At 38.9% G+C, this 72,089-nt stretch overlaps 2 protein-coding genes across 2 annotated transcripts; one reads left to right on the top strand and one right to left on the bottom strand.

Annotated features, from left to right (window-relative positions):
• Window positions 1–24,732: 24,732 nt before the first annotated feature.
• Window positions 24,733–42,265, top strand: TEX9 (testis expressed 9). Its single transcript, XM_059823997.1, has 7 exons — window positions 24,733–24,761; window positions 27,381–27,559; window positions 31,447–31,529; window positions 32,919–33,092; window positions 37,386–37,520; window positions 37,992–38,126; window positions 42,038–42,265. Exons 1-7 carry the CDS (start codon window positions 24,754–24,756, stop codon window positions 42,113–42,115), a joined length of 792 nt encoding a protein of 263 aa, XP_059679980.1. The 5' UTR covers window positions 24,733–24,753; the 3' UTR covers window positions 42,116–42,265.
• A 1,125-nt stretch (window positions 42,266–43,390) lies between these two features.
• MNS1 (meiosis specific nuclear structural 1) lies at window positions 43,391–52,015 on the bottom strand. Its single transcript, XM_059824119.1, has 10 exons — window positions 51,950–52,015; window positions 51,750–51,881; window positions 51,354–51,481; window positions 50,320–50,422; window positions 49,324–49,553; window positions 48,384–48,600; window positions 48,196–48,303; window positions 46,446–46,703; window positions 45,410–45,535; window positions 43,391–43,691 (listed from the first exon to the last, which is right to left on the bottom strand). The coding sequence occupies exons 1-10, from the start codon at window positions 52,013–52,015 to the stop codon at window positions 43,593–43,595; spliced, it is 1,467 nt and encodes a 488-aa protein (XP_059680102.1). The 3' UTR covers window positions 43,391–43,592.
• Between the last annotated feature and the right edge of the window lie 20,074 nt (window positions 52,016–72,089).

The raw sequence follows: 72,089 nt of genomic DNA, 5'->3' as shown, positions 1-72,089 counted from the left end.
ACACTCTAAATAATTAACAAAGATGCCAGGCAGATTTGTGCTGCATTTGATAAGTGGCAGGAAAATGTTAGTATCTCTGCAATGATCCCACTTTCAATAGCTGGCAAAGACTTATGCTGCAAAGAATCCCACTGAAAGGTCTTCCACAGCATGAATATGTGATTGCAGAATTACTCATTAAGGACTGGTGAACTTAATCTCATTCATTTATAATCTGAATCAAGTTGGGAAAAAAAGTGATATTATCTATTTGCATTGAATAGGTTTATAAGCTTCACAGGGAGTTTTCCTCACCAACATAGAGCTCAGTGGAGTGATTATTTTTTCTTATCAGGGTGAAATGAAAGAAATGAAAGCCTGTTTATTTATGATACTATACATAGGTCCAGATTCTTAATGTCTTCATATACCTTTGTAAGGAAGTTCGCACTGTGTGGTCCTGAAGTCAGCAGCACATCCAGATTGCAGGTGCAAAACAGAAGCTCTGAGTGGAATACCTGTTATATGGAACATACCGGATAATTACATTGCATGCTGAAGTAAAGCAACTGGCTCAGCTGCCTGAAGGACCGGATTTTATTCTGTTGGGCTGAAGCAATCTTCTTTGGGGTTGGAGCCAAGAACATTGAAAAGAAAATGTTCATAATCCATCTGGCTGAAATCTTATACTTGTCCTATCTAGGCACTGGATCTAACTCAGAGCCAAAATTAGGCTATCAGGAAAGGTACCACTGAGATGGGGTTGAAGCCAGAGAGCTGTTGAGGGAACCCAGTCCATGGGCAGATAACAACATGTGAACGGGGGTGGGAGGGAAAGGCTGGGTAGTGGTTCCCATGTCAGATGAGTCTGGCAGTGAATGAGTCAGCAGCGGTGGTTATAGTCTTCTCAGTACCCACAGGGATCTTTGCGGTCTTAACCAACGTGTTTGGGTTGGATGCTCAACCTAGCAAAAAACCCAATAGCAAATCAGTTTAGATAGGAGAAGAATGGCATCCTTTATCAAGATGCTTTATCAATGTCTTAATTAGTTGAACAGTTACAATATCACTACTCTTACAAATCAATACTGCATACAGCCAAGAAACAGCCATTCCCATACTATCAGGCTTCCAACATTTCTCTAACTATTCAAAAGAAAAACAGACTAAGGTATAAACTTCAGTACGAGAGAGCGCTTCATGTCCTCTGCTATTCTTAAGTGAACCCAAGAGACGATTTATGTATTTAAATAGCTTTTTAATAAATATTATGTGTGAAATTATGGAAATTTAGATAAAAGCTGCCATTTTACAACTGATACCGTCTGGGGATGGGATAGGATAGGATGAAAGCGTGGGGATTGGAATTGATTACATCCTGAACTCTGCTGTTTGGGATGGTGCTCAGAGTTCTTCAGCAGTTTTAATCCAAATAACCTCTAGTGGAGCAGCTCAGTTTACAAACCAGTGCACTTCGCAGCTGGATGTTTTATACCACCATGAGAAGAGTAAAATAAATAAATCAGCAGGTCACCTTCCTAACTTGATTTTCCTGAGGCAGATCATTTTCTTTCCTTCACGAAGCAAGGACCAGATCTCTTTCAACATCAGGAAGAAAGGAAGTAGGGGCAGCTTTCCTTCTGCTATTCATTTTCACTTTAACCCCTAGAATGAGTTGATCACATTTTGTTTATTAAAATTCCCTATGTTGGGGGTATGGGGCACTTGTTTGTTTGCTTCTTTTCTTAATTTCTCCCCTTTCAGGTTTTAAAAAGTCCTCCCTCCAAATTCTAGCAGATCCCAAGCTCAAAAATCCAACTGTCCAACCCCAGTTTAAGAGTATTGCTATTTACACAATGCTGTAAGGGCCAATTAGCCAAGTGCGACATTAACTTGGGAGTAAGCCTTTTCTCAGGTACAGTCTGTGTTCTGTCCACATTCAGGAGGTAGGAGAAGTAATGTTTAGTTCTTTTATTAACATAGCAGGCACCCAACTTAGAGCTGTGCCTATTTAGGCTTCTAAATAAAGTTTGCACTGAACATGCCCTCTGGCTTCCTGGCAGGGCTACTCCCATACCAGTAACTTGATATACTCGCTCATGGTCACCATAACACCAGCCAAGCACATGGAAATAAGAGCATCTTTAGAAAATACCTCAATGCGTTAAAAAAACAGCAGGGCACAGCTACCAAAGCCATGTCTGAGATTCTTCCCTCTGCAACGCAGAGACGGGGCTCGGTTCCTCCTGGCTGTTTGCTACTCAAAGAGGAAAAGGATGATTGTGCAGATGGCAACTTCTTGCACAGAAAATCTGTTTTCAGAATTGCAGCAATTGACTAGTTTGAGTTGCTTTATTTCTCCAGCACTGAGGTAGGGGAGGGGGCAGAAATTTATCAGCTCTGCTAATGGCATGCAGAATAATTAGCTAAATGCTACAGGCCCAGATTCCGCCCTCATTTTCCTGGTGCAGCTTATAGCAGATGATGCAGTTGCACAACCATGTTAGAGGACAAACACTGTCATGGCAGAGATACAGGGCTTTATTACTAGTAATTTGTCAAAAAGGAGACAATATACTGCATAAATGCCTGGTAGGTGGTTAGAAAAGATTATGTTTTTAACCTCATCCACAGTGTATTTAATCTCAAATTACAGATGCAGACATAGAACATATTGATGTTACTTTTAAAAATACCAGACTTGCCTCACTGTAAGATATTTTTGGGGTTTTTGTTCTGAATTTTTTTCATTTGGAGGGATTTCTTGAATACAAAATTCTACAATCACAGCACACAGTTGCCTGTTGTAAAAAAATACTACTCTGCTTTTCAAATTTCCTCCCTTCCTTTCTGAAAGCGTAGACAAATTAGCAAGAATAATCACAGCTTAGTCATAAAACCAATCTGTCAATATTTACATGGTGCTCTTTTGTTTCTTGGTCTTTCTTTGCTGGTTTGATACTTCAACTAAGCCCACTGTATGCATCATCAAGCCCTGGATCTAATAACTTGGGAAGATGATATTTTGATATTTGCGTTAGCAAGTGAAAATCCAAAGGGAGTGAAGAAAAGTGTCCTCAGCATTATTCAAAGTAATTGCTGAATGAGAGGTCAGGTTATAATAGGATGAAAAAACACCCCAAAGAAAAAAAACCAAAACGGGCAACCAGGCTCCAACTACTGACTTGAGCAGCTATGTGCAGCGATGAGAATGAGAAGGCCTGTGGGTGCATTTGCAACTTCCTCAGACACTGACTGTAAAAATTTAAATCGATTTATACTTCTGTTCAAATAAAGATGCAGCTAAGACATAGTTATGTGCGGCCCGTTTTAAAATCTTCTGCTCATCTGTGGTTTTCTGATACCACTTTTTAGGGGCCTAAGGAAATCCTTTTGAGAAAGAAGAGAATTGGGGCTTGAAAACTCCCAGCTACAACAGCTGGTGCCCCAGGCACCGTCTGGAAGAATGAGCAGTTTATGAGCTATCAGATTGCTTTTCCAGCTCACTGGCATTACAGCTTCATAATTCTGACTTACTGGGGATCGAACTTGGGTATTGATAGATATTTCAGCATAAATATATTTTCTCACCCCAGAAGTGGGGGCTTTTAGTGCGATGGGAGCAGGCCCACTGCTTTAGCAGGGGCATCAGAGCGAGGCGAGTGAATGCTCTGACTCTTTCTTTTTCGTTGCAAGTACAGAAGCGCTGCTGTTTCTGAAACCTAATTGCTATAGTAATGCAAAGAATAACTCAGAGTGAGTATGAAACCAAAAGTACTGCCACATAGACGCAGAATATTTCTTTCAGAAGGTTTCTACCCAGAAGCGTGATTGTTAGCTATAAGTCAGTTTGGATACTAAGCAAATAAATTTTATACCTGGAGCAGCTTTACTACAACTGATTAAATGAGCATCCTCTCTCTTTCTTCACATTGAAAGTCTCTCTTAAGCTTTTTACAGTTATTGGGGATGGTGATATTGTACAATCAGAGAAGGTATCTGGAACACAGCACAATGGAAGTGCTTTCAGGAGCAGCATACCTGAATTCAGCTAGTGAACTGGCATCTGAATCCTCCAGTTCAGAGAACAAAAATACAACACAAGGCATCCCAAATCCCACAAATGGTTCCAAACAGTTTGTTTTCCAAACATTTCCAAGTGGTTTGCTTATTTTGAATTTCTCAGGCATTTATGAACAACATAATCTTAGCATCAAATTATTGCCAAGTGTGCACAAGCCTTTTCCCGGAAGATCGGCCTGGGGGTGAATAATGTACTTCGTGCATTTGCAACACAATTACTAGGCAGAGCACAGTGCATGCACTGCCCTGCTCTGCAGTTTGCTTCAATTCAGACACTCTAGCTACTCGGGTAAAAGAAGCAGCTTTACAATTTTTCCCACAGTACACTTCCCTCCTAAAAATCTCCCACATAAGCATTCTTACTCCTGCAGCTCCACCAATGCTAGCAAGTGTGGGAGGGCTGGCATTTTTGGTACAAGAATATTTGGACCCTCTCTACAGTGTCTGCTCTGCTCCCTTGAATACATTTGCAATTAATCAGAGGAACATATGACAAAGGGTGGTCTGCTGTGAAAGGTACCCAGTGCACTTGGACGTAATACCCCCTCATTTCATGCGGATAATGATGCTCTCTCTCCCCCTGGACTCCCTCTTTTCCTCAAAACTGCTGAGGGAGGAAGACTAGAAGTTCTGTCTGAGGAAACTGAAAACAACAAAAGCTCTCATCTACTTACGAAAAGTGCTGTAAGAGAGCCAGGCTCTATATGATTATATTGTCTAATATACTGTAGTAAAACATTATTAAAATTGAAGCAGTGGAGTTCATTTTCAAGTAGATGATATGTGGAGATTAATATTCTTCAAATTATCCTCATTAGTACTTTCATATATGTTACATTAATTTTCATATAAACATTGTATGATCTTACGTGGTATGTAGTCAAATAGCTGGAATCCATTAAAACCATGCTCCAGCTGTGCAATCACTGTCCTCAGAAAGACACATTTTTATATGTGGTTAATGCCAGGAAGAATCCACAGCTTCAATTATGAGAACACCAAAATATGTTGTTTATTGCAGAAAAAAGCATTTGCAGCAATTTAAAATATCCAGTCAACACCACACTGCTAAATCTAGATAATAGAAATCCTGGATAAATTTGAGCTAAATCTGTCTGGATTATAGCTGTGGGATTATCTGAATGCTAAATTACTGTATATGTTTTACTCACAAACATGAGCAGAGACAGTATAGGAAGATGGATGACTATGCAGATTGCAATAAAACCCATCCCCAGGAGACTTTTTCATACACTAGGTAAACAAGCCCTCTCAATTTATCAAGCATTCTGGATTGAATTAATACTGTCATTTACTTTGCTGTTGCTGTGTAGAGGAATATGGTTTAACTTGAACAGCTCCTTTAGCACCAGAAAAATAACAAAGGTTTTCTCTGTGCATCCTTCACAACACACAACGTGCATGAATATTAATTTGCTGCTGTGTTTGTATAACTGAATTAAAGAAAATACAAGTGTAGTTTAGTGTGTAATCAGAAAACCAAATTATATGCAATATTGAAAGAAAAGATTAACCCTGGTTGTTTTGTTAAACCTTCCCTTCCCCTCCCCCGTTGTTTACACACCAGTGTTTCTGGCTTTCTAAGGACATACAGTGAATGAACCTGGATTGACCTGACACATAGCATCTCTCAAACTTTCCCCTTGAATGATTCACAGATGTGTGAGCTGTGAGCAAAAGAAAGCAAAGAGGAAAAATGCAGGGTACTGTTCAGGCTGAGTGAATTTGAAAGAGGTGATACTGTCTGAGTGTGCCATGCCTGAGTCTCTCCTTCGCTGTAAGTGCACAGCTACTGGTTACAAATACACATTCCTTCGGTTGCCAGTTTAGCTCAGTTTGACAACTGCAAGTGAAGTTACCTTCAGTTATGTTCATGCATGAATTATTCTAATTCCTCTTATTCTACTCACATGTATTAGTTTTTATTGCTCTCTGATGCTTTTTTGATATTTTGGGTGGCAACGCTGCATGTGCATGCACCATGCAGTTACGTGGTACGTGAAGCCATTGGGAGGGCTTTCCCGGGGAAGGAGGCTAGACAGTAATTGCTGCTTCCTGTGAACAGCTACCAGCTGATGTAGATATGGCCACTTTCATTTCCTTCTTTCTCATTCAAATAACATATGTAGCTCTGTAAACAGATCAAATACAATTTTGGATCCTGGGAAACTGTCAATGTAATCCTTTGGTCAAAGTACAAACAAACAAACAAACTAATCGGCCTTAGCCAGAGGGTTCAGCTGCATCCAGATTTTAAGATACATCGTTTTCAGCAGAAAACAAACTCAGAAAGGGCACCAAAAACTTGCTTTTTTACTGAGAAAGAAGGACTATTATGAATAGATGCCATGGAAATTTGGGCATGATAGCTGTTACTCTCAAACTGTGCCCATGTGCTAACAGATTCACAGTGTCAGCACTCTCTGGTGTTTGAGATACCGATTCTTCAGTTTTTCTCCCTCAACCAAAGGAGTAATTTCTCACCATTTCTGCCACTATTTTGTCTGCTTTCATGATGAATGTCTGCATATTAATTGACCTAGTACACAAAAGCTTGGTTGTTGCAAGAACTGTCTGTAGACTAGCACCCTCACGGAGGTGAACCAGAGGTGGTAACAATGACATATTTTAAGAGTAAAAGGTTAAAGCCACCTAGACACAAATATCACAGCACGAGTGGAAAGCTGAGTTAATGACCTCACGTCTACCCTGTGTCAATGACTGCAATACACATTGCAAAGTCTCCAGACCACACAGCATCAGCCCCAAAGGTGGTGTCTGCATCATGGTCTCTGCCATAAAAATAATATGCAGAATAGAAAAACTTGAAAAATAGGCAAGGCAAGTGAAGGAGTACAGGTTGGAAAGGGCTAACATGAATGCTTTTTTAAAAATCGAGCTAAACTCATGTATAAAAGTAAATTCTAAAATAATTTGGAAAGAGGCAGTATGGTTTCATACCATGTTACTGATTTAAAGGATAAATACTTTGGGGGACTGAAATATTAGGAAAAGATTTAATGCAAAAAAAGAAATCTTATTAATCTCAAGCAGTACAGCATAGCCATAGATCAAACAATAAAATAGGGTGCTTCATATGGCTTGCAGGAATGCTAGATATGCTCCTCCTATCTCTTATATATTCATTGTGAAATTTGTTCTACTGTAGCCCAGACACAATTTAAACTATTCCCTCTGCCAGGAGAAACCAAACTTTAAAGGCAAATATTAACTCAACTAGCATGTCTTTCTGGAAAAATAAATATGTTTTGATTAGCATGAGCAGTATTTCAGAAGATGGATCAATTTCCATTCAAAAGGAGATTAAACAAATTTAGAAATCTGATTCAGCAATGTAGTTAGATAACAGCTCACATGCTTAGCACTATATATGAGCTTAACCACTTTTGTGAAACAGAGTTCCAACGTTAGAATAAATCTCCAACAAAACTCAAATCTTTGTCAGACGAGATCTACAAAAATATTATGCAAGTTGGGAAAAATATGTTTTCAGTTTTACACAGTAGTGCTTTCTTCAGCATAGCCCTCTCAGATCAACAGCTGCCGTTGTCACATAGGTAGCTTTGTAAAACTCCACTGACACAAAGCTGGACGCTGGTCTATAAAACACTGAATGCTCAGACACACAAGTGGTTGGCACTTATCTAACGGTTGTTCAACATGGCACAGAAAAGAGGTAGTTTATTTTCATTTCCTATCAGACAGCTGACCACGTAAGGAAAACCACAATTATACATGGCATGGAATAACATTATGTGCAGCTTTGTGGTTAATGTCAACACAGTTGGAAAAGCTGCATGGAAAATAAACCACAACCTTAGTGGAGGTGGTTTCTCTACTACAGGCCAGCACTTAGTCATGGTGCCAGAGTACCATAAGGAAAGGATGCATGATTGCTGTTCATACTGTACTGACTTCAAAGATAAAAAAGAACTTATTTTTCACTGCCATTACCTGCCTTTTTTTCTCTTTCACAAGCAATATGTCACAAAGATTTTTCCAGTCCTTAATTTCCCATTGTGTGCTGGTTAAGTGATTCCTTCTCTTTGTCTTTCCATGTGCTTGATTTGAAAGACAGTTACCAGACAAACCTCCACTAACTCTGCTGATTGCTCTTTCACAACTGATGTGCTAGACTTTCAACAGCTCTCTCTTTGCTGTCCCAGTTTGACTTTGGAGACCCTTTCTTCTTTAGACCGTTCACCAAGGCTAAATGAGCTCTGACAACCCTTTCTGGGGATCTGTTTTACTCAGTTCATGTGATCTCTAGCATCATCTCCCAAATCAGCCAGAGAAAGTTCCTTCTCTGATTTCCTCTGCACATGGGACAGACACTATTTTACTGTGCCTCAGGCTAGTGAATGGAGCAGAAGAACACACGTGAGTTCCTCAGGCCTACAGCAAATTTGTTATGCATCAAGAGAACAGAAAACAGGAATGCTGTCAGCAAACCCCTGAGAGTCTGATACTGTCTCAGAAACCCATAGTCCTCTGCTAAGAGTTAGCTTATTAAGGTGATGTTACTGTATTCAATATCGCCTTAATGTGATTTCAAATCAAAACTATTCCTCTTCTAATTGAACTAATTCAGCTTCTAATATCTAAAATAAAGAGAAAGATGAATTGACTTCAGCAACTTTACAAGACCAGCATCACACATTACTTTTAACAAGATAGTCCCTAAGAAAAGAGTCTCAATATGTTTGTTGTTACTGAATGCATTAAAATTCATGTGAGAGATAATGACTTCCTCTATAAAAAAATGCCTTTACAGTGAGTACAACAGCTTTTCATGTTGCACAGTATCAGCTCTGTGGGTTTTTTAGTGCTCTTTTGGACTTCAAGTTTGCACTAAGACTATCGTCTACAACACAGCTGTTAGTTCAACCTGGTTAAGCAATGATAGGCAGGTGATCCTCACAGAAGTGAAGTCACCATTCTGGAGGCATGACATAAGTTTATGACAATCTCAGTCTAGATTTTTATTAATTTAAGTTTTAATTCTACTTAGGTACCTTTTAAGACTCAACATACAGTGAAAAGAAGCTCTATAGAATCATGTTTATAACCAGAGCTGTTTAATATGCTGATCTTTGCATTCAAAAATGATTAAATGTAACTTTACACTTCATGCTTAAGTGTAAATTTTTTAATTTACTGATACCAGCAATAATTTTACAATTAATATTTTCACTATTCAAGCTATCTGTTTACAGTCAGAATCCAACTTTTCTTTGATAGCAAATATTTGCTTTCATCTCTACATTCCACTTTCTGCTTCTTATGCAGTGGCACGATCTTGAAAAATCTCAGTTGCCAACACTGGAGAAGAATGTCCAAACCTAGCTCTTCCAATGGATCTTTTTCTTTTGATCAGGTTTTAGGGAAAAGAACCCACAACCTAGTCTTTGAACTTAAACGCCTTTGGAGTGCTTTTTTTACTCAGGACAGCCAAAGGCATAAAAGCTGATTCATTCAAAATTAACATCAGCCAGTTTTCCTTCTCTCCTACCTTGTTAACCAGGGGTTCAGAGCATTTGAACACAGACATTAATTTAATAATGCTAATAAATTAGTTGACAATAAATTTTAAAGGAATGCACAGCCTTTTACCTGCCACTACATTGCTTGTACACCTGTCCTACAACACTCAATGAACACACAACACCTAAATTGAAGTAGGGATTCAAGTTTGTTTAGGAAAGAGGACAGTAAGGAGTGATGGGACAGAAGCAAGGGCATTTTTCCACTTTGTTTGCATATGTAACTAATGCAGTTTGTATTTACGTATTTGGTTTTGTCAGGGATTTGAAATCTTATGTGTTTTGTTTTGTTTTGTTTTTCAGAAGGCCTTCTCAGTTATCTGTTAACTGTTACCTGTGAGGCATGAATCCTGGGAAAACCTTAGCTTCTCTAAGAGAAAAAAAAAACATTGTGACCACACAAGAGAGACCTTTAAATCTCTGTCAGATGGACCTAGCCTGGGAATTTAGCTCAGTATTCTGTCCAGGGTTATTTTTGCCATAGGTATTTTCTTCAAAAGACAGATGTTTCACTGTGCCTGATTGCTCCACAGTAGCTCTGTCCAAATCTTACCTCTGCATTCCCTCTCACAAAGCAATTCCCATTAGAGAAGGCCTGCTTTAGTTTAAGCTAACTTGCACATTACTACTAAGGCTGTTTGACATGACGATACCTTGACAAAGTTTATGAACACACTCTATACATGTACCTTTCAAAAGACTTAATCCAATCCAAGTTCATGTATAGAAAACAAAAGCCCCTGTGCTTTTCCTGGTGGCTATCCTCACATCAGAGATGTTCCCTAATGCTGTACTTAGATCTCGAATCTGAGGGACTCCTTAGAGTGCTGTGGGGCATCTGCAGCAAGAGCCGACTTCAATGGCAATTGTGGGGGTTCAGCATGCCTAAAAATTAGGCCTTGTATTTTTAAAAGCTATCAAACATTCTGTTGTTAAAAGAACATCTCTTTTTTGTGTGGCAGAACAACAAAAAGAAAACCCCTATGAATTCCTGCTGGCTCTGCAGTAACAACAGTTGCTGTTGGCATTTGTTGACGAAAACAGGCAAAAGATGACAAACTAACATTCTCCCCCCAGCCGACACCGAGCTACACAACTTTTACTGTGGTTTGTGAAAAAGTTTGTACCTCCCCTAACCTGAAATAATTTTCCAATGCAGTTTAATTCACTAACAAGTCAAGTGCATTCATACTGGCGGTTTACACAGGGGCATGTAGGTTGGCTTTTAATCCATTTTATTACACTGGTACAAGTTTTCTAACAGCGAGTAGGCATTAGCAGGGAAGCCAAGGGCTGAACTGACAATATAGACTGAATTATCATTTCTTTTATCAAGCAACATAGAATGAGCAAATGCCAAAACACGTGTTGTTCTAGTTTAAGGCTAACATTGAATGCTAACATTGACACATTTAAAATGTTAGAACTTGTTTGTACTTGTAAAAGAATATTAATTTGCTTAGTGATGCCACACTCTATTCACTGACTATTTTAGAACCATTATGCCTTACTCTGCACTGAATGAAAAATTAATAAAAATATGCAAGTTGATAGTAAAGGCCAGATCTGTTGTGGTGTTGTCAACACAGCAAAGTAATTTTGAAAGACTTCATCTGCATTCACCCTTGATATGCACCCTCAAATATACAATGTGTCAAGCCCCATGAAAGCAACAGTATAAAAAAGTGTTTTCTAAATGAATTTTATGCTATGTAGCAGAACATAATCTTCCAAGTGAAGAGGAATTGGATACAAGTGATGACACACCTATGCAAATAAAATATTCATGAAAAGAGCAGAAGAGTATTTGGCTCTTTCAGGATCTACCGTTTTTGGTACTAAATACGCAATTGGATTTCTTACTGACAACCACATGGACAGGAACAATAAATGCAGGCCAGTGATGAAGGCTCTGATGAACAGGAATAGCATGGATAGATTTGCACTTGCTCCTGTTATAACTGCAGGGCTCTGTCCCTAGGTGACAAGATTGTTTCTTTTTCAAAATCTGCCCTGTCAATAGCATGCCTCGCTGGTGAAAAGTGAGTGATTTCTTTTTAAAAGCAGCTTGTTACCTCTTAAATTTAAGTGAGATGGGGTTGTTTCCTTCAGTCAGAGATCTAACACGTCAAGTGACAGTCTTTAGGAGTCCCAGTGATCAAATACAGGGGAAAACACTTAGCCCAGTTTTATTTCTAGTTTGCAGTAAGTAAAATGAAACTTGGGGAGGAGGAGTCACTGCTGTGTTTCAACTTATGTAAGCATTGTCTGAAATAGCATGAGGAAATCATCTCATTTAGGAAAAAACTCTGTACTTCCAGAACAGACCAATGAACATTTGTCAAAACTATCTGGTAGTAGGGTCTAAGGGACTGATTTTGGTCTACAGATGATATACAGAATTCTTTCTTTTTTTCTAATGTGACTTCACACAAGACAGTATTTCAGGTAGGAAATGGTACAGGATTTCTAGTCTCAGTAAAACAAATTATTACTTTGTAGCTTTGGGAACAAGCTGGGAAAACAGCATTTGTCTATGTTGCAGCAGCCCTTTAAGGGTACCCTCCATTAGAAAATGTTGTGTCTTACACAGCAGGAGGAATTTCCGTCATCAATGAAGGATATTTTCCCTTTTATTTCCTTTGACATTGCCATGTTCTGAAATCTTGTGAGCCACTGTACTGGAGGACCATGTGCTTTTTTATTAATTTTCAATGTGGCAGGCTGTTGCATTGATAAAATAACTTCTCTGTTTTTTCCAAAAATACCAGCTACTATTACAACGAAAAATCATACAATTTTCATAACAAACTGATAATATTACAGTGGTCACTTTGAAGAGTGCTCTGAAAGAGTATTTGCCAAACCTTTTGATCCCTAGTAATCAGAACAGAAGTGCCCAAAATCCAGAGATTAAAGGATTAAGCCTCAAGAAAGACTTGTGGTATTTCAAGAAAATGTGACTGATGCTCACCACTTATTTTTTACAGTGCTGATGAGATTTAGTGTTTAAGGTCCTTTCCTGTTCAGACATAAAAGCTGCTGTAATCAGAGTATTACTAGGGAAAACTACTCTGGTTGGGGATTCAATATGTTTAAATTGTTGAGCCAAGGTTATTGTTTGGATTAGGTTAGGAAGGATGACACCAAAATAAGTAAGCCCCAATAGTGCAGCAAAGAAGAGAAGAACAAAGAAAAATGTTTGTATTTTTAAATAGCAATCTGGGTAGCCTAACTATGCTGGTTATAGCTATATAAAAAAATAACTTAGATTAGCCTAGAAACTAGGTATTGTATATGTCTACACAGATACTAGCAACAATAAAAATTTCCGTTGCACTGAAATCCATATGAAAGCAAAACTGGAGACACTGGAGGTGGAAGCGACTTATTAGGTCAGCTTGCCCATCCCCCATCCCCGTTGTCCCTCAAAATCTGTGTGCTTGGTTCCCACACACCTCCCCAAATTCTGCCACACAAAACTCGACACAAGCAACTAACATCCATCAGGGTCATTCTGCTAGAAAACAAAAGATATCAGGCTATACTGATGGTAAACCAGCTAAGGATTTTTGTCAGTAAAATCTAAAGATTTTTTGCAGACTTCATATATCCAAACAGCTAGCAGCTTTTCCATAAGAAATACATGGCTATTAATAATACTTTGTCTTCTTTGTATTTTAGGGACCCATTAGAGACACGTGACAAAATATCAGCGCAAAAATACATTCTGATATACAGTCATGCCATTTCAAACACCACTGGATTATTATTACTGATCGCGGGAAAAATCCAGCAGTTGTTTGGGGAATTCCCTTGATGCCTGGATTATTGATTTAATAGCTACACATTGTCTAGATCCTACCACTCCACTAATGTTTAAAAATGCTGTACATGAGTTTACTTTTTTTTTATTATTACTATTGCATAGAAATGACGTCTGATTTTTAGGTGAATTCAAGATTAGCTGTTACTTCCACTCCACACAATGTGAATATGAAATAGCAATTGTATCTTTTTAAGTAAAAATTAAGATGAGTATTTAGAGTTTAAAAAGTTCCAAGTTTTCAGAAAGCTGCTAAGTATTAAATTTCACCTACAATTCCTTCAAAAATTCTGCTCTCCCTGCTCTCCCCTCCAGGAAATTGGAACTAGAGAAACGAAACAGAAATTTAAGGTAGGGAAACTATTCAAGTGTGAAGGGGCTGTAATTGTTACAGTTGCTTAGGTTATGGTGATATGCTTTGGATGCAAGTTTGACATCCTCTCTGGTACATTTCGAATAAATAAACAATCAGACAAACAATTGCCTGCTAGCTTTAAATTCTTGGCCTTCATCTGTGAGTGCTGCAGTCAGCCTGCCTCTGGTTTAATTCCTTATGACTGGGTTCAACCTGCACAGGCTGTGGGTTTTGTTCTGCATGAAGCTCCCTGTGCATGCCCTGCTTGCGAAGCGCACCGATAAGAGGCATGGTGTGAACGGCAGCTTATGTCACGTGGACCACGAGATATGGCAGAGCTGTGTGGCATGCTGCTGCAACAGAGGCAGCCCTGGTGGTAACACAGGTCTCCTTTGAGTGTGGCTTGGATTGCTTTGGATTCTCATGCGTAAAACCATGGATGTTGATGGAGAAAAGTACAAGTGTTCAGACCTGAGAGTGTAAATACGGTGCGGTGAACAGTCTCTCCATGACCGCTTAACTCAGAGCAGGGTAATCTAAGCAGTACAGACTGTCCTGGTCAAATAAACTAGCATACAAGGAAGAATTACACACTTCGTGTTATATCGCCTCAGTGAAGCATCCTTCTTTCCTAGGATGGAGGGGACAGCAGGCAGCAGCAAGTCCTGTAACAGACTTTTCCTTCTAGAGGTAGAATCAACAGAGCTAATATTTTACTACAGGCCTCTCTCATATATATAAGTTTAACTGAATTTAGCTCTACCACATACCAAAGACAATATATAACCCTTAACATGATTCTTGGTCTAAAAATGGTAAGCATTTTTGCATATATATGATGCTATTTATTTGTTTAGCATGGGCCTCATTAAAAAAAAAAAACCAACAAAAACTTGAGCAAGGGTATCAGCTATTGTCTCTTTGGCCTGATACATTTGCAATTATTTTTAAGGAAGAAAATGTTGTCCTAAACCACTATTGTTCCTCTGTTTCTGACAAGTAATGTGATATACAGTGAAATCCTGTCCCTTCCTACAATGTTGGCTGTTCATAGCATTCTAGATCTCTACTAAATGTCATAACTGTTACGAGAAGCATGGAAAACTCTGTATAGTGAATCTTTAAGCCAATAAGAAGATATTATGAACAAAAAAAGCATCTGAAAGTTTTAAGACAATAGCTTAATATATAAATCTCATGCTTTTATATTTTTATTGAAGGAGAAAAGGGAGATCACAAAATTTGTGCATGCAGAAGGAAGAGGGCCACAGGTAACAAATAACACATGTTCTTTGGCCTACTCAAAGGTAAACACTGTATATTGATCCTCAGCGGTCTTCGGCAATAAACTATTCTAACATCATACCAGCTGTGCACACCCTTCTGCCGTGAACAGCTCCTACCAGCTATACCAATTGAGCTTTTTTGTTCTGTGATCTACGTCCTCCTTCGCTGGAAGAGCAACAACAGCAATGCAGTGAACCACTTAATTTGGAATCTAAAGTTTCTGTTAGATCCATTTAATTCTGGGGTTTTATAATCCGCAAAAAACAAAGAAAAATTGAAACACTTAGAAAATACAAAATAATGATGTACTACTCTAATCATGGAGGTCCCAAGCACAGCTCATTATGATCACCAACATCGATCTGTTTGAAATCTGGATCTAATCTGAAGTATGCTTCATTTCAAAATGACAAAAACATTTTGATTTTACAGTCATGATGTTTGAGTCAACTTTTAAAACATGATTAAATGGAAAATAGGAATCTGCTAATAAATAATGTTGGCTAAATCTTATACTATACCAATGCTATGCTTTCAAATGCCTTTTTTTTTTTTTTTGTTCTTTTAGGATAATACTGAGATAAATTTTCCTATCTCCTTATGTATCTCGCTATTGGTTGTCGTCTCTAATATAAGCCTATTCTCTACCCAGTTACCAACTATGTATTAGAGAATTAACCACAACTGTTAAGGTCACATCAGGTCAACTATAAAGTGATAAAACCTTAATGGAGTAAGGGATCAAGAATATAACAAAATCTCTTATTTCTGTTTCCTACATCTCTGGAGAAATACTTTAAAGTTCACTAAGAAATACTTATCTAAACATACTAATCTTTTCATGTTATTTCAAATACAGGTAGTTGAATTCTAAATCCAGTTGATACAATATTTCAGTAAAATAAATCATGTTAAATAAATAATGTTGTGGATCTTAGAAAAATTGTGCAAATCTGCAATCCTAATATATATGTATATTATCATTCCCAGAGGGCTCTCAGCAAAAAGAACCTTGCATTGCTGTGTTTGTTAACATATTTAATCATTGATCATATAATAAATTACCCCTCTTTTGTTTATTAAGACTTAGCTAAAAGCTGGCTGGAGGCCCAGTGGCTCTAATCTCTCTAATCTCAACCAGTGATTTTGTTGCCTCAGTATCTAACTAGCAGAGATCCTCTAGCTAATACTTTCGTCATTTTTAAGGTGTTACGATCTTATAGCTATATTGGGTGAGAACTTTAAAAACAGTAAGACTATTACTAAGATGATATTCTAGTTCTGCAAAAAGAAATAGTACTTCTCTTTTGAAAAAAATAATCGTTGCTATTTGGAAAGAGCATGTTTCTCCTTGTAGCTTTCATCCTGCCAACCTTGTTTCCCTTCTCTAGCTCTTCTGTTTCTCTTAAAATCCCCCAGAACCTCACTTAGAGAGGTTTCCAAAACCTTGCTTTGGTTATGATGCTTTAATCTCTCATGGAATCTACAACTTATTTCTTAACAAAATCTATCTTTCCCCCGTGGAGGTTTGGTTTCTACTATTGACCTTGCCCTTTCTTGTTTCTCCAAATTAAAAGCATAACTGATGGAGTTAAATTCTGCATATCTTTTTTTGAAAAGCCACCACTAACCTCTTGCTATTCTTATTAGTAAAAATAATTTTTAAATTATTGTAACAGACTGACTTCTTGGCTGACAATTTTTTCAAAAGGTCCATAACTTTTTTCATAGACTCGCTCTTTTCCCCCTTTGCTTCAATACCTTTGTATCAACATTACTGTTAAGCACTTTCATTTTCTATATTGATATTTCTATTTTTTGCACATTTGTCCTGTCTTTCATTTCACCTCCATTTATCCCATTACACTGCATGTCTCAGTGCTCAAAGTTAATCTCCTCCAAGCACTTCTTCTGTTTTGCAGCTAATACTTCTGCAGAAATCCTTCAACTATGCACAGACCTTCTACTTCCAGTCAGCTAAGCCCTTCTGATTTCCCCTGTGTGAATCTCTTCATTCAAATTGTACACAGTCCATGTAACTCAGGGTATAGAACTATATTATTGTTGCTATATAGATACCCAGCTACCTATGGGTGCAGGACAGTGGAGCCATTGGCACATGGAAGGGCAACATCCATTAGAAACTTGGGAAAGGAAACTGGAGTGAATGAGCAGGTGAGTGGGAGAGGGAGGGATGAGAGAGGGAACAGGCTCGTGGGTGACTGGAAAGGAGAAATGCGGAAAAATCAAACAGTGCGGGGGAGAGGGACAAAAATAATGGATTCAAACGCACGGCAGAGGACAAGGCTAAAACCAGACAACAATCACAGAAAACTGGGAACAGAAAATGCAGAGAGACGACGGCAGAAAAGAGCAGTAAATAGGGTAGAACAGTTGCCATAATGCTGCAGATGCAGAAGTTCGATACACTGAAGTGAAGGGATGGTGGCAGGACAGTATGTAGCAAGGCCAGAAGGCTCAAACAGAAGGGTTATAATAAATGTTTATTACAATAATAAGTGTAATGCCACCTCAGGCCTTATCAATTCCCCCTCATCCAAACCCATGGTGGCCCAGCGCCACGCCAGGAGCTGGCTGATCCCTGGCCTCTGGTCGGAGGTCCTGTCCCCATGGCCTCGGACCGCAACCGCTGTCACCGGGGTCCTGACATGGCGCCTCCCCGGCACCAAACTGTGCGAGGGACAGGGGAGAGGCGGTTCAGGCTCCCACCGCCTGGCAGCAAGGGCTGAAACGTGGCTGCCCCTGTCCCTGCCGTCCCTGCCCTCCCTGCCAGGAGGGTTGGCCAGGGCTGCAGGCCGCAGCGGGGAGGAAAGCAAGCCGCGGCGGCGGCCGTCCCTCGGCCCCCGGGCAGAAGAGGGGACGGAGGCAGAGCCGCCGCCCCCGCGGCGGCAGCCGGTTGCCCTGGCGAAGGCGACGCCACGCAGCAGCCTCCGCGCCAACAAAATGGCGGCGCGCGGCGGCGGGGTCCGGCGGGGCGAGGGAGTGCCCGCGGTAAGGCGGCGGCTCGGGCACGGGGAGACGAGCGGGCGCAGCGGGAAGGGGAGCGGGACAGGGTGGCTGCACCCTGCCCGCCCCGCACACTAACTCGTCCTCGCTGCAGGTGCGGAGACCGCCCGGCGGCCGCCTGCCGCCCGCCGCGGAGACCGAGGACTTGCTGGCCAGGGAGGAGGAGTACAAGTAAGGAGGCGGCGGCCAGGCCCGTCACCTCAGCGTTACCCCGCTCGCTGCTGGCGGTCCCAACGGAGTTTGCAGTTAATCCCCTGCATCCGAGTCCCTCAACTACTTCCCCTCAGCGTGCAGATGAGAGTACCAAAGGCAATGTTTTAACTTTCTCCCGGCGCGGTACAGCCTTTCTGGCGCCGTTCTAGACCGGCGCCCCGGGGTAAGGCTCCGCGCTGCTCTAGGCCTCGCTCCGTTCCCTCAGCCTTGGACACTAGATTCTTCTGCGTTTAAAAAACCGACATTACTTTTAAATTATGAATACGCAAGTGCTTAAGCCTGTTAATAAAAAGCTTAAAAGCTCTAAAGCTTGGGACAAACGCAGTGGAAGCACATTTAAAAGTACTCGCTCAGTTGCCTGTTTGTCCTCAGCCCCTGTGAATGGCGAGGATGTACAAGGAGCCACGTCTCAAACGCAGTGACACTGCATGAAAAGCTGTTAAGTGAAGCATGCAAGAACACAAGCTTATTTTAATCTGCACAGATGTATAGCAACACATTTTAATTATGTGATCAAGTGATGTAATTGTACATGACTCCTTCCCCAACCCCTGCTAAGTATACCCAAGGTAAGGACTGTGTTAAAAAACAGAAAGCGTTGAGGAAATAAAGACATGAAATGTGTATTAAGCAATGACATGGCCAAAAATAAGGACATCCTTTACCTCTCGGAATTATAGTCTAAAGCTTACTGTTCAATGGATATAGGTGTTTTATTGATCTGACAGAAACCCAGGAAATTGTTGAAATGTAACTTCGTTAATACCCTGAAGTGTATTTCAGTGTTTGTAAAAGTTATTAAAATTCCACTTAGTTCAGGCAGAGATACTGTCATGCTTATATTTATCTATTTTATATCTTTCAAAAAAATCAGTGACAAGCATTCTTACTCTTTCAGGCGACTGAATGCAGAATTAGAAGCAAAAACAGAAAAACTGGTGCGTCAGGCTGAAGAACTAATGGTAAGTAGGTTATGCAGGCTCTTACGTAATTTAGCCTTGATTCACATGCACACAGGGTCAAATTTCAAAAGAAATTATTTAGACCATGACAACTAAAAGTATTTTGGTTTCAAATGCAATCTAAGCTTTTAATTTATTTTTTTTTTCCAAAATTGTAAACTTCTATTAAAAACACATCCAAAGTTAGTTTTTATATAATTTCATCAGGTAGGTTGATGCTCATACAGATGCATAGAGCATTTGTGCAGATGTATACATAAAACCACATAAAAAACTTGTTTGTGATGTTTAAGAAAAGTATCTGTAGGTTGTTTTATGTCTTAAATACTAAAAAAAAATATTGTATTTGAAAACCAGATACTGTTGCAATAGCATCCTAGTGAAACAGGATCTACATTGTTCAAGCTGAAAGAAATAGAAAGAATAAGCAAAATAAATAGAAAATATGTAGTTAGTAAGAAGGAAACTTCCTTAAACAGAAAAATTTCCTGTTTATTGTCAGTATTATCTTTTAACATTAGTGTGGCTGTGTACCAGATAGAGTCCAGTTTTTATATGAAAATTGGACAAATTAAAAAAAGGGAATGGGGGAGGTATGGTTTATACCCAAAACAGTTTGGAGAAGGTGTTCTGCATCTTAGATACATTCATTGAAAGTGCACTCACTCAAAAAAATAAGGCTTAAAAAGCAAATTATTAAGTCTTCTGGAAAGCTATACTTGTATGCACTTTTCCTACTGTTGAAACTTCATTTTTACATCCTGTGAAAACATATTTTTCTCTTGAGCTGTGACAAGCTGAGGCTAACTGCTTTTGAACAGAAGCACATGAAGCGGCCTCTAGTCTCTTTCCTTTAAAAAACTGCAACAAAACCACTCCTTTTTTTTCCTTCTCTAAATACAGCAGAAGATCAAATATTTTTAGGACACTTAATATATCACATAGCACTGCCAGATTGCACAGATACACATTTAACAACAGAAGAAAAACAGTCTAAGTTTAAAAAAAAACAAATCCAAAACAAAACAAAAACCCCACCAAACAGGACAACTGTATTTTGTTCTGGATTATGCTTTCTAACTGTAACTTAGCAACATAGAAGCTATCTGAACATTCAGACTGAATTGTTCTCTAAAGTACATACAACATATCAGCGTCCAATTAAGGTCATATTGCATGAATAAAGATTTATTTTTAAGGCTTACTGTGCAATATGGAAAACTGAAAAATTGTTCCACCTGCTGTGCATTTGCTACTCTTATATTTCAGAGAAAAAGGAGGGAGGGTGACAGCATCTCTGATGATGTTAAGCTGGGCAAAAGTTTTACGGGCAAAAGGCAATTACATGTTGTGGAGCAGAAATAAATGTTGGGGGATAGCAATGGCATTTTAATTTTTAGCCATCTTTTCCTGTGTTTGAGAAGTTCTTTTCCACAGTAGACTATAGTTTCCATTCTTTTCCATAGTAGACTGTAGTTGTTGTGATCTGTTGTTTATGAATATGTAATTAATCTTTAACAGATTATATTCCCCCAAAATTGACTTTTTTTTTTAATAAAGAAAGGCCAACAGGAGAGGCTATCTAGACCAGTTTCAGTACAGACTAAGTCACGTGAAGATGACAGACAGAGGTATGTGCTTTACAGCCGCTGCTCATAATTCATGGCGAATCTTTCACACTGATCCTGCACACCCTGACTTGTGCTCTAGTCATGCTCCTGTTTTATCTGTCTTTGCAGCATACTAGATTGATGTAATCTAATTTTTTTTTCCTATTATTTGAAAAAATTGATACTAAGTAAGTGCTGTTTCTTGTTATTTCAAGGAAGTCTTAATTTTGCTGAAATGTTCTATCTAGGATGCTAAGTAGTGCTGACATCTGTAAAAAAGCAAGGTAAGGTAACAGGTTTCTCTGCAGTACAAAACAGTAGACACTCAGCAGTATATGGTTTTTAACTAGTTCAGCTGACAAAGTGAAGAAATAGATACTGGTTCACATTTAACTTGGCCTAAATGTTCCTGGGACAGGAAGTACTTCGTGAAAAAAACAAACACAAAAACCTAAGACAGACAAACATTCAGCTGCCACCCTCTGGAACCTGATTATCATTACACTGCTGAGGCCGACATACATTTGGCCTATATGAACATACGTACAGCTGTGGGTTTTGGCCTGAGTGTTCGAACCCGTTAGCTCTAAAGTGGATACATAGCCATATTTACTTAGTTGTTCAGAGGCATTGTTATTCACTTAGTTGTTCAAGGGTTTGTATATTGATAGTATAGGAAGTGGGTGAATTTAAGATAAGACTAATACACAGTTTATCAAGGATCTGATCTTACAGAATCATTAAGGTTGGAAAAGACCTGTAAGATCATCAAGTCCAACCATCAACCCAACACCATCATGCCCATTAAACGATGTCCCTGGTAGGTTCCTAAATTTATGATGCCACTAATTTGGATAACAAAAGTACAGGGCCAGACTACAAGGTACTTGAAATGTTAAACTGCAGTTGGGAAACTGTTTTGAAATAGTATATAGGAAAGTCTGCTAGAGATGATCAATTAATTACTTTTGTGCAGAGTAAAAGCAAAAACAGTGGGTGAGGGTTTTTTATGAACATGAAAGGGTTTTTTAGTACACAAAAAGGCATGACAGGAAGTCTGTGATAGAAGCCTGGCTGTACCAGCAAAAGTTTGCTACTATAGTTAAAATTATTTCTGAGCTATTTTAAAGCTGTGTCTGTCATTTGTAGACGGGAAAAAAAGAAACTCTATGTGTTATCATTATATTCATGCTTTGCAAACAAATTCTGTATCTTGCCTTAGTTTTATGTTCTGTTAGATGGATTTTGAACAGTAGACAGAAAATTTTTAAGAACTTTAAACTGGAGTTGAGTTATAGGGCTGTTTTATGAGGTGACATGATCGGAGGATTCAGCCTGACAGAGGGAGTTAACAGCTTTGATGTTATACATTTGAAATGAATGGGAGTGCTGGAAGAGTTTAAAAAAATATTGGCAATCAGTATGTCAGAGTAGCAGCTGATCTACCAGTTACCTACGTAAATTATAACACCTTAAAACAACCACAGTCTGTGTTCTAGTAAACATTTATATGAGAGAAGAATTGAAAGCCCATGCTGTAGTGAAAAAATTAGAAATGTGTGCTAGGCGTTAGACACACTGAATATCCATGAGTGAACATTGAGGCCATTCAATTAGATTAGTTCCAAGTATTTAATATTTAATTAAATTTTTTTTTTCTTTCAAAATTGTGCAAGCAGCTAGGCCATAAATCTAAAGGAAACACTTGAGATATTTTTGAAATATCCATTTGAAATTTCCATTTATTCCTTTAAGGAGAATGAACACTAAAGCAACTGGAAAGGAGAGAAGAAATTGAAGGAAAGAAAGAGGTAGTATCAGGGGGGAAAAAAAGACAAGAGAAAAAAAATGAGAAAGAAAAGTAAAAAAAAAAGGGAACAAATATTTAAGTCACTCTCCAAGTCAGTGTATACTTAAAATGAGTTGTTCCGGAGATTTTATAGCATCATTTTTGCAGAGAAGCTTGAGTTACATAGAAACAAAGCAGGTCCAGTGACACCACATTGAAATCAGCTTTTGTTTACACTTTCACTCTTCAGAGCATTGCCAGGCTCATGGCGATGGGAACTGTACGCGCATGGGCAAGCATGCTATAGGCTTTGAATAGGATTAGCAAACACAAAGGGTTTGCTCATGCACATGCATCTCATGTTTACATGCAGAGATGGAATTGTTAAACATTAGCTTCTGTTTCAGTGTTGCCACAATCCTCTAGCTACTTATTTGTATACCTTTTCAGGATTTACACATTAATTTCACTTACCAAACAACTATAGAACTGTATTATGAGGTTTTAAAAATAGGTTGTCATGTATAGGGAAGAGGAAAGAAATGATTAAGGTTAAACAAGTTTGAGGAATTTAGTGAACAATGAAGGGGTTTTTTTGTTGTTTTGCTTTGTTTGTTTATTTTAAAAAGAAGGCCCTGAGAGAACAGCTATAGCAGGAACAAATTGATGGAAAGAACATTCTTGTTTTCTTGAGTGTAGAAAGTATTGTATTTTCATATTTTTCAGAATAACATATAACTGCTATTTCTGTGGCAGCAAATCCTCACCTTCTGCACACTCCTAAAGCTAGCCAATAGGAAGGAAGCATGAGGAAAATAGGGTAAATAGACAAAAACTAATCATCCTATTCTTGAAGTCTGTTGCCAACCACACACAGACGATTTCTCCAGGGTTTTTTTGGATTAATAAAATCTGGAGCTTTGTGCAGATAATTCTTGTTGATGAATGGATGTCTGTGAAATTTTTAAAGGCAAGATCTAAACATTTGCTCAAATCAGCTGGGCAAAAAAATTGAGGTGACTTGATGTGCCTGAAATTTCAATTTTATTTCAAATCATTTATAAGGCAGCATTTTAATTGAAGTAAAAAAGTTATAAAGGGTAGTATAAAAAGTAGCCTTTTAGTGCAATAACACAGATTCACATAACTCATTCTGAAAGCGAAAAAGTTATATATATATAACAAGAAACTTGACCTGAGTAGTACACAGCATGCTAAAACTTTCTGCTTGTTTCCAGCAGATTTTAAACATAATCATTTAACCTGAAGTTTGATTACTAAGAAGCATGGTTTTCTGTCAAATAAGCAGATAAGAAAGCTGTTTTTTTTATTCCTGTTTTTTTAATCTGTAAAATGGATACAATATTTGTAATTTCAGAGGAAATTCTATGAGGCTTAATTTATGAATTGCTCCTACCTCATATTCACTTAATAGTCCCTGTCAATTGACTTGACAACAGTCAATCTGAGCATACAGTTGCACTCCCTCTCAGGTGGAAGAGGACACTGGTTTAGATCTTCATTTTCCTTGTATTAATTCAGGGATTTGTATGTCAGGTAGTCGTAGTAACCACTGAGCTGTTGGTGATCTTTGGTAATGGATTGTCAGTCTCTCTTGTTGAAGCTGATTAACACTCTGCATACTGGCTGAGTACTCCCTGGTACAGGGAATCATTGATCTAATAAGCCAGTAGTTGCAATTGCCTGAATTGCAAGAGACAAGATTCAGATTCTGGTACGTAAGTAAACTGTTTAGATACCCTAGACTTAACCAGGTGATTTAGGTAGCAAATGAGGTAGAATGGAAAGACAGAGAATGAGACTGAATTTATGATTGAACTTAGTATATATTCCCACCTTAGCTGTATTGTTTATTCTAGACATATAAAATGTTATTCTCCTGATTCTGATGGGGGGGGTTGAATTCTTATTGTAAAATGTTTATTTTGTTATACATGTTCAGTGAATATTTAATTTCATTTTTTTTTTTCTGCAGAGATCGACTCTGTTCTGAAGTTTCATCTCTTACACACTCGTATGTCAAGGTATCAAAGTCAAAACTATCCTGGTTAATTTCCATGTATTACTTCTGGTTTTGGGGCTGTGCTACACTGGGGACTTACACAGGTGGGAAGCCAAAAGGAAATGATGTTCAAAGCAGTGCTACAGGGACAGTGTTACCAGGGTTTCTCAGTGCCACTGGTGGTTAAGTAGACTTACATCATGTTTAATTTTTGTATTCTAAGTTTCCTCATCTGGAAAGCATTGACAGAAGTGTTTAGTGTTTTGAACATCAAATTAAGAATTCCAAGTGCAAAATATGAGAATATAATTGATTTCTTCCTTTCTTCCCTTCCCTCCCCCACCAGTATAATACTAAAGGCAGTACTACTGTCTGCTAGATGTAATAATAAACAAGTAGTCAAAGTAACTGAATACAGGAAGGGAAATATAATGGACAAAGAAGATTGAGATTAGGAACAAACTCAATAGTCTCTAATTGCAATTACATTGAGTCTTTTAGGAGGTGAGCTAAAGCTTCCAAAATACTGTCTTCAGTAATTTATCAGAATACAGTAGAGAAAAGCCTAATTTTTGAAGACTGTTTATTTGAGTGAAAGTGTCAAAAATATTGTTAGATCTTCCTTCTACAGGGAATTTATAAGACTAAAATAATGCATAAAAATAGCATGGCTTTGAAGGTACAATAAGCATTTTTCCAAGAAATGCACTCTGTTGACAGTCCAATAGTTAATATCTTGATAATAGCTGAGAGCCTTGCTTATGCATGAATTTATTACAAGTATGTATGCAAAAACTTCCACAAGCAAATGACTGTTGGATGTATTATAATTTGGATATATAGACATGAAAGTTGCAAGATAAAGACAAGTGCAAATAAAACTGGAAAATTGTGCTTTTGAAAGTTTGAAAGCATACTTTGAAAAGTGTCTGAGTCTGGATATATGAAAAAGAAAAAAAAAATCACCAAAAACACCAGAAAAAAGTAATTCCTAACTAATTAAACAAAAAAATCACTACTTTCTGACAAAAATTTGTAGCTAGCAAACAAGAAGAAATGTGCTTCCGTGCCCACGGCTCAGAACAGACTGTACTCTGGAAATAAGGGAAAAAGAACAACTTCAAGGTATATTATGCACATCTCTCTGTTTGTAATAAAGTATTTTAGTTGCTGTTTTTGTCTATCAGGTTATTTTTATTCATGTATGCTTTTACATTTATATATATTTGTGTAAATAAATGTATCAAGCTTTTGGTCCTCCTCAGTCAGCTCCACCATGCAGCTATCTGTTTACTAGCATAGAGCACCAAAAAGTATTGGTGAACATATATGATTAATATTACAACAATGAAACTGTTACTTTCTGCTCAAGCACTTCTCAAGGCTGACAGTTAAACTCTGTTAACTCCTTCAGTGAAAGGATGCCTAATGAGCATACATGTGGGAAATACATCGTCTAAGGCAACATGAAAGAGCACACTTAGGTGGTACAGACTGATCTGTGATTAGACTTGTGATGGAAAACATGAGGCCCTCGAGGATCTCCCCTATTTTGGTGAATCTTGGCCTCACAGGACAAGAGAGAGTCAGTAATAGTACCACAGCTTTCAGGGGTTTCAAGCTAAAAAGCATCAGCTCTGTAGATAGCAAATTCAAGGTTGTAAAAGCAAGAAATGGACATCTGGACACAAGAAAAGAGTAGAGGAATGCATAAAATCCTGGGAGCAAATTATAACTGCCACAAGATACAGACAAATACCAAAATAGGATGAAAATTGTCTGCAAGGTGGCAGAACATGGCATTGATGCAGGCCAATGTCTTTCAGAACTTGGGAGTCACTTGAGGACCCTTTGGACCTCCCTTGGGCAGTTCAGGGGAGGCTGTCATGCTGGCACCACATCATGAGATTTAGAAGTGCAGATATAGGGCCTGCAGATTGAACCCAAAGTTGTGGGAGAAAGCTAGCAGCTAGAAGGAGTTTGAAGGCTACATTGGGATGAGGATATATTGAAATAAGAACTTAGGAGCTTCAGATCCTCTGGGAACTAATATCATCTTTTTATGAAAGAAAGCTGAGGAGATATCCTATGTAGCAGACGTATCACATACCTTGTGTTTTGGTTTTATGAAAACTTTGGTATGCGACTTCTAGGATCAATGAAGTTTCCCAGGCCAGGTATAATGATACAGAAATTGTGGTAGTAAGGTAGGAGTATAGCTAGAAAGGATAGAGTTCTAGAAAAGTTAACATGCGGGGGGAAAAATAGCAGAATTGAAGGCAGAGGGTAGTAGCTAAAGCCAACGGAACATTCCTCTGTTTCTTTACTTTACTCTGATTTAGTTATGAAGTTGTTGGATGAGAAGACCATGCCAAAATCTTCTCAGTAGAAAATTGTACTGTTTCTCTGCCTCCTACATTATGATCTGTAAAATCCTGTAATTGTTTATGTGGAATACGGTAAAGGTACCTTACAGAAAGAAAATGAGAAATTGCCATCAATGCATCTTTCATACAAATACGAGCAATGAAGTTGCATTAGGTAAATAACTCTGTCTACTCTTAAAAATAGCAAAACCGCTATATTTTTGAAATTTTTTTTTTAATTATAAATTTAAAATCTAGGGTTTGCTTTTTTTTAGTTCCAAAATAAGAAACCTGGAAGTACAAAGTGCTGATGATGTTGCAGTACTGGAGGATTGCATAGATTTTTCTTTAGCAAAAACAATAAGCAAAACTGAAGAAAAACTAGAGAGAGGAAGCTTACCGGATTGTCTGGATGATGATATTATTCCAAACGTTGGAAATGAGATTGGAGCAGGTAGGTTTCCTCCCATGGTTGAGTACTTTTATTCTTACTTTCTGACTGTTAGAAATGGGTTCTCCTGGGGAAAAAAAGAGTTTCTGTAGAAATTATAGGGAAAGTTCTAAAGCCCTTAAGTTAAAGGAAAAGGAAAAGAAGGTTTTTCTTCTTTATGTAGGCCTAGAGGAAGATCACATATGAATAATCATGGGAAAAAGTGGATTTTTGTCTTTCTTTCCACCTTGGGAGGAAGACATTTGGATGGTTACATATGTTGAATATGTGGATAACATTTGATTCATTTCACTGGGGAAATAGAAATACATGATGCTAAGCTTGTATTTCCAAAAAGATGAGCTTCAGTCCTTTGCACAGATTCTACCCTTAGAGGAAAAAGCCTTTCCTCAGATCAATGCTGTGGATCTCAGTAAGTGGCTTAAATGAAGTAATGTTTCGGCTGCAGTTCTTGAATGAGAATCCTCCACATCCTTTCCCACTCCAAATGGTGTGTTTATGTTTTCATAGGAATAGAGTAGGAAAGGGGATTGCAGCATTTGCCACTGAAGCTAAAGGCATGATACACATCTGTCTTCTCGGCTCTGTTGTGAGAAAAGTGGGTTTATGTAGTTTCTTACAATGCTAAAGCAAGCATGAAGTCAGAGATTCACTGCAGTAGTACAAAATGCCCAAAGTCTCTTCTTTCAGTCTAACAGCTTGATGTCAACAAGCATGCCAACACAGAATAGCTTGATTTCTAACCTCATGTAATTCTGTGCAAGTCTTCTGTTAGTAAGTGTCCCAAAACAGATCCTCAGATACCTTTTTTATAGTTCTTGTTCCTGAACTAAAAAGAAATTGCTTTGGACTCCATTGGAAGTTTACACTTTATAAATTCAAGGTAACTTGAGAAGAGTTATTACTGGTGTCTAGTAATCAGGTCTTGTGGACCAAGGGCACGTATTGAGTATGGAGAATTGTTTCCGTAACGTTAATGATGAAATGAAGTTAAAATACTCTAGATTGATTTTTGCTTTTTAAATTTGATATTGACTATTTAGAACACTTTGATTGCCTCCTTAATATGCTAAATAAGTTATTGCAGAGCATGCTAGTAGCGTCAAACTCACAGAACAGTTATAGTTTTCATAAGAAATTAGATGTAGATACTAAATAGGCCCTGTTACAGAGTGGGCTGATCCCTTAGCGGGAATCTCCTTAGGCTTATGGGCCTGTGCTAGACTTTTTAGGCCAACATGCTGATAAGGTTCCCTAACATTGTCCTTTCCCTGAGCTTCTTGCAGCGCTCTTCCTGAACTTAGGTTCTATATCTTTATTTCATGATCACAGGTTATCACAGTGCAGCCATTTTTCTGCCAACACAGTAGCTTGCACATTATTTTTCTCAGGGGCTGTTTTTGTGGGTTATAACTCAACTCTGCAGTAACAAGCAATGCAATGATAGAAGCACAGAGACATGTAGAATGCTGAAGATGAAGCTCTATTTTTGTCTAATATACCCTCACACATATGAGCAAAATACCTGAACGTGTTGTCACACTTCATGTTGATCTTCAGATTATCTCAGAAGTTCAAGACACTTATTCTTTCTTGTAGGTTATGAGAGTCTCTCAAGTATCCTTTTCTTGTTTACCATTCCCTAAACTGTTAGTTACTTTATAACCTAAGACCATCCTATTAACTGATACCACTCCCCCTTATCAGCCTCATCAGATGATTAAAATTGACCAATTAGGAAGCTAATTGTTTAATTATCTTTACCTCTTGTGAGAATTCAAACTAATTTTGGATCATAGCCATGTCCCAAGGCTGATCTGGTTCTAGCTGTGCTCTTAGATTTTCAACAAGGTTTACTACTAAGCGCTCTTAATAACGCAGAGCTGTCTAAGACAGAAGAGAAGTTGTCTGTGGACTAATAACTGAGTAAAAAAGGAAACAAAATATTAAAAAGAAACAACCAGTTTTTGCCAGTAGTGGTATAGTTTGAGAGTGATCTCTCATGGAGCTTGCATTGTTTAATATACAGAAAAATAATCTGGAAAAAAGGAACAATAGCTGGTAAAGAAATTTGTATATGAAACTGATTTTAGGACAGTTAAAGCTGACATTGAACTGCTGTAGAAGAATGTCATAGTACTGAGTGAGGTGATAGAATAGAGGTTTATATTCAGCATTAAAGAGTGCAAAGTAATGCTGATAGAAAAAACAATGCCAATTACACCTACTTCTGAGTTGGACTTTGTTTAGTTATTACTAATTAAGATGTCTCCAAAAGCATAAACTTACTGCTTGTTCACAGTGGAAAAGGCAAATTGATTGTTAGAAATCCTTCAGAAGATAACAGAAAACAAAATATTGTACTGTTATCATTATGCTATTATGTAATTGATGCTACCCCATCTTGAGTATGAGACATAGTTCTGCATACTCCATCTCAAAACCAGGATGTAGAACTAGGAAAGGTACAGAAAAGAGTATATAGTAGCAATTAGAAGCGTGGAACAACTTGAATTTTAATCTTCAATTTTAAAACAAAACAATTGAGGGCAATATGAAAGATTCTGTAATGAAAACAGTAATAGAAAAGGGAAAGCTGTATTTCTGTAATGCAAACGCTAGTAAATGACACATTAAATTGAATTTAAAGCAAGCTATACAAAATGTTTTTCTTTCACATAATGCATAATTGTATTAGCCAACTCATTGCCACAGAATATTGTGAATGCCAAACTACAATATGTTTTATGAAGAAAATCAAACAACTTAGTAGTATAGAAGTACATGAAAGAGCATTAAACTGGATGGCTTCAATATGGTCTCCATCTTAGGATAGCCACTAGTTACCAGAAGCTCACAAGGATGTAACAGGAAGAAAAAAAGTCGGTCTGTATCTTATTTTTCGTGGTGTTTTCCTAAATCCTACTTATTGTTGGCTTCTGCAGAGTTACAACTTCAGCTGCAGTTGACAGCTGATAAGGGAAGGTGGGTGAAATTAAAAGAATTCCTGTTCCAGCAAATGAACACATGTACCCATCCATCCCTTCACATTCAGCTCCAGATACTCCTCCTCCACTTTATTCTTTTCCCCTTGTACCTACTGTGAATAATGGTTATTCCTACGTTACTCAGCTTGATCCTCATACTGTTTCCATGCTTTGTGCCTGTGGAAGTTCAGGGGGAGTTCCTTGTGAATGATCTGGGGAAACGGTGGGGAATAGGCGGTAAAAGAACATACTGTTCACACACAACTTGTTTTGTCATGACAGTAGTACATTTCTTAGCTGTCCAAGAGCAAGAAAGTACTTCATTGGGAAAAAGTCTGATTAAATTGATTTAATTTTAAATTATTAATTGAATAATGTTAGCAGTGTACTTTAAAAAAGCATAGACTACTGTGTGGGAGTGGTATTTACCTATTAGGAGGGTTTTGCAGTCTACATTTAATTCTTTGTTGTGAGCAGTTTAAAACTACTTTGGGTGTAACTACACAAATTGCATCTACAGATTGATTGCAATGTAGACATACCCTACAATATAGTTTTCTTGACTTCAGTCTCAGGGAATGCTGTCATGTATAGCATAGTGTGATGAAAGTTTCCAGTAAGTTTCAATTTTGAGAATTATGAGCCTTACATTTTAAAGATGTCGAGTTCAGTCATTAAAATGAAAAATCTATACAAAGTTTTGCCTAAGAATGAGAAACTTGAAACATTTATTTAGAAATCTGAGTATTTATTTGCCTATTTCTCTTTAATAATTATAGACAATGATGTAGTGTGTTTTTAAAAACAAGAAGATGAAAGTGAGTTCTTACATCAGTATTGCTTCTTTTCTGCGTTGAATAATGAGTACTTGTGGATATTAAATGTAGCTTTTTATGTTTACAGAAGCTCAAATCAGATTTCTTAAGGCAAAGTTACGTGTTATGCAGGAAGAACTGGATAGTGTAGTATGTGAATGCAGGAAAAAGGTAAGAGCTGGGTTTTCTTATTTGTAGAAATGGAGTAGGTTCCCCTTTAACAAATAATCACAACAGAATTCCCTTAACCTTTCCTTTTCAAGTATTAAGACCTAAGTGTAAAGCTACAGTAGAGTGTAGCTGTGATCAGAAGAAAGTTGTTGCATTAGATTTTAAAGACATTTTCACTTTCAAATCTAACATAGTTTTGTCAGTAGCTATTGAACTTCATTTCCTGCCAAAAATACTACAGAATTCAGTTAATGTAGCAGATGACAGAAGACAACCTTGGACCTATTCTTGTCCTGCTCCCACAGCACTCTGTATGTAAATGTATCATTTTGGGTACTAATTTCTCTAGTGTGAAAATAACTTTATTACATTCAGAAGGTCACAAAAATTTCATATTGGCAAAGCCTTGAGATAGATTCTGGGTTTTGTTCCAATCCACAGTCCAATTATAAGGAAGCAGTAAATCTGTTTTAAACATAAAGAAGTGGGAGTTTCTGAGGTGCATGTGCTCACATGAAACTTAGGGTGAAGCACATATATTTCCTAGGTGAGAAGCATGTATTCCTAGGGACCGAGAGGACAGGAGAGACCTGTTTTCATAGAAACTCCATTTCTGTATGTGCCTTGATTTCTTTTTCTTAAAGAAATGGAGGGCCTAATGTATCTCTGAAGTAACCTACATTAATATTCACTTATATTTAAAAGGTTATAAAAGAAAAATACCTTGAAATTATAATGCTTAATGTGGGATGTAATTGCCAGTAGGTCATGAAGCTAATGCAGGATTCACTTGATATTAGGAGAATCGTGAATTTGAATACTTGATGTATCCTGGATCATTAGCTTGCTTTTAAGTCAAAACCAGATAATCTCCAAAAATATAATGGATTGATTTATCAGTAATTGTATTCTCTTCTTTTTCCCAGAATTTTTCCTAATGTGTGCATTTAGCTATTCTCAGAAAAATGTCACAAAATATCTATGTGCCACTGTTATTCATATTATTCTAGAACATTTTGATAGTTAGTCCTCAAAACCGTTGAACTATGAGAAATTAAATGTTTTACATACTGCTACAAGACAGTTCCAAGTAAAAGACTGCAGAAAATTAAGTGAGAAAAATGTTACTGTTTTTTGAAGTATTGTCCTGGTAAATTAGTGTTTTGTTTTCTTAGTTTGTCTTACTTGTTTCCTTTCTTAAAATTATTGTGAAATCCATCATGAAGGGTTTAAGCATTTAAAAATAACATAATTTTTAAAAATCGTTATCTCCATATCGACAATATGTATATTTTTACTGCCTTTTATTTACAAAACATTACTATTGCATTATTCTACTGCTTTCTTGCAATAATTTAGTTGGGTTTTTTACTAATTACTGTCAAACAGGATGACGAAAATCAGAATTTAAAATCTCGTCTTAAAGATACTGAAGAAGAAAACACCAGACTGCAACGAACAATCAGTATGCAACGTTCTCAGACTGAAAAGTATAAAATGTTGTCACAAGAAGCAAACAAAAAAAGCGACGGGTTACAACAAGAGGTCATTGCGCTAGAAAAGGTATTAGTCTCATTTATCATCTCATTAGCAGATATTAGCCTCATTTATCTCACGAAGGCGGAAGAACGCATCAAATCACCATCAGTACCATGGTTTGATAGATTCATATCTAACGATCCCATTAGCGTTTCAATCTCTGATAATAGTTTTTGAAATTGTATTTTTGAATTGTCTAATCACTTTTTTAAAGGAAGAAATAATATGTTTTGCGAATTGTTTTTCTTCTGCTTCTACAATAATATATTTCTGTATTTTAAAATTAAATTATTGTGTAAAAGACCTGCAAGAGACAAAACAACTTTTTCAGAAACTGCTGTCAAATTCACAAAGGAATCTTGAAAAATACAGAGAAATTTTATTTTTCTGGTTTTAATTATAATTGTTAAAAAATACTTCTCGTAATAAGAGTTATATTGTAAACTGGTGAACATTTTTAAAAAAAACACCTGCAGCTTGTATTAGTATCTTCTGCAGGTAGAGGAAAGGATGTGACCTTGTTCTTGAAAATGCAATTTGGATGAATCAAAATTAATCTGGCTCCTGCTGTAGGCCACATATGCAAAATTGTATATGTGCCTAGTTGTAGCAGATGGCCTGCATACACAGCTTTGTTTATTTGGAACTTAGTCTAAGAGCAGCATGTGTTTTTCTTTAATTACTCAGAGCTAGAGAGGTTGACTTCAAAGTCATGTAGTACATATAGTATTGTGTAGTACATGTAATATAACCAGGAGAATGTTTCACTTAAAAATTTGGGGAAAACAGAACACAATTCAGCCTAACAGTCTCATTATACTTCCATTAAATCATACTATGCATTTATATAGGCAACGTTATGTAGTTCTGGCATTTTAAAATGTTCTAAGTTTGTGTGCTCTTTTTATGCAGATACTTGGAGGTTTCAAGTTGTCTTAAATAAATACACTAATTGTTGATTCTGTCAGGAAGGATATTCAATAGTAGTACTCATCCTACTTACTGGCTTGCAGTAAATAGGGCTGAGAGACTTACAAAGTCATTTAGGCCATTCCTTTAAACCGAGACAGGATAGATTATATCCAAGCCATCCTGGACATAAGTTTGTTTAACCTGTACTTAAAGCCTTCTGTGATGGCAATTTCCATAATTTCCTTAGACAGTCTATTCTGGTTCTTGTACACAGTCACAGTTAGAAAGTTTATCTCAGTGTTTAGGAGCTGTCTGTTGTGATGAAAAGTTTATTCACTTCTGCTGTACAGCTACCATATCCAAAATATGGTTGCTTTTCTCACTCGTCTTTGCTCTGGATCGACCATCCTCAGTTGCTTCAGTTATTCCTAATAGGTTGTGTTTTCTAGAATTTCTCACGGTTACTGATCAGACATGAGCATGACAAATAGTGGTAGTTCTTTAAAATACTGAGAAGGCAAAAAGGCAGGTATGTGTAATGAATGGTTCTCTGCTAATTCAGAAGTTATTTTACATATTTTTTCCTGGTATTAAAAATTATCTAACTGCCAAAAACATGCATTTAAAAATAATTTTGCAGTAACTGCTTAAATCTCCTATGGACTTAGCAATCTGAAAACTGCTTTATTCTTTAGGTATGAAGTATTATTCAACACTACATAATTAATGTAGTTGTAGCTTCATTCTAGACATATGTTTAAAAACAATTTCTTGTGAACATGGACCTGAATTTGTACTGCTGTGCCACTAAACTCTAAAGACTCATACTTTCAGTCTGGAGAAAGTTTTCTGTATAGTTGAGATAGCACAAATGTAACCTCTGATTTTTGGCCTGTTGTTGCTTTTGTTGTGATTTCTTTTGCCACATAAATAATAGAAGACTTAAGTTGTGTGGTATGCTTTCCCAAGCTTCCTGTGCTTTTCAACAATTTACACAATTTCATTAATCCCCCAGCTACTTTTTTTGTGTGTGCCTAGGTCAAAGATTCTCACCTAGTTTTCACAATTTACCTGAAACATGGTAATTAGTTTGTTATTTTTACATTTCATTCTTTTGGTGTTTGGTCTCTGTGAACATTTCTGCTGGAACACCCACCCCAGGCAGCAGCTGAATTCTGATGTTCCTCAAAACTTCTATCCCCTTCTTTCCAGCATTCCACTTTTTTTTTCCATCTAGTTGATCTAGTAAATGATATCACCTCTCCTGCCTTTTTTCACCACCTGCCTACAAGAACATTCCTTCCTCTGTGTTCTGTCTTGCTTGTTAATTCAATCTAGCTATAACGTTGGATAAAGGTCAGGGAAACACCAAAGTTGTGCTCTTACTGCTTTTAAGGCTTTGTGCAGGGATTTTATAATTTGCTATGAAGAAGGGCTTGATGTTAAGCAAACATTATCTCTCTATTTTTTGGGGGGGTGGACAGGTGTTGCTGAGCTTTCTAAAGATAGAAGTGCTGTGTATGCTTGCTACTGGGAAGAAGGAAAGCCTGCTGGGAGGGTTACTCATAGACGAGCTCTCTGGTATCACACCCCATACTGATACTCAGGTGCCTCAGCCACTCCAGAACAGTGGAGAAAAAAACAGAGACTGAAATGGGATGCAGTTTTAGAACATAGTAGTTTTCCCCCCTCTTAGAGAAACACTACATGAGAAAATTAATCCAGCTTTTACATAAAGTATTGAAGAATTGGCAGAATCCTTGCTTACTTACAAAATAAAATACTTACTTCAAGCATTTTTAAGATTAAAAACTTGGAGTCAAATATATTTAACAATATACCCTCACTGGATGACTTGCAAAACAATCCTTCATATGGCATTATGTATGACAGTAAGTGTCAAAGAGCCCTAAAAGAATTACAAGAAATCTTTCGTTAAATGATATGATTAGCTGATACATAATTTGCATTGCGTGCAGACTATTTTTCTGGTCATTAAATGCTTGAAAGGCTGTATTCCAAAGCTTTTCATATTAACGCAGAATAAAACACATAGCGTGAAAGATTTAGTTGACCCTATTCACAGCTCTGTCATCTTGATACAAGACAAAGAGGTTTGCATGCAGTGCAGCATGTTTTCTTTGGAAACACAGGGTCAGTTTCCAGCAAACGAATTTGCGTTCCCTGATGATGCACGTGTACGTGTTCCAGGGAGGGGCTCTGCTACCCTACTAGCCAGGCTTTTACCTATCTTTTTTCAATCAATCAGGTGGACAGGTTAGTGACAAAATAAAAATGTTGACGCAACATCTGTTTTTGTTTTGCCTCTTGGAGGAGGCACATTCACCAATAGAATTTTGGAGGATCAGTGACATGCATCTTACTCTCTTGTTTTCTTCATCCATTTCGGAGAAGATTCGAAGTTTCCCAGAAATACCTGTTTCAGTCGTAACTTTACTGTAACATTTTTGCTGCGTACACTTGTCAATTAGTATGTATTTCTTGGATAAATGATGTGGAAATTAGAAGTAACCACCACAAGAGCTGGTGTGGGATTGAGAAAATGGAACAATTACTCAGAAATAAGGCAGTCTGAGGGTAAAAGGTTACCAACAAGCCCCCTTCTCTACCCTGATTTGGTTAAAAGAATCTTTCTGTGCCCATTACTAAAAATTTGATAGTCTTTTAAAAAAAAAGACTATTTCTTTTTCACAAATGACAAGATGTGCTCTTTCTGCCAGAATTGATAATTTCTTCTACTTGGTCTTTATATTTTCTGATCTTTAATCTCATTATTCCATTGCTCAACTTGGTCTCTTTTTCTCGTTTCCCCACTTAGAGCACTATGAAATATGATCATCAGAGATAAGAGGGAACTGTTTTGGTTGTTGCCATAAACACTTGAACTATTTTCCGCTGGATGAAATAGTTACTACCCTCAGCCATCTTCAGTAGGCTGTTTTAACTTTTTGTTGGTAATTGCATGTAGTAATCTCTGGGGAAAAGAGGTAAAAGGAACAGGTGGGAAGCAGCAGCTAGGAATGCTAGCCACCGTTCCAAAATCTGCCACAGAGTGGACATACCAACATGTTTTTCTCTTTTTCTGACTGAGCATACAAGGTTTTTCAGTCAATCCTGTGGTTGGACATAATCAGCTCCACAATTATTCTAAGAGAAGTTTAAAACAAAGATGAGAAAGATCCCTTTTCAAGATTTCAAAGGAGAAGGGGATGTTTTAATGGTGGAATTAGTTGTCTTTGAGACAGATTCTATCTGCAGGCCAGAGAAGTCCACAGACTCTTCAGTTTTCAAGGGTGAGCCTTGCTGTAAATGTGCTGTCTATATGGGATTCATTAAAATAACATTATTCATAATGTTCGTTTTTATCCTTTGCTTCTTAAATAGGAATTGGAGAATCTAAAGCGTGTACAAAAGCAGGCCGCAACCACTCAGAGTGCAACAGAGGTTCGCTTAAACAGGGCCCTGGAAGAAGCAGAAAGGTACAAAGTGGAGCTGAATAAACTGAAGCAAAGCAACAAGGTACAGTGGCTTGGGAAAACAAGTTCCAACCTGTAATCACTCAGTAATGCTAGAATGAGACAAAAGGCTTGATCAGCTTTGGAAGTATTGTGTCTTTTACAGCCAGTCCCCAAATTAACTTAGAGCAAGTCACCAAAGGGCTTGAGAAGTTCTCTCGGATGACACTGCAAGCTATGCAGGAGGAAGAAATGTACAGAATAAAGTTATAGCCTTTCTGATTTTCCCCACTTGTGTGAAAATTAGATGTGTTCAGAAAAAGGGAGAAGTATACATATACAGTCAAACCATGGCTGTTATCTTTGAGTTTTTCTTTTTTGAAGTTTTGATGTGGGAGTATTTTGATTAATCCCATTTCTTTTCAGAAATGTCATGTGTGGCTACTGTTTGTTATTTTGTTATGTAATGCCAAGTTTCATAGCTTAAAGCACCACTTTCATAAATAATACATTTCTCCTTTTTTTCCCATGGTAGGATGTAGCTAACCAAGAACTCAGAACAATTGAAGAATTAAAAACAGAGAACAAGAAACTGCAGAAACAAAAAGGAGAGCTAATGACAGGATTTAAAAAGCAGTTAAAGTTAATTGATATTTTAAAGAGACAAAAGGTAAGGACCGAGTCCTGTTAGATTTCAGTTAACAACCTCTAGCTAAGAGTGTCTGTTGTCAGGTAAGGTAATCATGTAAACTAGAGCCCCAAGACTGGGAAGTTTCAATGCAGGGGAGCAGAAGCCTCACTTCTGTTAGTGCATATTGTTAACATTTGGCTTTATAGCAAAGGCTGATCTTCGTTTGAATTGACTCCATTCCTAAGTTGGAACATACCCTGTCACGGTGAAGGATTACTACTGTCAGGCTTTAGGACCGAGAGTATCTATTTGTTCAAGAGCAAATACTGCCCAGGTAATAACAGCAACTCCCGTTGGTGCTGTGTCAGTAGAATCCATTTTAGCATGTGAGATTTTTTTTTAGTTTTTTCCCCCCAACCTTATTACTTGCCGTATCAGCAGCTGTAACGAGCGTGCCCTCTCAGGACTGAGCCGTTACATTTCAAACCTACGTTCTTTCTGGGTTCTCAAAGCGTGTCCTTTTCTGTTAACATTGTTTCTTGTTATTTATATTCTGAGTTGTTCTATACATGTACAGTTCTGCCCAGGTGCAGATCTCCTTCTGCGTCAGACAAAATAAGAAAAAAAAAAAAAAGAGAGAATACTTATCCTAGCTGTGAATTTACTAGATTGAAGGAGGGGAGTTGATCTCCATCCTTTTGTAATTCCTGGAATATCCTGCATACTTTGAATCACACACCATGTAGTAACATCTGCATAGCTGCATGGGTGTTCCCATCCACACTGCGCTTGCAGCTAGCCTTATTTTGAAAATTGTTTGATTCTACATTCATTTCATCTCTCCTTCCATTCCTCTCCCTCAGGACATAAAAGGGAGGGCAGAAGCCAGTGCCTTTTAGTTTCTTTAGCAGCTGAAGCTGAAATTGCTTAGAGGATAGGTAGTAGCATACTTGCTGACAATTCATGCTGAACAATTAGTGATGCAGCTTTCATAGAAAGGTGCTGTAGCGGAAAGTGGATTAATACTTCAGATAGAATATAGCTAAAAATGTACTTAACGATCATATTTGATAAAGCTGTACTGATGCCCCAAAAAGGAAGTGTGTTTTACTTGGAAAGAGAAACCTCGGCCACTGCAGTGGGTAAATACCTTATATTTCTCAAAATATTTTTTCAGCATAGACCTGTCAAATGAGCTCTGATGGTACAAACTGAAAGAACCTGTGAGTTTACGTGAAAGAAAATTATGAGATAAATGTATACTAAGAGTTGTTGCCTAAATCAAACAATTTTCCATTTACTGATGCATTTAGGCCTTACAGTTCCGTCACACCTTTCGTGGGATTGCGTGCTATCATTTGTATCAGTTTTCCTTCTGAGGCTGCACGAGACATGTGCAGAGCTATGGGCTTCACAATTGCCTAGGCAGGATCTTAACATCATAGAGTGGTTCACCTCTAATTGCGTACTCTGCTGAATCTAAACATGTGATTCATTTCGGGACGGAGTTAATGCACTTCTTTTTGCGCTCTCAAACCACAGCTGTAAGAGAGCGATGTATGGTGACTTGTTGAGCAGAAGCACCTTAGAAGGCCCAGCCTTTGAGATAAGAAAAGAGGACATTTGATTTAGCCTTTGAGTGCTGCAGTGGTCACCAGACATTTTGTAAACACTCTTGAAGCTATTGAGCCCCCATTGAGGAAGAATAGTTCTGTATGGAGTGGCAACTTCATGTAACAAAATACACATACTTACCCTAAGAACTGGGAATTGCAATATGGAAATACACCCTTGAATCTGGAATACCTCTCCAACACAGGACAAAGGAGGATAGGTAACTGGAATAAGTGGAACTGGGGCTGCTTGTGCATTTCCAGTGGAAGATAATTTTTCCGGCAGTAATAGGACACAGAGGAGATCTTAGGGACTCATCTAACAGAAATAGTGCTAGCTTAGCCTTTGGCTGGCCCTTCTAGCTCTTCCAAGTCTATTTTGAGAATGAAAAAAAATACAGCATTCACTCAAAATGTACTTTATACATGCAGTAGCTCATTGTCTTCTGGAATATGAATTCACTGAAATGGGTGTCAAAGAGCAGTATTTCTGTTTGACTGTGAATTAAAAACATAGTCTCAGATAAACGTCACAAGAATTCACTAAATATATTTTAGAAAAATGATGAATACCGTATCAGAACTGCAGATAGTAGAGAAAGCCACTTACCTTTTCTTACAAAAAAGGTTATTTACTCGCAGAAGAAGGATGCTGTTAGTTCTTGCAGACCAAACTATGATTGGAAGAACATGAAGAAGAACGGTGCTAACTCTGCCTTTTATAACTTCAGGCAGAGGCACAGGGGAAGGGCAGCTAAGGCTCACATGTACTCAGTATACAGAATCACCTGAAGAGCTTCAGGTCTGCTTGACACAAGATTTTTGTTGAATGAATGAGGAAAACCTAATTTGGGCCATATGTGTAGTATTTCTGTGGCAGATTCAGATTCATGTCGCAGGTACAACTAGCCTGAAAGTGAGGCTATGCTACACTGGAAGAATGGTAAGAGGAAAAAAAAAAATCCCCAAAAGGTACTAAGTATCAGTAGTAAGATGAGTTGCAGCTGGCAGCAAGTAGTTGCTGGTGTTCCAGTTGGTCTCATCAGACCCTTCTCTGCTTGCCTTGAGAGAGAGAATTTAACAGAAAATCTTAGTTTTAAAAGGGATTAAGGGAAGTTACTCTGAGATTTGCAGAGCGGGAAGGTGTTACACTGCCTGTGGGAACTGCAATATGCTTTGCTATTGTTTTGAATTGACAGTATGTCTGTATATCAGAATACATCACAACAGATGCCTTGTAGACATGAATTGTTTCCTGTTCTTCAAAACATAACCATTTTCTTGAAATTTGCAGTAAAAACTACATAGCTGGGACACTTTCCTTTCCACTTTGAATGATGATAGGTGAAGAGATTATACTCTGGAGTGGGGATGAGGACATGTGGCACAGCTGTGACCTTTGCTGTGATGTGACCCAGGGAGCTTTCAGGGCTTTCCGGCTGCTGCGCCTGTTTGATTGGTAGTTCTGTGCCAATACCCCGACCATTCAGTACTTGTTTTCTCATCAAACCTTGATGACCCTGATGACATTTTCCCAAGCAATTGCATTATTTGAACAGAAAATACCCTTGTTATACATTAAAAAGTTCTGTTTGTTCCTTTCAATGTTCCATTTAAAGTAATGTGCTATATCCTGTGTAGTGGAAATACAAATTCAGACTACTGTATGATTTTTAAACATATACATATGTCCGGGGCGGGGGGGATATATGTGCCACAGTGGACCACAGATGTATGGCGTGATACACGGCAACACAGCTACCAATGGTCAGCTCCAGGTATTTCTCGTTAAGGTGTAGTACAGTTACTCTTTGTTTTATGCTGATTGTTAATTTTTTAATGATGCTATATCATTTTGTTAAATCCTAATTTAACATTAGACCAGCCATATTAGAGGCGCTAGCATGCTGAATCTTAATGATGTACTGGATTTGTAATAGTTTTAAAGTTAAGCTGTATCTTGATCAGCTTGAACGTGTTCTTTAGAGGTCACAAGAATTGCCAGAATCTCAGTAGTATCCATGCCTCGTTAAAACTGAGATATTTTTAAAGCAATATAAGGGACTAAGAAAAGCTATTGGTCCTGTTTTACTAGAGCTGAAGTTGCAATGTTTAGCATAAGATTTATCACATTATCTCTACACTATAAATTTTTGCAGAAAAATATGAATAGCAGCTTCGGCTTAAACAGGTGAACATCCGTCAAAACCACAGTACGAAGAAACAGAATGACAGATTCCAAGCCCCTTTCAGCTATCCCAGTTATACAGAGTTTTGTATTGGTCATTCATACTGTTTCACCTTCTGCTAATAATTTTTTTTTTTTTTTTTTTTAAGATGCACATTGAAGCTGCTAAGATGCTTTCTTTTACGGAAGAGGAATTCATGAAAGCTCTTGAGTGGGGAAATTACTGATTCCATTAAAAAAACAACTTCTGATTGAAATACAAGTCAGATGGTACATTATTTTGGCATTGTATATGAATGCTTGTTAATAGTTAATAACCGTAGATCCCAGTGAATTGATTTTGTTGATTTTGCTTATGTTTAAATTGTTTAACTTTTATCAGCCTGATAGCTTGTGTTGTGGTATCACGTAAAATACAAATTTCTACTGAAGTTTCAGGCCAAACTGTCCATTCTGTAATGAGTGGGGAAGCACAGACTGTGCAAGGAATATTCCAACAAGTTAACTTTATCAGTTTGCTCTGTTTTAGCCTGTAAAACTGTACCTTACCTAAGGTAATACTCAGTCCAAAGAAGTCAGGGTTTAGCCTCAGAAAATTCCTTGTTGCAACAGAAATAAATTAACCAGTGATGCAGTTGAGAGGAAAACGTCATGTCCTTTTCAAAACACGTGGTTGTCTGTTCTCTGTGACAGATCTCCCCTCAAAGCCAGCTGGTCTCGCATCTCATTTAAGCACCAACAGCTCTTTTATAGAAATGACTGTAACTTGTTTTAGTTGTTGTATCTCATGCCCTTGGCTGGCAAAAACATACATGAGACTTGCCCGTCACTATCCAGGTAGACTCCACAATCTGATACAGTTGTATTGTGTAAAATTGCTACTTTAGTCAAGGTGAAAATATTACATCTTGCCCTGGCCATCAGCTGCTGCTTTGGGATACAGTCAGGAGCGATGGTTCCATATTCACAGGTGCTCTACAAGTGTTACATCCTTAAAGATTTCATTATAATCAAGAACTAGGTAAAAGTTTGGGTGTAGATGAGCTATCATATGTACATAGCATGTGTACGTTAATGAACAGGCGCAATAAAAGCCTGTGCTGCTTGCATGAACCTCTGCCAAACCTCAGCTATTTCAGTGGATTTCTCCCTCGGCGTAATGGAGTAGGAACATGGCACATAAATAGTAAGCTTACGCACTGAAAGTGGCGGTGGTTCTGACCTCCAGGTGGAAAAATGTTTCTGCTTAGATCCTACTAGCAAAGTAAAATGAACTAACAGTGAAACAAGTAACTCAGACCTACTCCTTTGAGATGAGACAAACTACATTTACGTTAGTATTTTAATAGTGTAATGCCAATACAGATAAACATTTAAATTAAAACCGGAAAGAGTGCATTAAGAGACTCTTATAGTCAATACTGAAATACACATGTGAATTCACACTAGCTTCGGTTTCTGCAGAGTTGCTGGAGAAAACATTTTTAACATTGCTACATCACTAACTGAGAACTCCGTAACAGTTTATTGATGAAAAATGCAAGCATGACGTACACTTAAATAAAACTAGCTGCTCATCAGCTTACAACTCCAGTCTTAAAATGGAGACTTTTTATGATATTAGAAAGGAGTTCCTCACTGTTAACAGCAAACGGAAATTTTCATTAGAAATGAAATGACACCTTGTGGCAAACCAGGAAAATTTCAGCTCTCTTCTGAGAAGGCGTTACCTCTTCTCTGCTGATAAGCCAGTCTAAATTCCTCTCCAAGCATGTTAACGTCATCTTCGTCTTTGAGTATTCCCTGCAATAAAGGGAAAGAAGCACACTTCAGAAGGTAAAACAAAGTAGAGAGATTATTACGGATCTCTGACATGTTCTATGGAAGTGAATGTAATAACATGTATCCGTGGTGGTTACCAGTGTTACCTTTAAAACAAACAGCCCTGAAAACTGTCACAAAACTTCAACAGATGAGTTTCAAATTCGTGTACGTGGTGCTAACCTAGAACCGCCTCTTTCGTTCTTCACACAAATGATGATGAGAACCCTGTAAAGATTCCACATGAGCACTACACAAAAGACAACTTTTATCTGCGTTCTCTTTCTAATGAAAGTGATTATTAGTCAGCACAGCACAGGTGCAGGTTTAGTAAAACCAAGCAACTGCATTGCAAAGAGGCACTGGCTGGGGTGGGGCTCGCTCTCCACCCTCAGTTGTGTTGAAATGAGCCCGTACAAAGAAGTTACTTTGGAAATGAGCCGACACCAAAAAACTTAATCAGAAACTATGTTTTAGGGAAGGGAAGCAGGAGAACCCAGGAATCTACATCTCTAACTAATTCTAAATTAATTTTAGGGCTAAAAATGTGTATCACCCACAGAAAATACCTTGCAGCATTTAGAAAAAAAAATTTACAAGTTGCGTTTACATTGGAGACTTTAGAATTAGGTAGCACTTTTCTATTTAACCATTTTGAGTGAAGTAACATGATGTGTGACCACACAATTTAGACACAGTGTTGAAGCAGAGAAAAGAACAAAGTAGAACATCAACACCATGGAACAGGTATGAGCCTTGGACACTCTGCAATAGCCAAGACTTCCTACAACAGTAAATTCAAACCAGAAAACTGTATCAAAATATTGCCAATGTGAGTTATCCTTTAATTAAATCTACATTAGAAAATAACTCACTCAAAATTTTACAAATGCACGCACCAAATTCACATATTAATATTTGAGTAAATATTACACTCTGCTATATTTACAATGCTTTCCAGTCTCACAGAAAAGAATTTCTTTAAATAGTTGGATAATTCCCCCCCTACTGTAAATGCATTTTTACATCCCTAAAGCAGCTCTCTGTTCATTTGTGGACCATCAGGTGATCTTTCCGATTATGAAGTATAATACAAAAGAAATTGTAGTTTTTTCCTATTACAATAATTACTTCCATCTTTTTAACTTTTAAAAAGCACAAGGATGAACAGGGAGTAGTCTGAAACGCTTCTGTAAGCGCTGCAGTTTATTGCACTGCAACAGGGACGAGGCCTCGTTTCCATGGTAACAGAAGACTCAGACGACAGCCAACACTGTAAGAAATCGCTCCCAAAACCCCAACTGAGAAATTTGGTGGAAACGGGGTTTAAGACATGGTGGGCCCCTTTCTAGCTAGAAAAGCCCTGCTTCAGAACTTACATTCCATATCCCAAAACTGGATGTGCAAAGCGCTCTGGAAGCTTTCAGCAAGTTCTGTACAAGAATTCTGCAGTAGATACAATCAATTTTGCAGTAGAGCCCAAAGCCCCCCAGAAAGAATAGTTTTGTAAAATTGCTTCCCAACTCAAAAAGAAAAAGAAAAAAAGAAAAAAGGAAAAGGTGAGCACATGAGAGCTGACACAATAAGGTCACCCACTGACTCCAGGAACCTACACAGTTCCACAACTTCACCTTAAACTATCCAAGAGAAAACTATTTACAGGACGAACATTTAAAGCATTTGAAATACAGGCCACTTACTCGAGGAAGATAACCCAATAATTTAGACGCATGCTCTTTCAGGATTTTCTGTCTCTCTTCTTCAACAATTGCACGGATGTTTTCTTGTCTTCTCTCCTCTACCTGTCTTTCTTCAAGTTCACGCTCCTACAATAAACAAGCAAATTTTTTCTAACTGTTCAGTTTCAGCTCTGGGAACATTTGTTTCCACCAATATCCACCACAGAATAAAGAGAAAATTTTTTTAGTGGACTAAATTTTGAACTTCCACTTCTTCACTCCTGGTCACAGGAAATTAATTTGAAAAGGATGGAAAAGTGTATGTAAAAAACCACAAAGCACTGTTTAAACAATACATGTTTGATAACTAGAAAAAAAATTTCAGACAAAAGAGAAGACTGAACGGCAAGACATGGGGCTAGTCTGCTAGGTAAGCCTTTAGTCTCATACTAGAAGCCCTTTTAAAGGTAGTTAAGTTCTCGTTCCTTCTGGGCTCTCAGACAAGTTAGTCTGTTCCTGCCCTACTGTTCTAATCCAGGTAAAGGAGAAATAGGTACGTATTCTCATGCTGATGATTAGAAATTGCAATTCACATTACACATATGATTTATACTCTATAAACAGGTCCAAAAACTGGAGCATAGGATTCCATGACTTGTTTTCAGTTCATGCCTTTTCTTCCTCAGATGATAATTCAAGAGACTTAATCTGAAATCAAGGCTGGGAATTCCCCTTCTCACACATCATCATCATCAGTGGTGCTGATCAGGGACGCTGAACTGGACAACAGTTGTGTTGCTGATGCCACGGTGCTTAAAGAGACATTTGCAGAGCTTTCGGGTATACAGGGGTGTAGGGATGTTGCTGACTAATGTCTTGAAGCTACAAAAAGTTAGCTCTAAAAAGACTTTTCTTGTCAGCAAACCAAAACAAAGGCCTGCTTCCCCCCTGCACGTTTCTCTGCAATTCCCCTGTCACCTTTCCCTAGTAATGCAAAAGTATTCTCATATTGAAACATTTTGGCTAGACTGATGGTGAATGTGAAAACTTCTCTTACTTTATCTGCAACAAACTGTTTGCGACGATCTTCAATAAGTTTTTCCACAGCCCTTCTGTGTTCAAGCTGTTTCATTCTTCGTTTCTGAGCATTCATCTGTTCAATGCGATCGTCCTCTGCAAACTTGGCCAACATCTGTTTTCTGAAGGCTTCTTCCTCTTCTTGCATAGCTTGTCGCGCTACCTTCTTTAAAGCAAACTGCTCTTCATACGTTTGCCTTAAGTCTAGACGTTGCCTTACTCTCTTTTCAATTTCTGCCTATAAAGGAAATTCAATAAAATGCTATTTTACTGAAAATACTTCAGAAAAATTTTAATCATCATCAGCCAATCTATCCAATTTATCTTGGAATAAATTTACTGTCGCTTTTACCTTCTAGCATAAATAACTGGAGCAAACACTCCATATCTGACAGTGCTCTCCAGTGTTAACCAGTTTGGCAAATGTCTCAAGGTTCTCAAAATTAAGTCCAGAGCAAAAGGAGATTATTTATTTCCACAAGCATGAAGTGAATCAACAAGACAGCGCTCCTGAACAACTCGCTAAAAATAACAGTATTACCTATCTCAGCCTGCGTTACATTTTGTTTGTCATCCATAGCAAGATACACCAGAGTGTGGGTGAACCCATAGGAAAAAGCAAATCGGCATGCAAAAAGCAAGCAGTGAATTAACCTGCTTAGCTTAAACCTGAACTTGAAAGTTACTGGCATTCTCCTTTATGAGATAAGTGAACGTATAAAGGGGACCATAAGGGTATTCAAAACCTTCAGTTGTCTTCCTGGTTGAAATAAAAACATAAATACACATTAGGGATGGCAAAGGGAACTCAAAGGACAGAATTTTCTCTCCAAAAACTAAGTTAATATACAAACTGCTTGTCTGACTAAGAACATTTAGGAAATAGTGTCGGAAACAGACACTTGTACCAGAACAGGAAGTGGAAACAATTGAAATTCATTTAATATGCCTAAAACCATGTCAGAGTTAAGCTTTTTGCTTTGGGACAGTTCACAGACAAAATGGATGCAAGGAAGTCCCTCAAAACCATCCCAAAATCACAAACACTTTGAGTTTGCTAAGTCTGCTGTGGTGTTGAAAAACCAAACCAAAACAAAACCCCAATCCATGAACAACCCTGCCAGCGTTGTTAGAGGAAAAGTTGTGGAACATCCTCAGAGGCAGAAGGAACTGCATGTGGGATATACTCTCCCAAAATGCTCTTTAAGCATCACAACTCCAGTGACCATTTCCAAAGACTGAAGGAGCGCTGCTCCATTGCAAAGATGTCAGGAGAAGTGAAGGGACAGAGGAAGATAGTGTAAAATACTGCCACCTGCATTCACTTTATTACTTATTTTCTAGATCACCAATTCAAAATGGTTTAATTTTCACTTTAAATTTTTGTATCTGGTCTGTGTGAATTTGATTAGTTTGCCCACAGCAACATTATGTGTTTTCCTGCATATACACTACTATTTTTATCGTATTAAAGTTTCATCCAGACCAGCTCCACTAACTGATTCTTCTGCAGGAATTATGGCAAAGTTGCAATACTCCTCTCCACTTGCATTTTACCTTATCAGTTAATGCACAGGTACGCACAACATACAGGCAACATGTAAAAAACCTGGTATCTGACAAGTACTAAAACATCCATATATGTATCTGCAGAAGTCCAGGGAAAGTGAAATATTCCCCCTGCCCCCCCCAAAGCATAGGTACTACTTCATCTACCTGCCAACGCTTACCATCTCCTTCTTCCTTTCTGTCTCGGCTTGTTCTTCCAGATACAGCTCTTGTCGTATTTGTTCCAGTTCTTCACGCTTCTGTTGTTCTCTTTCCAGATTCTGGGCAATCTATTATGAGAAGGGAGAATTTCTAAATGAAAGACAAAAATGTACAATAATTTTTTTCCTACAATTTCAATTTTTGATACCATGCTTTGAAGTCTTTGTTTTTTCTCCTCGGTATCTCGAACTTTAGCCATCCGATCTTCTTCTCTTTGTCGCTGAACGTTGGCAAACTCCATAATTTTCCTATTTTCTTCTTCTATCTCTTCCTGTTTCCTTCTCCTCCAGATAGCTTGTTGTTTTTTAAACTCTTCAATATATGTCTGAGTTGCTCTCATTTTATCTAACTTCAGTTGTTTTTCCCTGTAGAAGATCGAAAAAAAATGTTTAAAGTTATTTAACATACTACAGAGTAACATTAAACAGACCATACGCTCATCATTAATGATATATTCCAGAGACTAAGATTTAAATGACTCTCCATACCCATTCAGCTAGCAACTAGATGCCTAAACTGAAAATACTTATTCATGAATTGCCCCAAAAGGGAGTCTCATGTCTAACACCTTTCTTCAGGAGAACAGACTGTACCTATCTGTACTCACTACTACTCCATTTTACACACGCTCCATCAAAACAGAAAGAAGAGAAGGAAGCCCAATAGCACCAGAATCTCCTAAACGTTTTATTTATTTATACTAAACTCTCCGCCCCCACAATACCACCCTGCCCTCAGAAACCTCTTTTCCTATCCCTGTCCATAAGACAGGCACACAACGCGTCTCACGAAGAGGTAGGGACGTGAGGCGAGGCAGAAATCTGTGAAAGGCAGTCCCATGGAAGCACTCCTCAAAATAAGTTGAATTTCATATTTGGGGAACAAGGACACGAGACTGACTGGAACGACAAGAACATTCCATTTAAACAGCAAAATCCACGCAAGTCAGTCTCTTGTTAGTAAAATGTGACCGAGGAAAACTAGCCTTAGTCTATGAAATAAATGTATGTAAATTAGTTTCCTATACAGAATTGTATCAGGTGCTTTGTTTTAAATGAACAAACAATAAAAAAATCAAAGTAACTAACATTTGGTCTTCCTCATAGATCTTTCTTACAATTTCATCAATCATAAGTTTCTCTCGTAGAAACTCTTGGTAAGCATCCTGCTTCTTCCTCTCTTGTTCCTCAAGCTGTTTCTCCAGTTCTTGCTGATACGTTATTTTCTCCTTGTTTCGCTTCAGTTCTGCAGAACTTTCTTCTTTTATTACCCTTTCGTACTCTTCCTTCATCTTTTGGGCTACTTCAGCCTCACGTTTCTACAGGGGGAAAAAGCAAGGCAAGATTCCCTTTTACTTCCCCTAATACAACTTGTAGTGAAAAATGCAGAAAGTAGAACCCTTGAAGAGAACCCTCGATATCTAAACGACTTGAGGAGAACTAACAATACTTAAAGGAAACTACGTATTGAACAAAGACACGGTAGAGCATTCAGCACGACTGAAACTAGCTCACGTCGGCATAATGACTGGAATGTGGTTTAACTACGTAGAACATCCTCAATAAGCGTGTGGTCTTTACAGCAATTTGCATAAACTGAATTTTGTATAAAACATTAACATAATCAGAATCATCTGCCTGATCAACAATATTATTCTATACACACATAAAAGTTCACAATTCTTTCTTAAGTCATTCAGATATATGTTTAATAATAATAATGACATTTTCAACAATCTGCTTCTGAGGTAAGGATTCACCACAATAAGCACTTACTGTACAAAGCGTATCACAGTTTTAATTTGGATAAATATTACAAAACCAATAAAATACAAACTATATCCATTCATACAGCTTAATTCACTACAACTTTGATTGCAATGGCAAAGTAAGCCTTTTTCTTACAGCTGGTTATTACCAGCTAATTAGTCCTTCATTACACAAAACATATTTTCAATACACACTAAATGCCGAAACCTAACAATATTTTAGATAAAAGGCCAACTTCAAAGGAAAAATTTTCAGCACAATCCATACAAAGAGTTACAGCACTCAGGTGCTGGGAGACGCTGTAAAGCTAATTACCATTCGCTCATACTGTATAGCCTCTTTTTCAGCGATCTGTGCAGCTCGCTCTTTATTCATATAAGCGGATTTTAGCTTTTTTTCTAACTCTCGAAGTTCAAGACTGGGAAAAAAAAAAGAAATTTAAACTATTACAAGGAGATCAGTACCTATGAGAAAAAAATTGCAATTTCCATCACTATTTAAACACAACGAAAGACATTTATTTTTAAAGGGAAAAGCCCAATTGTAGATGAAAAATACTGCCCTAGTAAAAGAGCAGGAAAAAACCCCAAAACCTGTCTCAAACCAAGAATTATCTATATTTACACATATGCTATCAATAGTTTTGCACACTTGACATCTAACTATATAAATGTATATATGCATGTATAAATATGTACACCTATACGTGTACATATAAGCATACACTCAAAAAGAAAATTTTGTGGATCAGAGAGAGCTTTTCTCTTATTGACAAAATTTGCTTAAAAGTAATTTTTTTAATCATATCTCGACCTTAAATAAGTTTTCCTTCTGGGTCAGATTCATTTCCGCTTCTGCTACAACTTTCACAAAGTCTGTCTTGCCTCCACTTAACCTACATCACCTCACGCTGTTCAGGCGTCACACCTCCCTTCCCCTCCTGTCTCGCATTCCCCTCCCACGCTCGTTTCTGATCCTGTTCACTGACACCTGCAGTAACCGCTCTGATCACCGCCTTCTCCTAAGCACGTCTCAATCTACCTTTTCCTGGGTTTCTTGCAGTTATAATCTTCTCTACTACACAAATACAGGAAGTTAAAGCCTGTTGTAAAAAATAAATTAGGTATCTGATTTTAGCACACTAAAACTTCCTCTCTATTGCTTGAAAACACCTCATGCCATAATCTTACCGCATCCAAGATTCGGTCCGAGACGCGATTGAGAAAAAAACCAAAATGAGCAGGAGGTACGCAGCTGACTGAATACTTCCATAAATACACTTTAAAGAGTTGGGATTGCTTTACAATGACAGCTAGGTAAATAAAGCTGCGAGACTTTTGCAGCGTTACCTGTTCTCTCTTACTCGTTGCCTCATCTTTTCATCTTTAAGCTTTTCGTGGTTCAATCTCGCCAGCTCAGCCGCCAGCCTTTCCTCTTGCTCCAGCTGCAGCGCTCTCTGTGTTTTGTCCTCTTCTGCCTAACCAGAACAAACCCTTTCCGTAACAGCTCTCCTCCGCCCCTCTGCACGCGCGTGTGGAAGCGGGCAAAGCGCCGGACTGCGGTCACCGAGGAGTTTTCGAAGGAGAAAGCTTTTGAAAGGCAAAGCCAGGCAGAGCCCTCCGGCAGAACGGCGCCACCGCCTCCCCTTCCACCGCAGTCGGACACGCGGGTCCGCGTTCGCACGTACACGCAGACGCCCTCGGGGCACGGGGCCAGCCCCGGTCGCGCCGCCCCGCGGCTCTTACCCGCAGCACGGCCTCCTCCAGCCGCCGCTCGCGCTCCAGCGCCGCCCGCAGCCTGGCGGCCCGCCTCCGCCCGCCGCGCTCCTCCGCCTCGGCCGCGGCCGCCGCCAGCACCGCGCCCCGCTGCAGGGACACCTGCGGGCGACAAGAGGGAGGCAGCGCCGCAGGGCAGCCGCGGCCCCCGCGGCCCCGTTGCCCCCCGCCCGCTGCCCGGCCGCCCGCTCACCATCTTGCCCGCCCGCCCCCGAGCCGCCGCGCCGCGCCGTCATGGCAACGAGCGGGGCAAGCGGGTGGAAGGGAAGGAAACGTTTTAACTTCCGGGTGAAACCCCCCGCGCTGATTGGCGAGGCGGCGACCCGACCCTTACGCGTGACTCGGAGCGGGTGGGGCGAGAGCAGCGTGGCGTCGCCCAGCAACCGGGGGCGCGGCGCCCGCGGGGTTGACCCGCCGCAGCGGCGGAGGCCGCGCCCGACCCCCGGGCCGCGCCCCGCGGAACTAACGCCGCCCCCCGCGCCGTCAGCTGCCGGCGGCAGCCGGGGTTACTCCCGAGAGGGCGCCGTACCGCCCCGGGAGCCCACGGGGCGAGACGAGGCCCGGAGGGCGGGGAGAGGCAGAGCTCGCCCTGGGTGGCGGCCCGGGGGAGGCAGGCGGCGGGGGAGAAGAAGGAAGGCCCGGCGGGCTCTGCCCTTCGGCACAGCCCTGCAGTACGCCTCCCACGGCGGCAGGAGGAGCGGGTCCACACCCTGGCATAAGTACCGACATGTCTTAAAAAAATTAAATAAATCTGTTCGGGAGCATTTCTTGACTTACTACTTCACGTTAATGCGTTTTACTCCTCTGTAATGACAAAACCGAGGCGGCAGCATTTAATTAAGGATTTCTGTCCTTCACCGCTATTAAGATGGATCCCGAACGAGTATGGGGGATACAGTCACAGTCGACAGCCAGAACATTAACCGCGAACATCGCCAAAATAGATACCCTGCACCATTCGGGGAAGGTTGCCTGGTAGAGAGTATGCCTCATCTACACCTGACAGGCAAAAGGAAAAGCCAGCCCTTAATTCTTCCAGAGAGACAGATGTTACACATTGCACAACTGTTCACTCCAGAGAGCTTCTCCCACCGGGCTTCGCTCCAGGAAGGAAATCAACATTGTGGCATCTAATTCCCCAAACTCTACTCACCCACTTTTACCACTTTTCTCACCTTTATTTTCCTTTCTATGTAGTTATGTGAAACTAAAGACATTTAAGTTTATTTAAAGCAGTATTTAAAATTCTTTAATGTCACTTACTTTATAAATTTAATTAAAATGAATAAAGCTTAAGAGAAGAACACCTCTCAGAATTAGGTAAAAAGAAGTCTGCATGTTTCTGTTGATTCTGTGCTAGATATGCCTATATCTACATATTTATAGGATGAGAACACTTATTATTTTAAATTGGTTCCCAATCTTTTACAAGGTCTCCCAAATTAGTGGAATTCTTTCTGAAGCTTTGGTTATTCTTTGCCCTTTTCATGAGAAAATTGTTTTCCCACAATGCTTGAGGGGGGGACAAGTAAAGTATAGGAGGCCACATCTTTAACCAAATTGATACAAGCAGAGAGAGATGAGACAGAAAAAGACCATAAATTTTCTTCTTTCCCATTGGTGTAAACACTACAGCTCTCTAAAAAATTCCAATTCTTCAACAGTAGGCAGGGAAACAAGTAAATGTCAAAAAACCTATCCCCCAATGATTCCAAGGTGTTCACTGAGAAAGAAGGAAGCTTTTAACTACACTGGCACAGCACTGACTTCCAGTGCTCAAGGTCTGGAGGTGGCGGGGGTGGAGGGATAAAGGTGCCACAGAGACTTTTGCTGTCCCTTCTTCTCAGTAAACAGTTATCGGCCTCACTGGAAATAAATGGAATTTTCTTTCTTACCAAACAAAATAAAATCAGGTCCCCTCACCTTACTTCTGGAAATAACAGCAAATAACCTCCAGATGTAAAATTCTGTCTTTGCTCACATGATGTCCTTAATTTGGAACAGCAACACTCTAAAATGAGAACAGAAGTATACCTTCGTTCAGTCTCCAGGACAGCAAGGCATTCCGGTCAGAAAAGTGGGAGTACACATGCTTGAAAAAAACACACATATATCAGACCAACAAGTCAGTTCACAAAGTTCTTTTTAAAAGTAGGAGGTGGCTTGTATTTGCATGTAAACAGTATTTGTGAGCAGTGTATCTTTCACAGAAGGGACAGAACGCTGCACTAATACCCAGTAAGATGCCAAAGAGAAAATGTTTTGAGGTTTCCAGTCCTTGGTGCCTCATTGTTCTTTTCTTTCCCATGCATTTCAGATTTGCCGGAGTGTGTTTAAAATGCAAAGAAGAAAAAAACGCAACCAGAGAATTCTTTTATCCTCGATACCTTATGGCAGTTTGTGCTCAGAAATTCCTACCTTTAATGCCCTGATTGTTTTCCCCAACATAAATTAACGCACAGGGACAGTTCAGTAAACATACTGTGTGTGCGCAGATTTCCAAAGAAAGGTAAGTAACCTTTCAGCATGTACAGTCACCCCGTGTAGAGAACAGGGAGGGGAAAATCTTTGTGCCCTCCCCATAGCAACCAGGGGCTGCTGTGCGGGGCATTGACTGCACCTCCCTTTTTGGATCACCCGCAAACTTGCTGGGGGTGTAGGCACATGGGTAGCGCACCTGCACCTGGGCAAGTGTTTCTGTCCTGTGCCCTCCTAGCACATCCTGTTCTCCTTTCCAAGGTCATCGCAGTTGGATGAGCCACCTCCACCTGCAGGGGAAGCATCTGCCTTTGCTACTTCTCCCACCTGTGTGGTCACAGCAAGTTGCTGCTCCATGTAGGGGTCTCCCTCGCACGTTCTTACTTGGGAAGAAATCAAACACTGTGTTGAAAACACACCTACCTTTTCTTCATGTCAAAAAGCAGACCTCTTTGATAGCACCAACTAATTTCTCAGTTAAAGACCTAAGAATTTAACACTTGCAGAACAGAGTTCACTCCAGGCAGGGCTGCTCAGCTCACCTGAAGGAAGAGAATAAAAATCTACTGGTTTTGCAACTAGCTGGGTCAGACTCCTTGAAAGTCAAGTGTGTTTATATTTAAGTTTTCTGTCCATAATATAATTTACAAAGTTTTTAGACTAACAGATAATTAAATATTTACTGTACTATAGTTCGGAAAGGAATGAGTCCCAGCTGCATAAATGCTATCAAACTCTTGTTTCATACAGCATTTCTTCTTGCAGCAGCCTGGTTACAACTTACTGCTCAGTGACCTGCTTCTCATTCCTTTTTCCTAACAGCACTAAATACTCCCAGGGACTGAAAGGCTTCAGGTAACCAGCAGCCCACTGTACAAATGTAGAGTTAAACTCAGCAGTCCTTTCTCAGGGGTAACCTGAAAAAAGACAGCAATTCCACCATCAAGATCAGCCAGGTTTTGTACAACTTTCAACATCCATTCAGTGAGCTGGGAAATGAGCTTTTATAGCACATATTAGCAAATGATTCAGTTCTCAGTCTCGGTATCACCACCTACTGATCAATGGATGACAGCAGAAGTGAAGACTGCCACGGAATGAAAATTTTGCTAATGATAAAAATGATGAAATGGAGCATTAAAGGAAAAAAGAAAGTTCCCTTTATTTTAGCAGTTTAAACTGAAGGTGATGCAGGAGCACACAGCAGAAAAGATCATTAAATGAAAATGGTGAAGCCATTTTGCAGGTTTACCTCTTTTCTAGGGCATTTTACCAGATGATCATAACATGAGACAGTGACAAATGCATTCCAGCTGAGATAAGATATGTGGGTCATGCTGACTTCGCAACATTATAAACCGCTATTGGGGATAACACAGCTTCTCTGTGAGGTAATTTACCTTCTTTGGATGAAAAGATAAATGTGAATTAACAGGGAAGAGTCTGAAACATCTGAGCTGTGCTATTGATCTACTAAAGACCTAGATAAGTCACAGAGAAACTAATACTTGGTTTGCTTGAGATTAGTGATGGATGCGATAGCAGATTTAGCAGCTAAGGGGCGATCACTGTCAAGAAAATCTTAGCATGATTTTTTTTTTTTTTTAATTATTCTGCAGTAGTAGGGAAAATATGTCCCATGGCAGCAGCAGGCAGAAGTGATCTTTTACTTACGACATTATGGACTCTAAACAAAAATATTACAAGGACAAAAATACACAGTGCTTCAAATGTGTTCAACAAAAATCCAGCTGTTCCTGATGAGACAAATGTGGTTTTAATAAATATTTAGCTGTAGTATTGAATTTTCAAAGAATAAAGAGAATAAATGGAGTGTCTCAGCCCAGAAAGGATGTTTGTGCAAAGGACATGAACAGAAATCAGTCTTTTAGGGACACCATGTTCTTCGCTTTGTTTTTTGGGCTTCCATCTCTGCTCAGTCCTGCTAGTCGAGAGTAAAAGCTGTGAGCTGTGTGTATAAAGGCTGATGTGACTAAAACTATTAGAATGCATTTATATCCACAGCGTCGTATAGCATACATTTCTGGGTAAGTATGGAGTTTTTAACATTTCCTATTAATATTTATTACATATCTATTCAAGTTTATAAAGCACCCACCTACTCTTCTGAGGAGACACACTGTTTTTAACAACTGAATACATAAATTCCAAAGACCACAGATGAATTTTACTCCACAGTGACATTACACTCAAATGTTTCTTACAGAGGGTATTTTTGCTGGTTGGACATGAAATAATTGTTATTCTAGTTAAAAGGGCAGGATAACACCAAAACAGCCTCCTTAGGTGGTTTGTAGAGAGGATCTTTAAAAATAAAAATTGTAGTGTAGTACAACTACACTAGATTCTGCCTCCGTGCAGGCAGAAGGATTAGACAGTCGCTTCCAGGCTTATGTGTTGACAAAATCATTTTTCATCCCACAATCTCTTACCTCCACACAATCCTTGTCACTTCTTTGTTTCCACATTAGCAATGCCAGAAAGCGTAAGTGCTTCTTGAAACATGCAGCCCAAACTCATTTGATGCTGTAAAACAAAAGTAGGGAATTAGGACACTATTTCATCACTCATTTTCCAGTCTCTCTCCAGCCAGCATTCAGCCTTTCAGGATTTGTTCAGGGTCAAGATGGGAGACTGCCTTAGGCTCTCTGACTGTTTCTTTCATGTTTTCTTTGGGTGCTTCTGTTTCTCTGCAGTTTCTTTCCCATTCCTATTGCTGCAACCAATACCAAGTTCATGGTTTTCTGCATTCCTCCCATGGATCAACATTGTTTACACTGTTTAGTAGTTTATAAGTGTCCTGTATATTCTATAGTTTCTTATTATTTCCCTGCTTTAATCTATATTGCAGTTCAATTGCTTCTTATAGGGAACCTGAAAAAAGACAGCAATTCCACCATCAAGATCAGCGCGGGTTTGTACAACTTTCAACATCCATTCAGTGAGCTGGGAAATGAGCTTTTATAGCACACAGCAAAGTCTGAGCTTTTTTGCCAACTGGCTGCCTGGCTAGTAGATCTGTTTGGGTTATAGAACAGAGCATTTCTCCTGTGCATTTGGCACAACCTTGCTAGCATTCAGTGATTAAAGAACAATTACAGAGCCATGTCCACCATGCTCTTTTTAATCCAACTAGCAAACACTGGGGAGAATACAAGTTGCAATTACCAGGCTGTCTGCTTCACCTCTAGTAATTTTTTTAAGCAAATGTTCTAGGCAGAGCAAATACAGTTATTTTATGTAAAGAATGTTGTAAAACCACTGTTGTAATGACACTTCCGGTTTGTGCTGCAAGAGCTTTGTCCACTTACCTATCATAACCAAACTCCTGTCTCCCATGAAAAAGAAGAGAGATCCTAAGTTCAAGGAAAAGGACTGGGTTATTTCTTAAGAAAAGGAACAGTGATGATTTTTAATTGAGAATCTAAATGTTTATGGCTATGAAAGGTCTGTTTGTAAAAGCTTTTCAAAAAAGTGATAGCTATTTAATCAGATTTTTACATGTAAGCACTGATTTATTTGTCAAAAAGTGCCTCTCAAGATAACAAGCTCCATTTGTAGCTTTTAATTTGGAAGCAGGAAGATTAAAGACCAGACTTAAATTTTTCCTACTCTATCCTATCCTTGTCTTTCCTGCGTGGGGTTTAGAGGAGGCGTTTGAGTAACCCGCCTGCGATGAGCTCATCTGCCAAATTGCCCAACTGAACAGGGCAAAGAGTGTCTTGAAGGAAAACCAGTCATTGCCTCCAACCCAGCGATCATCATCACCTCAGCTGATTTTGGCTGTCATTTAAGCACTTGACCAGGTCACTGTCTCCTTTTCAATATTTTGTATACAATGACATCAGAACATACACCTCTGGAAGGAAGAGTCATAATTTCCAAGCCTGAATGAGGTATTGAGGAAAAACTGATAGGCACTAAGCTTTACTCTTCTTTTCCCTATAGCACCACCCATAGAAAAGTATACACTAAGTAAAAGGTTGAGATGGCATATGCTTCCTGGACTGCCTACTCCCTTGGAAGCACCAAGTTCAGGTGTTAGAATTTATTCTAACTTGAGTGCAAAAGAGAGCACTTAGAAACATACTTAGAAGAAAGCAGAACCCCTTTTCATTCCTGCGAGATACCACCAAACAATTAATTCCAAAGAGTTCAGTTTAACATTTGTGAATAATTAAAAAGCTGAGGAGCTCCAAAGGGGAGCTTAGCAAAGAGCGGAAAACTAAGAAGAAAGATGCCATTTGCAAACAACAGCGTATTTAACAAACTAATCCATAACCATAACCTTAAGCCAACCAGTGGAAAGGGCAACTGAAGGGCAATAACAGAAAACAAACATCAGTCCCAGAAAGGGCTGAGAGCAATGTGAAAGTAATTCTGCTGCCTGCATCCATCTCTTACACTGGCACTTCATCCTGCCTGTCAGCCTCGGCAGAGCCCTGCGACGAGCCCCGGGCTGGTGAAGGCTCTGCTTCCCTGCCCTACATGGGGATGTGTGTGGAGGAGTCCTGGGGCATGTTTAGTAAAGTCCCTGATGTTTTATTCAAGAGCCTTTAGAGAGAAGAGCAGCACACAGTGGTTAACAATACATTTCACTGCTGATAAAACAGCAATTTCGTGCTCCAAAGAAAAACTCACCAGAGAAGTGGTGAATTGCCTCTGTATTGCTATGGACCAGACAAAGCCCACAGATTCCTGCCTGTGGGGCGTTCCCGGTCTCTCACCTCTCAGCATGATTCATTTGCTGGGACCCTGCATGCCAAGTCTGTCAAAACGGCACACTGCTGTGGGGCACTGCATAACTGGGGGGATCACAGCACTGCTAGAGGCTGTAGAAAGGGCTCAAGAGGCCTTCTTGGGTGGCTGCAGCTCAGTGCCCACACTCCCTTCCTTGCATCATGCTTCTCTGCACGCTGTGGATCCACTGCCCAAAAGCGGGGCTCGCTCAGCCCTGAAAAGCTGTGTTTACTCTGCCACCCTGCAGCTGGACTCTGACTAGTTCCTTCCCTCAATTAAAAGGCTTTCCCTCTGAGCAGCACCCAGATGGTAACTCATCTGTGCAGGACCCTTTGGCAACTTTTTCCCAAAGCAGCGTGTGCTGTTGCTTACGCCTGCCGCTCAGCACTTGCTCTAGCAGCAGCAGCACAGGGAAACAAAGATGTGCGGTGTTTCCCCTAAGCAGATGACAAGCAGGCAGTTCACTCATCTGACCTCCTTCAAATTGTCATCATTATATTCTCATATACTCTTTTATTAAGACTGACCTCCTTGGCAACCTTCAGAAACCTGTAAGTGCCTGCCCTGCAGGCTGTGAGTGTGGGGCAGCTGCCCGGTCGGGGGGCAGGACCAGCGCAATCTTACCCCAGTGGTTTTGCTATGCATCAGTCCCTGTGTCTGCTTCAACAAGTGCTCGTGTAAGCCAAGCTCATTCTTCATAGTGAGATGATCACAGAGTTGGTACAGAGGCACCAGCTGATTTTGGTGTCAGACCTCCTGCAGGAAAGCAGGGCCCTTCTCCTTGTCTCTGTAGAGAAGGAGATCTAATGACATCATAACTACTATTTTGCTTGGAAGGAGATAGGATGATGAGGGAGAAAGTCCTCTTGTTTCACTGAGAAAATTTCAGGTCATTACATAGAACTGTAAAAAGTGAAAAAGACAAGATTATAAAAGGACTTCCACCAGTAAGCAACGTGCACTTCCCATTTGATATCTTCAAACAAGTTGCTTACTTTAAATCAGAAAACAATGTACACACACGTACTGTAATAAGTAACTATAGAGTTTCGTTGTGTATTTATGCCTTGCACAATAAGAAAACATAGTTTTGAAATAGACAGTTGCACTGAAATTGTATTTCTACAATTTAGAAATCAAACCTAATCTAATTTGCTACAGCTGGACACCACCTGCAGAGTACTGTTTAAGTACTCTGAACATCACACACTTATCTTTTAAATATTGATAATGCCATTTTTCATTTATGTGACATGAAGTCCCACAGGGAATAATTATGCTAATAAACCTTAATGATTCTTGCAAATAAATGATCAAACAAAATTGCTACTGTTGATTTATATTAATGGATGCCTTTAGGAGGAGATTTGTCAGGATGTGCTGCTGCTTGAGTCCCAATTCATCTTATTTAGCAGAAGAATGTACATAGTTTGTAAAACAGATTAACTGTTTAAAATATAATGTGTTCATGGAGTTTCTGCAGTTCATAACATTCAAGCATTATTATCTTGCCTTATGGCAAATCTGCATTAAATGGCTTCTTTGTATACAACTTTCTCCAGTCCTTTCCTCCCTGCCCCCCCCTTTTGTCTCTTGTGGCTAAAAAAGTCCTCCTTTTGAAGATCTCTAACTTAGCCTTTCTGTTACTCATGTAAGAATCGGTGATCATTTTGCTGTCCTAATAGATCAACACCACTGTCGAACAACTTTGCTTTCGCTGCAATGAGACGAGAAACATTTCTCGTGCTTTAATAAGGGCATGTCACCTGAAGTTGGTGACCTACAGAATTTTATAGGATATGTTAAGATAAGCAGTTTCTACTTTTCTTCCACTGTTGGATATGCTGGAAATTTCCACTCTCCATCCATCTATACTTTTGACATTTTAACCAAGTTCATTTGGAAAACGTTTTACATGGGCTTGCCTTTTAGATAATACATACATTTGAAAGCAGTATCAATGTGCTTCTTTTACTCCCGATTATAAGGCAGAATATATTTGAAAAGTGTCACAGGAGAGGAAGCTAAGGAAATAACAGCAGAAGGAACTTTAAGTTTATGAATTTAAACTTCAGTGGAGCTGGAAAAAGAGAGTAAGCACATGCTTTGCCGATTCAGCAAAACACATACATACACGTACAAGGTGGTGGTGGGTCAGGGTTAGAACCAGGCAGGCAGGGGAAGCAGAAATATGCTTTCTCTGCCTCTGCAATACTCAGTACCCAGTGGTGAGGGTCGTACAAGTAGGCTTAATTCTTTGCTTGAACAAGTTTGTTAAATTGATCGACTCCAGCAGAATAACAGCAGAACAAAGGCACAGGATGTTTTTGCCTTTGAGGCAAATAATACAGTTAAGTAATCAGTAATTTGCTGAAACTTCCACCCATCCAGAGATTTTTCAGAATTTTTTCCCATTTTTATGTCCTCCTTGTCCAAAAGTTCAGTTTCAAAGAAGAGCTAAATAGCCTACTATGCAAACATTTTCTTTCTCTCATAATGTAACCAGCTCTCATAAAACATGACATTGCATCCACAACAGGTTGGTATTTCAAAGAGTTGACGTGAATGGATTTTACTACTGACTGGATAATACAATCATGAAATCCAGCTGAAACATGGCACTAATTCACTCCATGCACAAGGAAACCAATAACTGCAGCACAGGGATGAAGGTCTCTAATAATGCTCTAGAATGAACTGGTGGTTTGAATTACTTCTTCAAAGAGGAACATTCCTCAAAAGCCTGTGAGGTAAGGCTTTTCCTTTGCAAACCAGGGGCTAATTTTGCAGACCCTGAAAGCAATGGAAGTTCCAAACACTGAAGGGCTGCAAGATTCAGATTAATTTTCTTACAGTCTATGGACTGATAATCCTCAGATTTGTCAATTCCACTTTAAACACTGCTATAAAATTATTTCTTCTGCGATTCAGAGCACCGACCCTGCACATGATGGGGGAGTTTGCCAGTCCTGCATTTCTGTTAAAACAATGAAAAACTTACAGTCTCATTCTGTTCATCCCTCACATGAGGGTTCTTTAATAGCTCTCCAAGCAACCAGTGGGGGAACATTTTCAAATACGTAATTACCTTTCGTATGTGACAACAGCAAAAAGACTTTGAGGAATTAGTAGGACTGGACACAGACTAAGGATTAGATGTGGCTGAATTCTGTAATTTGCTGCATAGCATTCAGAAAACTAATTTATCTTACTGCCTTTTTGCATGCCTGCAACAATACTTGTCATACTTACACAGGAGGACCATCATACGGATTAGTATTTTTATACCTGTACTGCATCTGAATGCGTGCATCACTACGTGTTAAAGGCTATCACTGTGCTATCAGGACTCAACACTTCCCCAGATGCATGACTACCATTCTCATCAGCCTCTCTGCGCATTGCAAATTGTAAAGCAGTACTGGTCTCATGCTTTGACTGATAAAAGCTTTCTAGGAACAGGTGATGGCCCATTTTCCCAGGAGGTCCCTAGGGCAGTTTGGGCTCTCAGGGACACTCAGAGCAGAAGGAAGCACCATGCTCCAGCCACAAAGTGCTGTGCTGCAAGTCAGGAGCCTTAGTCCTATCTCCAGCTCTCTGTGCCTCAGTTTTTCTAACAACAAAATGGGAGTCAGCCATGTACACTTTGGTCCACAAAACATACAGCACTTGCATATGTGTGCATATAACTTTGCACACAACTGAAGGCCCAGTATTGACTTCTAACACTGAGGTGTGACATGGTGAGGAATCACCAGACACTCTGAGTAAAAAGCCTTGATTGTAACTTGAAGTCAAAGGGATTTTGCCACTGGCTTAAACAGGGTCATGATCTCACTCCCTGTTTTATGCATGTCACTTACTGCTTAAAAAAAAAGTTACCCCCCCAATATTACTTTTTGCTTTAGCTTATAAATAACCGTTTCTTGTCCCCATATCTATTTAGACATGTACTACAAAGTTACAACTGCAGGTTAAGAAGCTCATTTTAGTATTTTCAGAGGGATTATCTCTACCCTCTTTCTTGTCTCTGTTACCTGTTCCGCATTTTCTTACCATCCCACAGGCGCTTGCTCTCCAAAGTGCTCTTTCAGGCACTCCTAGTTCCTGACCTCAATTTTTCTCTTGTTGTGAAGCGTTTTTCAGGCCTTGCCTCACTTCATTTACATGCGAGGACTATTACTCCTCTTCCTCTCTGTGGGGTGACTTCTCTGTCGGTGGGTTTGGAATGACATCTCTCATCAGGCTTCTCCAGGATCCAAGAGCTCTGTTGGGACCTGACTTCTGCTGACAGAATAAGCAAAAAGTGTGAATAACACAGTATCTGTGTTAAATGAGACTTTCTCATTGCCCCTCCAACACAGAGACTCCTCTCTGCTTGGTTTTGTTTGGCCGTGGGTGCTTGATCTGAGATAATTTTTTGAATGATCACTTATAGCCTCAAAAAAGCATTTGATGTCTAGCTGAGTAAATTGCCTGACTCAGTCTGTCTCTTGTGTGCTGCCATTTCTACTATAGATATTTTTTTTTTCCTCCACCTTGGAATGGTGTTAAAACCTTCTCTCTAACAGTTGCAAAGGGAAAGCAGTCACTCCTAAACTGTCTCATCTCTTCCTTCCAGGTTGTTTTAAAATGTAGTGGTCAGTTCAATCCCTCTGCTTCCTGACTGACCTCACATGGTTTCTAGGTGCTTGTTACTTATTTGAAATGCAGTCACTTCTTATTCTCACACCATCTGGCCAGACATGTCTGCTTTTATATACTGTAGATGTTCTAACTTAAGATACTCGATCCTTAACAGTTAGTTCATGCAGTTTAGTTAAAATTTATATATAATTTATTTAGATAATAAAATATTCACTTACACTTTGTTTTTATGCATGTAAACTGAGATTCCAAATGGACGTCACTATCAATTTGCTAGGAATTCATACACATTCCTTAGTGCTTATACAGTGGATTGATTCTATTTTAATACACACCCATTTTTATCCTCTGTCTCCTAAATCATTCATGTTTATTGATTACTGCTTACAAGTACCACCGCATTTTGACACCAGATGCTTCACTGGCAGCTGCATAAAACAAAACTACTGTTATCTAGACTGCAAGATTCACTTTCTAAATATTTTCCTTTTTTAAAAACTGACTTGAAAGGAACAATTCATTCTTACCTACTTGTTATGTAATGTGCCAGTTTCCTGAAGGACCATACATTTTTATTTTTGTATCTAGTTGTCGCGGGGGAAGAAGCAAGCCCTTTCTTCTTATGAATTTCAGTATTTGAAAAACTGATTCTCTTTGCGTTCCAGTCAGCTTGTCAGCAAATAACCACCCTGCTTGGCTCCCAAACTGGATTAGCAAACAACGGAAAAGCATCCTGTTACTCTACACGCAGCCTGGGATGAGGAAGGCATTCAACCGGTCCAGACCTAAGGTGTAGAAGGGAGTCCCCTTGCACAAGTCCTTCTCTGGACTCCTTGAGCTTGAGGACACAAGCTTGAGTCCTTGTAGTAGCTTGTCCCCACCTGAAAGCAAGAAAATAAACAACAATATTCAAAATGTGCTTTCAAAGAGGGACATAGAAGTTGAGACTATAAAGTGAGATACATCTTAAATTATATATAATCCTAAATACCCTGTAGTCTTAGATGTAGAAGGTCCACCTTCCATGCCCTCAACTGCATCAGGTAGAAAATTTGCCTCTTTTTCCTCAAGAAGCAGTGAAAAAAAAAAAGAGATTTTTTCATCCAAAAATGTACGAAGCCCTCCCTAAATACTAATATTTTGGCCAGTCCTAGTCAGTGCTAAATGACTGTTAAAGTTATATATAGACTCTACTAAGCTGTATTTTATCTAAGATTTGAACAGTTTAATTTAAACTGATCTGAATAAAACCAGAAAAAATCCTAGGCATTTGTTGACATTTATTTTCTAAATAATTTTGCTAAAAATTTACAATTCAGCAATAAAATAGGCAGAGCTTACAAGCAAATAACATAATAATAATAACAACAACAATAATGCTAAACATAAGCTTACTCATGTCATACTGTAAAGACAAAGCCCTTATAATGAACTCATAATGAGGTATGGTAGAAACATTAAAAAAAGACAAGAATAACAACACCAGTACACAATAAACACCAGACCACACATTTTTGTCATCTCTACCTACATCCCAAAGACATTTACTGTGAATTCTTTTCATGCTATGTAGATTTCATTTAAACAAAGTTTTGAACCCATTCTAGCTGGTAATCTTCTAAGTGTAAGTAGATGTGGTAATTAAGATGCTTAAACATAAAGCCATGAAGTAACATGGCATTTGTGACATGCATCCAAGCTTTTCCACAAGTCTCTTTCAGGTATTATTTTTATTGTTGATACCCTGGTAACAGTGACATTTTTTAAATAGGGCAAGTAAGTTTTAACCTTAATAAATTCAAGAATTAACATATTTATAGCATGCTATAATGTTGTTCAGGTGGAGGGGCTGACTCTCACACCCTCTTCAGGACTGACAGGGGAAAGGGGGGGTATCCCCAGGTCGCCCAGTGCTGCAGGAAGGTTTAGTACCATTCTCACAGGAGTCACATGGAGCAGCCACATTTTTGCTGCACTTTGCCCAGGGAGTGAAAGCCACACTGTACAAACACTGATTTACCAAGGGGCAGAAAGACAAAAAGAGCTTTTGCACCTATTTGCATCAGACTGTGTCCAGCCCTGAGAGGGGGTCTCAGCCTGGGGAGGGCTACTTCCATCGATACAAACCAGAACTTGAAATAGTGCATTCACAGCAGAACAACATTTCTAGATACCACACTTGCAACCACAATTGTGCATGATGACCTGGTCCCAGACTTCGTAACAACCTGCTTTACTAAAAATAACATACAACGCTTTTACAGGCACTTGTCATTCACAGATCTGAAAGCAGACGGCTGCACTGATTATAGCTGTCTGAATTCAGTACTGCTTAGGTCTGCCTGAAGATGACCAAAGTGAGTATTTTCCTACATAGTTTATTTTTAAAAGATGACTTTTGAAGTGCACTGTTAGAAGACACTAAAATACACTATAGGCCTTGGCTTACTTTGAGAGTTTGCTATACTCTGCTTTTCCTTTAACTTCAAAGTATCAGAAGTGCCTTGTTTCCCTGGACAAGTTTCTCTATGACACATCATTTCTGTAACTTCAGCCTCACATTCATGAATCCACCAAGGCTACTGAACATTTATCAGATTTTTGGACTCGTTTTTTTCTGAAAAAATTGCATTTAAATAAATAACAACAAAAGAAAGAGCTGAAAAGAGTCTTCCAGAACTCCCTTTCCCCCACATTACCTCTTTCAACTTTTGTACCATCATTGCAGTCATGGTCTAGCAAATCTTCCCAGGCAGACAGAGAATATATTACTGCTGCAAAAACAAAGATGCAGTTTAGGAACAATAACTGCATGCGATTACATGAGTTTACAGCATGCATATTGTTATTATACTTGTAGCTTTTTATTACTATTATTAAAAAGTCTACAATATTAGCTTAGTCCTTCATTAAAACTAATGTTGAATTTGCTGTTTATTACTTTTATGTTATTTGATTTCTTTTCCTGGAAGATGCTCTACCAGAAAATGTGAATTTATCTTGCCTTAATTCATTTAAAATTAGCTTCTCTCAGCATGATCTTTTTCTATCCTCTCCCTGGGCCATAGCCACTTTTCACACAAGAGAGTCTTCTGGCAGCATTGCCTCCCCGTTTTGGTACAAATGCCACCAATGAGGACCTGCCACCCTCTTTGGTCCCAACAGAACTGAGATGTTTCTGTTGGACTAGCTCCAACAAGGGTGAAAAATCAGAGCTTTTTTTGCACGTTAGTTCCTGCAAGCAACAAAAAAGAAGCACCAAGATCTTGTCTGCCTACTCTTCGCATAGGCTCTCCCTTTCCCACAGGCATCCCTGCAACACCTCAAACATCCACAATAAGTGGATAAGCTCAAGACCAGAGAAATGGAGGCTTTTACTGCTAATGGAAATGGCTGCTCAGGACACAAATAGTTGCGGGGAAAAGCTCTGAATCAGTTTTCCCTTCATCCCCACTCACTAATGCAGAGAAAGGGAAGATGTTAAATACACCTTTTTTTTTTAATTGTTAAATGTTAAATACACTTTTTTTAAAAAAAAGTGAAAAGCAGCAGCAACCTTGGGAGCTCAAAGCTGCTTCTGAGGGTCTGCAGGAGAACAGAGCCAACCTCTGAAAGAGCTAACTTCAGAAACTGAGCTCGTCCTCCTCTCCCTAGCACTTCCAGAACTCCACGAAGAAGTGAACAGGAGTAACCCAAGCTCCTCTCTCCCCTCCCCATGTTGCACCTGAGGAAACCTGCACCAGGGAAGGGGCAGCACCAGATGATGAAACAGAGGCATTTGGGTGTGTGATACCTCAATACTAAGTCACACTTGTAAACAGATGGTTTCAAGGTCAGGTTTTCCATTTGTAAGGGATTTTTTGGCCTTGCTGTTACTGTGATGTGTTTAGAGAGTCAAGGACAGCACAGCAATGACTTACAATGCCACAGCTAGGGGGATGGGATGTCTGTAAGAACGAGAAATTCCTTCCCTTTGCTGGAGGTTTGCTGGTCATTATGCTGGTCCCACTAACACAGCTGCAGCAGCTAAACTGCATCGCAAGAATATTAAATGCTTTTTTAGTACCGGTCTTCCACACTAGCAATTGCTGTAGTTACAGAAAGGCATTACAAAACCTCCACAAAGAAAGGCTGTCTGTACTCAATTCCCAAGCAGGCACCATGAGAAAATTCAGCAACTTCCAGACCGTCAACACTGTGTCCGTGCTGGTGGCAAGCGCTAATGCTGACAGTTTTCCCTTTATACATTTACTAGAACTAATCCGTACCTTTCTAAACTCAGAGCAATTTCCTGTCCTGAGGAAAAAGTGTCTTCTCATTCTAAATCCGCTTTAACAATCATGCCTACCCCATTCCACTGAGACTGTTCAGAGGGAAGAGACTCTAATCTATTTAGCTTCACAGAGGGTTTCTCTCTGACGCATGCTCTCCTAATAGACCATTTATCAGGATGAAGGGTGCTCCCCAGAGAGTGCAGACAGCAGGATAGGACTAGCCTGAGTGACAGTCTGTCCAGCAGAGATTGACTTTAATGAAGCACAGAATAAACAGGAAGATTAAGAGAGTGCAAAAATCAGTGACAAGTTTAGAGTTCACCTGGGCAGCTTACTGTGCAGCACAGATCTGTCACTGAGTTATAAATGTTATATATCTGTTTGGTTGCTAAGATTCACCTATAATACAGAAATCCTGCACACATTACAAGAGAAAGCTTTCCCCTTTATTCTCACCCTTGAGAGAGGGTACCTGCTTGAAACCCAAAACCACTCACAAGTAGGTAGATGGGACTCTGGCAGTTGCCTGGTTTGTCCCCCTGCTCAGAGCTGAGCCAGTTTCCAGCATGTTGCCTGGGATTTTCTACGTAATTCGTTTTCAGATGACAACCTTTTGTAGACATTCATCACAGAGTTTCTTCCTCTGCAACAGAAATCTGGCGATAGTGTGGATATATTGTATGGGATCCATCTTAGCAAAGTTCAGACTGTAGCATCTCCAGTTGAGTCTGAGGTCCTGTTACTGCCCATGGATAGAAGCAGGTATGCCTGCCAATTACAAACATCTACCTCAGGGCGAGATCATGTCAGCATCTCTCTCCACTGGCTGTTAATGGAAAAAGATCAACTCAAACACCGACAAGTTTGGACAATTACTTTCACCCACAAACATCAGGCATGTAGCCCTGAGGTATAGCCAAGTCTCATTCTTCATTCTGACAAGTGTGACTCTTACTCCAGACACCTCTCCAACATCTTCATACTTACTCCTTTTGCTGGACTCTGATAGAAATTGATAAATGAAGGCTGAGACTGCAGTTATGAATGGAGTGAAGTTTTTCACCCAGTGATAATGAGCTACAGATGTGGAAAGGAACCTTACTACTACAACACCTCACAGCTAGAAAAGCCTTATTACAGCACAGGCATCTACCACCAGCAAGTAAGACTCATGTTAAGTTTTTCTGTTTCTGGATGGTCTGCTGAATTCAAATACACCATTTTGGTAAAGCAAAGAAACCAATCATTATTCTTTCTGCAGATACTAGTATTGAAGAGAACACAGAATACTGGCAGGATACTTTATTTCCAGAAAAGTGAATGGGAGGTTTAGCTCTACTTTCTAGAATAGCAGAATTAAGTCAGTGTTAACTACTTTCAAATAGTTTTGTTCATGCAGGTCAGACAAACTCTTTACCAAAACAAAGAACAGATGTTTCCAAACAGAATTAACAACTACAACACACACTCTTGCTGCAAAATCTCAGGGGCACCTGTAGTTTTTGATGTAAAGTGGCTACATAAAATCAGCTTTATAGATGCTGTTCTAGAGTTCACAGTGTCTAGTTTATTTCCCTGTAAAATTTCTGCTTTGTCTGCACTAGTATTCACATATGACATCCAACCCAACAGACAGCAGCTGCTCCACTGTATAGGCTTCGGTGGTTTTTTTCCTTTAAAGCAGCATACATAAGGTCTTTCTGTGAATACAGAAATTGAAGTTATATGTAAAACAAGCAATACAAAAAGTGTTATCTTAGATGTTTTAGGATCCCAATCTGCCCATGTCGCACTTACACACTGTCAACAGATGATGGCACCAAAATTCAATCTGTAAGCAAATGCTACTAGATAACTGACAGATTTCTTGGACAAATGCATTAAAATGAATGTACTGAAATTTAGCTAATTTAAACTGTGTGAAATAGACATAAACTACGTAAAGGCTGGAATGCTCCTTTTAAAATAAACCATCACCTTTCCCCTTCTCCCTCTTCTCCCATGTCTCAGACTTCAATTCTTAACCAGTAAACAAAGATTTTGCCTTTCAAAGTGTGCACAGCAAAATGAGGCACTGAGTCAGAGTCTTACTTTCGAGGGATACTGTGGATAGTCAGTCATGTTACTGGAGTCATCATACTCTCAGCTAATCTTGGGCTAGGTACAGCACTAAGCATTCTTTTAAAAGCATAAGCTAACTACAGGATCAGATGCACAATCAAGAATGTGAAGCTCAAAAATGTATTAGCAATAGGCAAGCTGTACTTCCAAATCCATAAATACTTTGGCTGTTAGGAGTCACAAACATACTACTCCTCCACAGATATTTTCATGAGTTTCTAATTTCAATCTTTGTCAATTGCTCTGGTTTAAACACCATCAGTTTTGGCTAGCACTTGAAAAACCATCTGGTATATAAATAATCATCAATTAATTTATGAGAAATATAGTCTCCTTTCACTGCTTCTCAGATAGACATCGTGTACAGATTTAAAATAGCAGGAGCAGTATATATGATTTAAGATTTGGTAACATGATTAGTAATAGCACTTCTAATGCAGGTTATACCTTAAAGCAGAAAGGAGGAAGGTGTTAAATAATTCAACAGAAAGTACAACGAATGATCACTTATGTGATTAACAATTTACTGTTCTTTAGTCCTTGCAGAGGTTTAATGGAAGCTATGTTGCTTAATCTATGAAAGTGTTTTCTATTTGCCATATGTTAGCTGAACCATCATTAAAACTGTAATTTATTATTGGAATGAGCCTCAAAAATATTATGTCCCAACATCATGTCCTGGAACCAATGGTCAGGTCAGCATTTTGTTCATATCACCATTTTGTTCTGATATGCCTTGAGCAAAACAAAGAGGTCCTTTAATTCTGAAAGGCCAAAACCCCAACAACTATACTTATTAGATATGTAATTAGTAGGTTGAATTCTACAGTCCAGAATGATACTAGTGGCCAAACAATTTTTAGAGGGTAGAACGCACTAATATTTCACAAAAAGGTATTTAGAACTAAAAAATAGTCCAAAGCCTAACTATGGAATATAAAGAGTAAAACATTTTTGACACCTAACACGTTCATATGTCGCTATTGCCAAAATGACTGTATTGTAATCTGAAGGCTCAAAACCGCATCTTCTGTGTTCAGAGATGACTGTGAAGACAATTTTTATAAGCTGTCCATTTATTCCTTCTAGCTCACTCATTTACTGATAGGACTGTCATTTTTTGACAGACAGTAATGAAGGTATTAGTAGCTGTTTTACCCTGCTTTGTAGATTTTATATACCTTTCCTCATTAAAGAATATTTTGACACATTATAACAAGACAACATTACTCTCTATGCTTGATGCACAGTTAACATCTTTATACTGGTACGTGTCTGCTAAAAAAGAGCAAAGATTTTTATTATTAGAAACTTACACACTCTTTTCTTTTAAGGTATGACAGTAAAAGGCTTTATACGAGACGTCAAAATCTTCCTATTGAAATATACAAATATGATTAAGTTTTACACCATCAAAAATGAAAACAAGAGTCAAAACATACCTTCATCTTCGTACAAAGTATGTTCTAGGATTTTTTTTTTGTAACACTGAAGTTACCTATACTGTTCCAAAATAAATCTTCTGTTCTGTCTGACTGATGCTTCTCCCTGGGTATTTTGAGTATTACACCTCAGTCACTTGCTTGGGAAAGGCCTTGTAAATGAAAACACCGGAACAGAAATTAAGGAAATACTTTTTTTCTAGCTCTACTAAAAAGGACTACATACATTCTGCTTAATCTGATTTTCACTGAGGGCTAATTTTACTAAGTTGCTTATTCTCCATATTTCTGACTTTGATTCATTAAAATCCTTCCTTTCTCCAATCTCTCACTGCAAACTTTTACAGGATTTTTTGTTAATTAGGTAACAAAAAAAAAACCATATCTAGACCATATATACCAAAATTATAATCTGGGTTGGGCTTCTGTATGCAGCTGTAGTAGAAGTCAAAAACAACAATAAGAGTTGGAGTTAAAAAGTCAAAGTTGCACAGTTAAAAATAGCAGCATGTTATTTCTAGTTCCCTAAGTAGCTAAACTCAAAAGTCAGGGCAGACTAGAATTGATTTTGTTCAAATGAAGTATTT

The sequence above is a fragment of the Gavia stellata genome, chromosome 13 (genome assembly GCF_030936135.1).
Source record: "Gavia stellata isolate bGavSte3 chromosome 13, bGavSte3.hap2, whole genome shotgun sequence".
NCBI classification, from domain to species: domain Eukaryota; kingdom Metazoa; phylum Chordata; class Aves; order Gaviiformes; family Gaviidae; genus Gavia; species Gavia stellata.
This window is presented reverse-complemented; position numbering and strand designations above follow the sequence as displayed.

Bases quoted from the DNA above. Each gene is read 5' to 3' on its own strand.
- MNS1 (XM_059824119.1), bottom strand. From the start codon at position 52,015: ATGACGGCGCGGCGCGGCGGCTCGGGGGCGGGCGGGCAAGATGGTGAG. The intron at 48,601-49,323 runs GTTAGTTACTTT...GATCTTCTACAG, and splicing joins ATCTATGAGGAAGACCAAAT to GGAAAAACAACTGAAGTTAG. The intron at 43,692-45,409 runs GTAAGTGGCCTG...CCTTTATTGCAG, and splicing joins TATTGGGTTATCTTCCTCGA to GGAATACTCAAAGACGAAGA.
- TEX9 (XM_059823997.1), top strand. The intron at 37,521-37,991 runs GTACAGTGGCTT...TTCCCATGGTAG, and splicing joins AACTGAAGCAAAGCAACAAG to GATGTAGCTAACCAAGAACT. The intron at 38,127-42,037 runs GTAAGGACCGAG...TTTTTTTTTAAG, and splicing joins ATATTTTAAAGAGACAAAAG to ATGCACATTGAAGCTGCTAA.